This window comes from Tasmannia lanceolata, unplaced genomic scaffold, assembly GCF_043159265.1.
Source record: "Tasmannia lanceolata isolate RefF3 unplaced genomic scaffold, GAP_Taslan_0.1 ptg000007l, whole genome shotgun sequence".
In the NCBI taxonomy this organism is placed as follows: Eukaryota; Viridiplantae; Streptophyta; class Magnoliopsida; order Canellales; family Winteraceae; genus Tasmannia; species Tasmannia lanceolata.
In genome coordinates this window covers 22108511-22180599 of record NW_027518684.1, presented here as the reverse complement: position 1 = coordinate 22180599, position 72089 = coordinate 22108511, and the positions used below count along the sequence as shown (strand labels likewise).

General features: G+C 38.5%; 1 protein-coding gene across 2 annotated transcripts; it reads right to left on the bottom strand.

The window, feature by feature from the left end:
* Positions 1-48918: 48918 nt before the first annotated feature.
* LOC143882280 (uncharacterized) lies at positions 48919-69611 on the bottom strand. Of its 2 annotated transcripts, XM_077385795.1 has the most exons (11): positions 69412-69597; positions 59010-59248; positions 58274-58730; positions 58047-58183; positions 56875-56919; positions 56696-56749; positions 55360-55464; positions 55051-55257; positions 54186-54271; positions 49729-50714; positions 48919-49346 (listed from the first exon to the last, which is right to left on the bottom strand). In XM_077385795.1, exons 3-11 carry the CDS (start codon positions 58728-58730, stop codon positions 49210-49212), a joined length of 2214 nt encoding a protein of 737 aa, XP_077241910.1. In that variant the 5' UTR covers positions 59010-59248; positions 69412-69597; the 3' UTR covers positions 48919-49209. The 2 variants fall into 2 exon arrangements, with proteins under 2 accessions (XP_077241910.1, XP_077241909.1); XM_077385794.1 differs by lacking the exon at positions 59010-59248 and having other exon boundaries at positions 69412-69611.
* Positions 69612-72089: the final 2478 nt, after the last annotated feature.

Sequence of the window (72089 nt, the reverse complement as noted above, 5' to 3'; positions counted from 1 at the left end):
AAGCCACCAGATGCTCTATAAAAACTGTAGAAAATATTCATTCTATAGAGAATTTAGATTTCTACTTTGTCATATCCTAAATTGTTATTTCCAGCACAATTCTCTCTCTCTCTCTCTCTCTCTAAACCCCTACAAAGGTTATGTTTTTACTGTTTTAGAAGTTCTCTTCAAGTATTCTGTTGTCTGCGAAGGAGGAAGTGGGAACAAGACGATTATTTGTGCAAATGACACATCCTCAATGCTATGACGGATGAACTGTTTGACATCTACCATAGCATGGGTTCGGCGGGAGAACTATGGACGGCTTTGGAGACGAAGTACCTATCAGAAAGCCGGCGCCAAAAAGTTTGTAGTAAGTCATTTTTTAAATTTCAAGATGACTAATGATAAGTTGGTAGTGGATCAAGTCCATGAGATCCAACATATCATTAGTCAAGTTCACCAACAAGGGGTGAACCTTGATGACACTGTCATTATACCCTCTATCATTTACAAACTACCACCATCTTGGAAAGACATTAGAAAAAGTCTTAAACATAAAAAAGAGGAAATGACACTCGAAGATTTGATTCAAACCCTCCAAGTTGAGGAAGAATCAAGGCTTTGAGACAATAAAAATGATATAGCAAATCAATCTTCTAAAGTCCATATGGTGGAAGTAGCCAATGTAACAGATTCAAACCCCCCTACTAAACCTTGGAAAGGTAACCGGAAGAGAAAGCATCAAAATGACAAGGGTTCTGATAAGAAGAAGAAGCGCAAAGGCGCTTGTTTCCAGTGTGGCAAAATTGGCCACTACAAGAGGGAGTGTCGATCTAAAAAGTCAAACATTCAAGGAAACAAAGATGGAAATAAGGAAAGTTTGTTACCATGATATCTGAAGTTAATTTCCTCGAAGGAGAAGATGCTTGGTGGATCGATTCGGGCTCTACCAGACATGTTTGCAAAGACAGAAGCGTATTCTTGACTTATGCTCCAGTCGAAGACGGAAATGTTCTCTACATGGGAAATTCCTCAACTGCAGAAGTCAAGAGAAAAGGCAAAGTGGAACTTGAATTCACTTCTGAAAAGATCCTAACTCTTACTAATGTATAACATGTCCTAGATGTTAGGAAGAATCTAGTTTCTGGTAGCCTTCTTAATAAGAATGGCTTTAAACTTGTATTCAAATCTAACAAGTTTGTACTATCCAAGGGTGGGACATTTGTAGGGAATGATTATATGTATGAGGGCATGTTCAAGATGAATATTAATAAAATTAATATTTCTGTTTACATGCTTGACTCTATTTCTTTATGGCATAATAGATTATGACATGTAAATCTTAGGAAAATGCATGATATGGTAAAGTTAGAACTAATTCCTAAATATGATGAAAATCTGGTAGATAAATGTAAGATATGCATGCAAACTAAGATAACTACTAAACAATTTCCTAGTGTAGAAAAATCTATTACTTTATTACAGTTGATACATAGTGATGTATGTGATTTACACGGCACTCCAACAAGAGGAGGCAAAAGTATTTTATAACATTCATTGATGATTTTTCAAAATATTGTTATGTATATCTGTTAGGACATAAAGATGAAGTCTTAGATAAGTTTAAGACTTATAAGACAGAAGTAGAAAACCAATGTGAAATGAAGATCAAGTATATTAGATCTGGCAGATGAGGGGAATACCAATTCCCTGAATTTTGTGAAAATGAGGGAATAATACATTAGTTTTCCGCCCCTTATACACCACAACAGAATGGTGTTGCGGAAAGAAAGAATAGGACTATTATGAAAATGGTTAATTCCATGCTAGTCAATTCTGGTTTAAATAAGGGTTTTTGGGGTGAAGCGTTATTAACGGCTTGTCACATCCTAAATAGAATTCCTAATAAGAAAACCAATGTAACCCCCTATGAATGAAAAAAGAGAAAACCCAACTTAAGCTACCTTAAAGTTTGAGGTTGTAGAGCCATTGTTCAAGTACCCAAACCTAAGAAAAGAAAGTTAGGTGAAAGAGGCATTGAATGCATATTCCTTAGATATGCAAATCATAGTAAAGCCTATAGGTTCTTAGTTATAGAACCTAATGACTTTTTAGAAATGAATATCATTATTAAGTCTAGGGATGCCACCTTCTGTGAAAACAGGTTCTCATCCATTCCTAGATTAATGGATTCAAACTCACCTATAGAGTCTTCATTAGAGCCTCAAGAGGAAACAAATGAGGTACATAATGAAATCAGGAGAAGTAAAAGAGATAGAAAAGAAAAATCATATGGTCCTGATTTTGTAGTCTTTCTTGCAGAAGGATCAAGAGATAAGGTCTCTACTTTTACTATGATAGATCTAAAAGTAAAACCTGATCCAAAGACCTATGAAGAAGCCATTAAATCTCAAGATGCTGCCTTTTGGAAAGAGGCTATCAATGATGAAATGGATTCAATCATGGGTAATAAAACTTGGAAATTAGTTGACTTACCACCTGGGTCTAAACCCATAGGTTGTAAGTGGATTTTCAAGAAAAAGATGAAAGTAGATGGAACCATAGAAAAATTTAAGGCAAGGTTGGTTGCCAAAGGCTTTACTCAAAAAGCCGGAATAGATTACTTTGATACATATGCCCCAGTTGCTAGGATCTCAACCATTAGAGTCCTAATTGCTCTTGCATTCATATACAATATTCACATTCATCAAATGGATGTTAAAACAACATTCTTGAATCTTGAATGGTGAACTTGATGAAGAAGTATATATGGATCAACCTGAAGGTTTTGTTATACCTAGTCAAGAGCATAAAGTATATAAGTTAGTTAAGTCTTTATATGGGCTTAAACAAGCTCCTAAACAGTGGCATGAAAGATTTGACAAGGTTCTAGTGTCAAATGGTTTTAAGATACATGAATTTGACAAATGTGTATATAGTAAGTATAAAGGTGAAAAATGTGCCATCATATGTTTATATGTACTCATAATATGTTTATATGTAGATGACATGTTAATCATTGGTAGTGATATGGATAGTATCACAAGGACCAAAGGGTTTCTGTCATTGAATTTTGATATGAAAGACACGGGTGTTGCAAATGTGATTATATGTATTAGAATAATAAGAAAAGATAGTAACATTATTCTTACCCAATCACATTATATTGAAAAAGTACTTAGAAAATTTGATCACTTTGATTGCACACCAGTTTCTACACCTTTTGATTCAAGTTTAAGATTATATCCTAATACTGGTAGGTCTATATCTCAATTAAAGTATGATAGTGTCATAGGTAGTTTAATGTATGTTATGACATGTACTAGACCTGACATAGCATTCCCAGTTGGAAAGCTAAGTAGATTTACTAGTAATCCTAGCATTGTTCATTAGAATGCTATAAATAGGATATTAAAGTATCTTAAAGGCACTATAGACTATGGATTGTCATATAGTGGGTATCCTGTAGTGTTAGAAGGATATTCAGATGCCAGTTGATTAACTGGGCATGTTGATCATTCATCAACGAGTGGGTGGATATTCACTCTTGGTGCGGGAGCTATCTCCTGGGCTTCGAAAAAGCAGACATGCATAACTACTTCCACCATGGAAGCAGAGTTTATTGCATTGGCCTCATGTTGTAAAGAGGCGGAGTGGCTGAGGAATTTGCTAATTGAAATTCCTATTTGGCCTAAACCTATGCCATCGATATATGTGCGTTGTGATAATCAGGCCACACTATCAAGAGCACATAACCATGTGTACAATGGTAAGTCCAGGCATATTGGACTTAGGCATAGTGTCATTAGGCAATTACTTACTAATGGAGTAGTAACTTTAGATTATGTGAGATCAAGCCAGAACCTGGCTGATCCATTAACAAACAAAAGGTCTTGCAAGAGATTTGGTGTTACAGACATCAATGGGGATGGGTCTAAAGGCAATAACTAATGATCACCAATAATGAAAACTCAACTCAACGCTTGAAGAGACATCAAGTCTTGAGTTCAATGAGCACAAGTACATCGTATGGACTGATTGCAAGCACTGTACATTATATAAATGCCATCCCAAAAGAAAGTGCTTGGAACCTGTAATGTGTAATGGAGGAGGTTGAGCATTTAGGCTCTTAATAGGCTTATAACCAGGTTGTTATGGTGTTATAGTTATAGGGGCACTCGTAAGCCTGCCTATGTGAGTGTGGAAGTGGTGCCGCTTCCTATGAGACTTGGCTAGTCTTTAGAGCACTCATGAAACTGAGATACAGACACATGGCCAATACACGTGTCGTCTTATAAGAATCACCTGAGGAGAAGAATTTCTTATGTGTGAAACGTATCCGATTGGCCGTATAGAATAGCTAGTTCAAAGACACGTCTACTATGCAATTCTGGTCAACTTTGATGTGTTCTCACTAAGTGAAGGTTCAAATCATAAGATACCTTCATTTATGCGTAAGAGTTCCAAGTATGATGAGACATTTTTTGAGTTTGAAAATGGTGGGGGATTGTTAGATTTTGATTTTAAAAATCTTATTTCTGATCAAAAGATAGTATTTGGAAAATGTTTTCTAAGTGTGTTTTGGAAAAGGAAAAACTTTTCCTTGGAAAGAGTTGCTTTTTGCAAGAGAAAGAGAAGAGTGCAAAAGTAGTGTGAAAAAGATAGTCCCGTACCCACTCATAAGAAAGAAAAAGTTTGGCTTATAAGGCTTTACTCTTTTCTCTACTTTATTGTGGTGCACAGTGGATCTTAGCCTTGGGTTGAACCACGGGACGGTGCAACGCACCGTTCGCACACACCCACGCGCGCGCGGCGTGAGCAATGGGCTATAGGGCGCATAGTGGCGCTTTATTGGCGCTTTTTTATGCGCACTTTGCACTTCGCACGCCGCATTGTAGCGAGGAGCAATTGAAGCCTTTCATTTTTCTTGATTTGATCCGGACCGTTGGATCAAGATCGACTTGGATCGGTCAAGTGGGTAGACCGAATGGTTCGGAGTTGGGCCTGAGTTCGGGCCTAACGATTGGCCCAGCATGCCTAGGGGCTCCAATGGTTAGTGAGTGAGCGGGTGCGATCTGAAGCGTCGGATCGTAGTGTAACAGCTAGTGGAAGATGACCGTTGGATGGTGTCCCATCTACTCAATGGTCAAAGGCCCAAAGGGTGCAATCTGCACCATGGATGGGCAATCTAGCGGTTCGGAGTTGGAAGGATTTTTAAACAAGCCAACGGTCACTCCAGAATTGATTTGATCCGTAGAGTCGCGATTAGACACAATCTAATGGACAGAATTCAAACCCGCTAAAAGGATGTCCAAACAGGGTGTTTTCCAATGGAAAAAGCCACCAAAAGCTCTATAAAAACAGTAGAAAATACTCATTCTATAGAGAATTTGGATTTCTACTTTGTCATACCCAAAATTGCTATTTCCAGCACAATTCTCTCTCTTTAAACCCCTACAAAGTTTCTGTTTTTACTGTTTTAGAAGTTCTCTTCAAGTATTCTGTTTTCTGCAGAAATAGAACACTTGGGTCTCAATTACTTGAAGAATTCAAAGGTGATCCAGGCTTGATTCCGTTCAGTGCAGAACGTCGTTAAGCAATCGGTTTGGAACCAGGCTTCATTGTATCTTGGAGGCGAGTTCGAGGTCCCCTTTGCACACTATTGGTGGGGACGAATATCGTCTTAAGGAGAGCATTTACGCGCCTTGAAGCATCTTCTTATCTTCTTCTCAACCACTACACAAATTCTTTCCAACAAAGGCACCCTTCCGAAGAGACTCAGAGTCGATGCAAAGACACCCTCTCACGAAGAAACTTGCACCCTTCTGAAGAAGAGGCGCAACTCTGAAGAGACTCGCACCCTTCTAAAGAAGAGGCGCAACTCTTCAAATATAGCCGTTTAACAGAAAATTGTTTCGGCATTTAAAATTTAAACTCTTTTGTTTAAATGACAGTTATAGTTGTTAGGCCTTAACCGTCTTTTTATTTCTTCTTCTTCTTCCTTCCTTTCTTCTTCTTCTTCTTCTTATATATATATATATATATATATATATATATATATATATATATATATATATATATATGTATATGTATATGTATATATATATGTATATATATATATAGAAAGAGAGAGAGAGAGAGAGAGAGAGAGAGAGGAAAGTTGAGAGGAAAGTTTTTCTAGTCAGCCGACTAGAGAACCTTCTCTAGTCCGCAGACCAAAAACACAATGGGCCCATGTTGTTTGGATGATCCAAAGCATTCATTTGATGGGCCCTGGCATAGATAGGGTGTGCCCAAAAAATTAGCTCCATAGGATAATCCTAGCCCTTTGATTTGTGGAGGTTAAAAACACAGTGAGCCGACGTTGTTTTGATGATCCAAAGCATTGATTTGATGGGCCCTGACATAGATAGGATGTGCCTAAAAATCATCTCCATAGGATCATCCTAACCCTTCGATTTATGGAGGTTAAAATGGACGCTTATAAAGTCCACAAATTTGTCCATTTTTAACCTCCACAAATCAAAGGGTTAGGATGATCCTATGAAGCTAATTTTTTTGGCACACCCTATCTATGCGAGGGCCTATCAAATGAATGTTTTGGATTATCCAAATAATGTGGGACTACTGTGTTTTTTGGTCGGCGGACTAGAGAAGGTTGTCTAATCGGCTGACTAGAAAAACTTTCCTCATATATATATATATATATGAGAATACGGTTCCTGCGGGTGCCCTCAGGAAAGTTACCTGCGGTGATGAATTAAATAATAGCGGTGGCGTGAGCTCATGTGCGCAAATGAATTAAATAATGTGAGAGTGCGTTCTATGAAAACAGTAGTGTTGATATTTTAATCTTTCTTATTTTATAATAATGTGCTACCAAGCTTCTCCTCTTGGCAAGTGGCAATGGTGGTGCAAAGATGCGCGCAGATGGCAAATGATGCTAGCAAAAAAACGTAAACGTAATCATTACACAGAGAAGTAAAATAGGTAAAGTATAAAGTTTTAAATGAAACATTACCTAGAAATAGTTATAAAATTGTAAAATTATGAAAAAAATACCAATAAAATATATAAGGTTATGACAATTACCGTAATAAAATACATAAGTTTATGACAATTAATAAAAGAAACACTTACTTAGAATAATTATTACAAGTTTTCCATGCATACAAACATCCCCTATAATTGAACTGCTAATATTAGCAAGACACAAGACATCTTACGCACACATGGATGACGTGTATGTGATCCCCATCGCTCATCATGTGGCCTAATTGTATTGAAAACAGCCCAAATCTCATATATGTGTTTCTTTCAGTAATTGTCACAATTATTCTAAATATGTGTTTCTTTCAATAATTGTCATAAACTTATGTATTTTATTACGGTAATTGTCATAACCTTATATATTTTATTCGTATTTTTTTCATAATTTTAATGATTACGTTTTTACGTTTTTTGCTAGCACCATTTGCCATCTGGCGCATCTTTGCACCACCATTGCCACTTGCCAAGAGGAGAAGCTTGGTAGCACATTATTATAAAATAAGAAAGATTAAAATATCAACACTACTGTTTTCATAGAACGCACTCTCACATTATTTAATTCATTTGCGCACATGAGCTCACGCCACCGCTATTATTTAATTCATCACCGCTATTATTTAATTCATCACCGCAGGTAACTTTCCTGAGGGCACCCGCAGGAACCGTATTCTCATATATATATATATATATATATATTACTTGAAGTTCTTTCATGGTGCTCTCTCAAAGAGAAAGAGCTCCAAAGAACTTGAATTAGATGAGTGAAACTATCTCCTATTTATAGATGAAGGAGTGAAGGAGTTTGAATCCTAAATCTCCATGTGGGATTCACCAAATTAATGGAGGGAACTTGCACAAGTCTCAAAGACTATGACTTTTTTCCTTCAAAACATATTATTGTAATATAATATAATTTATAATATCAAATGCATTATTAGTAAAATAATATAATATATAATATATAACATCTACAACTTGTAGAATTGCATAATCAAGTAAATCAGTAGTAAAAAGAGATCTGCTGTAAGGGGTGGAGATAAGATAACAAATGAATGAATTGTTCTTGGGAGAGCTCCTTTTGAAATAAGGTGCTTGTTGGCCTTAACAATTCATATAATAGCCTCTCACAAAAACCATAGAATAAACAGTACCCTTTCACAGGCACCGGCAGCCACTTGTTCTGTTGTATTGTAATGCAAATTCCATAGGAAATTCGAACGGGGATTCAAGTTAAAACAGACAAAATGGTTGCAAGGTAGCAAGGGCATAGAATGCTTGGATTGTTCGGCACCCAGGATATACACTTTTTCCTTTTTGTGATTGTAAAAGAGAAACACAGAGAAAATTTATCAGGAAAGAAACATTGATCCTGTGGTACAGAAATGCAATTTATTTTTTAATTTTTTTTGTCTCAGAACTCAGGATACACACATTTTTGACTTCAAAGGAAGGCGCAAATAACACATCAAAAATGTGTGTGAAGGCATCTGCAAATATGAGTTTTACTCAACGATTTTTGACCTGCAAGCAAACTAAGATCATAGAAAACCATGGTTCATCCTAAAGATGATGAGAAGAGCAGGTTAATAGTTCCTCCCAAGTAGAGGAAAGCTTCGGTTCTCATAATAAAAAACTAACAATGCCTAGGGAAAAATAAAACCGGGAATGCATGAAATTTGCACCTAATCCTTGAATAAAACATGTTTGAATAATATGAAAAAAAGCCTCGTATTCATAACTGCGTCAGATTTGAAAGTATTCTTCATATTATACTTCTTTCAGTTTCAGCTGAAAGAAAGAGCACCTTCAGTTAAAAGAAAAACCCAGTTATCCCTCAAACTTTATGAATTTACAGCCTTAAATTGAACAACTTTGGGACTAACACTTCATACCCCATGAGAAAAAAATCTGAGAAGAGTAGATCAATACTTAATGTGTTTCTCTGTCCAACATTAGCAACTAATTTTTACTTGCATAAGCTCGACGAAATCCATGTTGGTTCTAGCTCACATGCATATTTGCAAACAACATGATTTTCAAAAGTACGCATAATCCCAATTTCACTTTGTGTCAGGAGTTCAGATTATGCAATGAGAAGAGGAAAATTAATAAGATAATGGTTGATGGTTGGTAGGCTTTTGGGTGTCATATACAGGAAACCCAAATCTCTTGGATCCTAATTTGGAAAAAAAAGCCTGATATTTTTCCCAAATAAGGATTTGAAGGGGGAATAATACTCCCATGAAAAGCAGATGGTTAAGTGCCTGGGAAGTAAGATATGTTAAAGGGGGGCATTTTTTTATCCGTTTAATGGTTGTAATCTAGCCTAAGCTCAGGGAAAAATCCAGAATTTTCGGGGTTGATGTGAAGTTTCTTGATAGCCCAAGAGGAGGGGGAAACGTTGAGACGGGAAAACCAGCCTAAAATCTCGGAAACTCGTCCAGAATCTCGCAAGTTTTTAATGCTGTATCGTCCAGCATATTTTTTAAAATCTTGGCATGAGCAGTAATTTTGCCTTCCCTCTTTATAATAGTATCGAAGATCTTTCATTATCAGTTTATTTTTTTAATAATACATGAGGTAGATACTGATTTTTTTTCCATGTTCGTTGACTTTATAAACATCATCTTTTTCAATAAAATCTTTTTAAATATTGAAGATCACATGAGAATTAAGAGATCTCGCTTTTGCATGGCCCATTGGCAATCACTATCGGATGCCTTTTGTAACACCACTTTGTTTAGCGAAACTACAAGGTTTTGTTCTTTGTTAGTCTTGACTCTTGAGTGGTAAACAAATCTCCAACCATGTATTATTGGGAGGGCCCACCCCATAAAAATACGAGGTAAAATGGTCGGCCCCACCCGATGCATGGGACTGAGTAGAGTTGGTCGGACACACACATAAAAGCAGTGTAAAATGGTGGTGTTAGGCGTATGGGGTGTGTGTTGGTTGGGGATTGGGGGAATTTCCAAATTATACCATTCTTCAAGATGAATCCCATTATATAGCAAAATTGAATCTGAAAATGGTGCAACAAATCTGATCTATAAAATAATATAGTAATCAAAAGATTGTTAGAAAAACTTATCATAGTTGAGGCACGAATCTCAATTCGTTGTCTTTGAGACATGTATTGCCTTCACATACGATGAATCGCGGTGCAGATTGGGTCTCTTGGCGTATGTCTCCAGGATACAACAACTCCACTTCAGGGGGTGTGCACTCACGCTACTCGGATGCCTAGCGAACACACTTATACAGCCTTGATCAATGAATAAAAATGACCCAAAATCTCTCAAAGAACAGAAAGCAAAAATTGAAGAAGAAAGAAAACCAGAGAATAAAATGTTCTGTTCTTCTGCATATCTTTCTCAACCAAAACGACACCTTAAAGAGACTTCCAAAAGTCGCATCCATTATCTCTTAATTAAGGGACATGATTAACTAACGTTTAAAATGTTGCCCAACGGGAAGAAAAGAAAAGCCGCACTTAATGAGCAGTTACAACGCCAAAACGCAAAACATCACGCTAAATAACTTCAAAGTTCTCAGGAACGGCGAAGTTATTTTACCGGGAACGGCGAAGTTATTCTCCAAATACCAGCGAACTTATTTTTCCAAGAACGGCGAAGTTATTTTCCAAGAATGGCAAACTTATTCTCCAATAACTTTGAAGTTCCCAGAGAATAAACATGTCCAGTAACTGTTGGCTTGGCCTAGGTGGGTACTGGACCCAGATTGGAAGTTGACCACTTGGTCCTAGGCTTTGTGCCAGTAATGCCCCATGGTCTTGACTCTTAATAAAGATAATGGTAGCGCCTTTCCCACCAACAATGTTTTTGGAGATAGCTGGTAAGCACCACGATCCTACAAATAGTATCAGAGCCAAGCCTTGGGTTCGAGTCCCCCTTGGGGTCATTTTGAGAAGGGAGATTGTTGGCCTAGGCAGAAACTGGACCTAGATCGGAGATTGTCCACGTGGTCCTAGGCCTTGTTCCAGCAATGCTCCTAGTCTCGACTCTTAATAAAGATAATGGTAGCGCCTTTACCATCAGCAATTGCTTTTTGGATAGTTGGTAAGCACCACGATCCTACAGTAACAAAATGAAAAATAAAAAAGAGGGAAAAAGGAAAAGGTTTGAGAAACATGAGCGGCCAACCGCGCCGAGCTGGTCCGGGCGGCGAACGTGTGTGGTATAGCCAAAAGCCCACTAGGTCCACTCAACCATTCATGCGCGTACGCCCCCCTTTTCCTCTTCTCATTCACAAATCTAGAGAAGTGAAAACCAGTATAAAGCCATGAGCCTTTCCTCCACTTTCCAATACGGGACTAAATGTCCCCACAAAGGACAAAGGGAAAGGAGGGAAACTCAAGTTTACTTTGAAAAGTCCACAAAAGCTTAAAGTGCAAAAGCCGAAAGATAACTGAGTAATTATTTTAATTTTGAATTATAATTTGACTATTTCCTTTTCACCAAAGAAAAAGTCAACAATCCCCAACAAATTCAAAATTATACTTAAAGAAAGAAAATCAAGAAGAGACAAGTCTGATCAAGGCAGGAGAATAAGTTATGCATTAGTATAGGTGTCTTTTGAACTTGAACATAGACCTAGTGCAAATATATCAAGTTTACCAAGTACTTCGTGAACGAAAGTCTTGAACCAAGGACTTTTAGTGATAAACAGAGACAACATATCACACACACAACTAATTCAAGCATAAGCGTATTCTTGGTGTAGCACTTTTCGACCATGTGCTCAATCATATTTGATGAGTGCTCTAGAGAATCAGCCCAAATTCTCATAGAAGTAGCCACACTTCTACACTCACATAGGTGTATCTATCAAGAGTGCCCTGTAACTATTGACCCCACAGTAAACTCAGTTATATATAGTTATAATAACTCATCCTCTACTCATTACAGGTTGCACCCACGAACACTATAAGGATAGGTTTAGTGAAGTTCACTTCACTTTAACACGGCGCAAAACAAACCGCTCAAGTAACTTGTTGTTCTAATTGAATCTACTTCTTGGGATCTCCAGTCAGATAGGTTGGTTTATCATGACAGGTGGTTCAATACATTGGCCTCAATCCCATCCCCTCTATGTGCTCAAGACTAAGTTCTTAATTAGTTTTTAAATCAGACAATCTAATATATTATCTTCTGACCTCACAAAATCAATTGTGATCACTCCATTTTTCAACAGTTAACTTATGGAGTTATGCCTCGACGAATATGTCACAATTTCCCATTGTATACATTGTTTTGTGCCCTTCCAATAGCATCCTTGCAATCACAATGAATTGTAATACCCGGTACCAGTTTATTCCATAAAGAAATATTCATAAGAATATTTCTAAGCCATTCGGCTTCCTCATTTGCTTTATCTAAAGCAACAAACTCAAATTCCTCGTGAAACTGAAGCTCTCCAAAGAGTGAAGACATATCCGCTCCTAAACTTTGTTTCTAACCCTGATGCCCAGTTAGCATCATTGTATCCCTCTAATAAAGCTAGATATTTACAAAAGTGTAAACCAAATTTAATTGTACCCTGTGGTACCCGGATCCCGCGAGAGGGGTGGGGCGCGAGCCGCCTCGCACTCTCTCTTGGTCTCTCGTTTCCACGCGATTGGCGTGTGCATTTTAATGTTGATTTGAATTAATCTTTCCTGTGAACTTGGGATCACTAAGGCAATCCGAATTCCACACGAAAGAGACTGACAGAGTCGCCACCTAGATGTGGGATCTAGGACCCGTAATTAACCAGAAATCTAGACTCGCTACCTGGTTACGAGAATGGAAGGTATGGGGAGTTATCCGCCACATGCACCATTCCTGCCCGATAATCGGTCTTCGATTCCAAAAGCTAACTCTTTTAAATTTATTTTAAATGGCTCATTCAACTCTATGTTAATGTGCGAACTAAGTGACATGCATCCTATGATCTAATTTCAATGAGAATCCTAAATGTGTATCTTGATTTATTAATTTGTCTGGATTCAATCTAAGTGAAAGTTCTCCTAGAATTCTAATTTCATGGAAAGTCCTAAGTGATTTGATTAAGTATTTACGAGAAAATTAATATACAAAACACCACAATTTGTTTGTGGTGCCGACTCGCGGGTGGTATGCCATCAGACATCCAAGCTGCCTACGTACCCAAGCCTTACTGGGATCAGAGTCGACGTAGTTCGGTGCACCTAAGCTAAGCTACTTATGCCTAACTCAACTAGGACACCGACCTAGACGGGATTGACTGTTTCAACAGTTTTAGGAGAAGTTATTTAATTCAAGTTGAGGATTTTATTATCTTAGGATTTCATCTAAGATGCTATATGATTCTCATCTAAATGCAAATGGTCCCTTAGACTAATGCAGGTTTGCCTACATCCTAGTTTACTAGGCTTGTCCTAGGGAAAGATTGGGTGACTAGTGTAACTAGACCTATGGCACGGTTGCTATACATAGCAAACGTCCGTGATGAGGCTGGACTCCTAACTCTAGGACTCCCTAAAACCTAAGACTCCCTAAAACTTAGGACACGACACGACACCGGTGTTCCTAAATTGGGCTCTAAGGGTCCTTACGACGGAAACCATAATCCAATGGTTCCGAGAGACACGAGATGAATCGAGATGATGAATAGTGTGAGGGAATGGGAAAGATAGAGAAAGGTGCGACTGAACTTGGGAGTGCCAAATTGCCTACGTACCCCGTGATGGGGATCAAGCCACACGTAGTTCCACTGGGGAGGTTGCTTGGATTTTGGAAAACAGGATTGGTATTTGGATCAGGAATCGGGTTTGTATTTGAGCATTGGACTTGAGATTCAGAAACATTGATTTAGCAATGGGATTTTGGAATTGGGAATTTGCATCAAAGAATTGAGCATACAGGAATCATCAAGGGTTTGAATTTTGGGAATTCAAAATGGGCGGGCTTATGAGATTCGGCCAAATGGATTCAAACATGCGACTCAGATTGTGTTGGGATATGACTTGGTTAGGCAAAAGGGAGGAAGTTCTATTAGGTGTAAAAGGGCATTAGTAGAATAGGGGAATGACTCGGTTGTGACATGGAAGGCCGCAACTTGGTCGAATGCGACTCGGTTGCATTGGGATGGGTTGATTAAGGAATTGGATTGAGTCAACTAAGGGGAGAGTCCAATCGGTTAAAGAGGTTGAGCATACTCGACTAGAGAGTTGGGTCAACTCGACTAGGGAGGTTGGCTAGAGTTGACTCAGTTGAGCTGGGTTGGGATCCCACTTGGTTGGATTGTATTGGGGCGATTTGACTTAAGCTGCAGGTGGCCTGGCTGGGTTAGATTTAATGTAACCAGATTTATGGATAAATGGTGTGCCTCAGTGAGTGGACAAAGGTATGGCTTGGGTTGATGTGACTCGGTTATAGGGTTTAAGGCTTATGGGTATGGGGTTTAGTGAGTTGGGTCTAAGTTAGGAGCAAACCCGAGACTAGCCATGGTCTAACCAGGAGGAAGCAGGGTACAAACCAGGGTGCGGACCAGGGTGCACCAGGGTGCGAACCAGCAGGGAACCAGGGTGCGAACCAGCAGGGGAACCAGGGTGCAACCAGCAGGGAACCTGGGTGCAACCAGCAGCGAACCTGGGTGCAACCAGGGTCTAACCAGAGTGCGAACCAGCAGGGAACCAGGGTGCGAACCAGTATCGAACCTGGGTGCAACCAGCAACGAACCTGGGTGCAACCAGGGTCTAACCAGAGGCTAACCAGGGGGAACCAGGGTGTGAACCAGGGTACGAACCAGAGTACAACCAGGGGCTGGCCAGGGTGCGAACCAGGGTGCGAATTAGTAGGGAACCAGAGTGCGAACCAGCAGGGAACCAGGGTGCGAACCAGCAGGGAACCAGGGTGCAACCAGCAGGGGAACCAGGGTGCGAATCAGTAGGGAACCAGGGTGCAACCAGCATCGAACCTGGGTGCAACCAGCAGCGAACCTGGGTGCAACCAGGGTCTAACCAGAGGCTAACCAGGGGGAAAACGGACCCTACATGCTTCCTAACATGGTTTTTCTTTTAAAGTAAAAGATATGCATGAAAACAGACCCTACATAGAATTGAAATAAATGCCTACCTCTTTGGAAACCCACTTTGTGTTTGATTTTTCTTTGATGGTAATTCCTTGAAGATGATTCCTTGCTTGATAATGACTGCTTTTGATATATATCACCCAACGTATAAAATCACCCGATCCGGCAAGGATGGCCGAACCCTTGAAGAGATGAGGGAGAGGGATGAATTTTCTAAGAGAGGGGTTCTTTTTCTTCTTTTTGTTGGATGGTGGGATGAGAGGGTATTTATAGGAGAATGGGATAGGAGGTTAGGTGAGGTTAGGTGAGGTTAGGTAAGGTTAGGTGAGGTTAGGTGGTTAGGTGAGGTTAGGTGAGGTTAGGTGAGGTTTGGATGGTTAGGATGAGAGGAGAGGTTAGGTGAGGTTAGGTGAGGTTTGGATGGTTAGGATGAGAGGAGAGGTTATGTGGTTTTGGATGGTTAGACCCAGGTCAAGATCTGCCATTGATCTAACGATTTACGGAAATCGGGTCTCGGAATGGAATCAGGGTTCGGGCTATGAAGTGACCCTATCTTATTTTGTCCCGATTGATGATCCGTAAAGTCAGATCAAGATATTAATGACCTAAAACATATATTAGGTTATTGTTGGTTAAAGTAAAGCAAAATGTGGGTGTCTACAGATGCCCCTCTTTGGTAGAGACGACGTAGTCATCGAATACCAAAGTTAAAATGACAGAACCATTTTGCGTAACTTTAATCGACAAAGGAACCCCCTAAACACAATGCAACCTAATATAATGCAAGACCTTAGATGAAATCCTAGAATTGGAATGCAATAAAACAAACCCGCTGCGGTGCCGCTGGCAACGAGAGAAATGGGATACCATTTTCAAATGGATTTTCGGAGGGAAAGGAATATCGCTTTTGAACAGCTTCAGAGGAAATGAGACGTCATTTTCAAATGGTCTCAGAGAGAATAATGGATGACTTTTGAAAGATTCTTAATGAAAATGCAGCATCATTTTTGAATGGGCTTGGGCAAGATAAAATACCGTATTTATACGGATTCCAAGGAAATGAGACATCATAGTTGTATGATGTTCAAAGGGTATAAGAGATCATTGTTGTATGGACTTGAAGAGAATGAAATACCGTATTTGTACGGATTCCAAGGAAATGAGACATCATAGTTGTATGATGTTCAAAGGGGATAAGAGACCATAGTTGTATGGACTCGAAGAGAATGAAATACCGTATTTGTACGGATTCCAAGGAAATGAGACATCATAGTTGTATGATGTTCAAAGGGTATAAGAGACCATAGTTGTATGGACTCGAAGAGAATGAAATACCGTATTTGTACGGATTCCAAGGAAATGAGACATCATAGTTGTATGATGTTCAAAGGGTATAAGAGACCATAGTTGTATGGACTCGAAGAGAATGAAATACCGTATTTGTAAGGATTCCAAGGAAATGAGACATCATAGTTGTATGATGTTCAAAGGGGATAAGAGATCAAAGTTGTATGGACTCGAAGAGAATGAAATACCGTATTTGTACGGATTCCAAGGAAATGAGACATCATAGTTGTATGATGTTCAAAGAGGATAAGAGACCATAGTTGTATGGACTTGAAGAGAATGAAATACCGTATTTGTACGGATTCCAAGGAAATGAGACATCATAGTTGTATGATGTTCAAAGGGGATAAGAGACCATAGTTGTATGGACTCGAAGAGAATGAAATACCGTATTTGTACGGATTCCAAGGAAATGAGACATCATAGTTGTATGATGTTCAAAGGGTATAAGAGACCATAGTTGTATGGACTCGAAGAGAATGAAATACCGTATTTGTAAGGATTCCAAGGAAATGAGACATCATAGTTGTATGATGTTCAAAGGGGATAAGAGACCATAGTTGTATGGACTCGAAGAGAATGAAATACCGTATTTGTACGGATTCCAAGGAAATGAGACATCATAGTTATATGATGTTCAAAGAGGATAAGAGACCATAGTTGTATGGACTTGAAGAGAATGAAATACCGTATTTGTACGGATTCCAAGGAAATGAGACATCATAGTTGTATGATGTTCAAAGGGGATAAGAGACCATAGTTGTATGGACTCGAAGAGAATGAAATACCGTATTTGTACGGATTCCAAGGAAATGAGACATCATAGTTGTATGATGTTCAAAGGGTATAAGAGACCATAGTTGTATGGACTCGAAGAGAATGAAATACCGTATTTGTAAGGATTCCAAGGAAATGAGACATCATAGTTGTATGATGTTCAAAGGGGATAAGAGACCATAGTTGTATGGACTCGAAGAGAATGAAATACCGTATTTGTACGGATTCCAAGGAAATGAGACATCATAGATGTATGATGTTCAAAGAGGATAAGAGACCATAGTTGTATGGACTCGAAGAAAAGAGGCACCGTTCACAAACGGGCTCAAGGAGAAGACAAGACCATTCACAAATGGACTCGAGAAATGAGGCACCATTCACAAACGGGCTCAAGGAGGACGATACCATTCACAAATGGATTCGAGAAAATGAGGCACCGTTCACAAACGGGCTCAAGGAGAAGATGAGACCATTCACAAATGGACTCAGAGAATGAGACACCGTTCACAAACGGGTTCAAGGAGAAGACGAGACCATTCACAAATGGACTCGAGAAATGAGGCCCCGTTCACAAACGGGCTCGAAGAATTTAGATATTTTTTATGAACTTGAATTTGACGTAGGATTGGATTTTTTTTTTTTTTAATTAAGGATTTGGATTTGATAAATTTTTTTATTTTTGGAAAATGAGGTACCGTCCGCAAACGGGCTCAAGGAGAAGATGAGACCATTCACAAATGGACTCGAGAAATGAGGCACCCTTCACAAACGGGCTCAAAGAGGACACGAGACCATTCACAAATGGACTCAGAAAATGAGGCACCGTTCACAAACGGGCTCAAGGAGAAGATGAGACCATTCACAAATGGACTCAGAGAATGAGACACCGTTCACAAACGGGCTCAAGGAGAAGACGAGACCATTCACAAATGGCCTCGAGAAAAGAGGCACCGTTCACAAACGGGCTCGAAGAATTTAGAGGTTTTCATGAATTTGAATTTGACGTAGAATTGGATTTGATGAATTTTGGATTTGAACTTAATGAAATCGGGGACATTATAGATCGTGCCCAGTAAAGATATTGGAAACCAAGACTTTGACGAATGATGAGACGACCAACCTTATGAACGAAGAACCATTAGTAACAAGAATGGATTAGGAACACTTTTATGAAACTTCAACAAGATTTTTCTCAATGAGACTGTTGGTCTTGTCTTCTTGGGATTTTGATAACTGAAACCTTGAACAAGACATTTGAGATTGGTAATTTAGAACAATGGCTCTCTTGGATATAATCATGAAAAAGTGGGATTTGCCTCTTGACAGGTGTTTAGATAAACATTTCTTGACCAGGATAGTATTTAACTAACTGGAAGGAGATTCCGAATTTTAATGGTTCATCTTTCTGAGAAATTGGCTCAACCACCATTGCATCTGGGGCTCTTCCAAGCTTAAGGTGCCTTCCTGGGGTATGATCTTTTTACGGAAGCTGGGCTTTTTGATGTTTCTACTTCTGAACTCTTCTGAGTTGATCTTCTTTGAAATGTAGCTGTTTGACTAGATTCTCGAACCCTTTCAGGTATAATTGCAGGGAGCTGCCTAGGCCGGGCTTCCTTCACCAAGACAGTTACATCATTTGGACATAGGAACGACGATTGACTCTTTCTAAAGAGAAAACTTAGATGAAAGGCACTACTCAAAGGATTGAGCAGCCCTGAAGGAGTGAACTTAGAATAACAAAGATTGACTGACTACACTGACAGACACAGTGATGCTTCTGACTTAGTTAATATTTTGTTTGGTAAGTCTATCCTTCCGAGGAATAGTTTTTCAATTGGTAAACACTGGACCTTTTCCTTAAAACAGTAATGCCTCAAGGATTTAATTACGACCCCTAAGATTGCTTAGCTTCAATGCCCCCAGTTTTGAGGATGTTACTTGAATTTGTTTGAACTTCAGTTAATCTTCAGTCTTGATATCGGATGTGGCCTTCTTATAATGATTCTCTTACCGTGACCAAGTCACCTTTTTGGGGTTTTTAACTTGGCGGACCGTGCTAACCTTAACTTTTGCCTGAATCGCCTTTCTAGGTTTTCGATTCAGCAGGCTGTCCCCTTAGCTTTTGCCTAAGCCGTCCTTTCGGGTTTTCAACTTAGCAGGGGAATGATCTTAAATTTTGCCTAAACCGCCTTTTCAGGTTTTCAGTCTAGCAGATCTTCAAACTCCGTTCTTTTTCTTATTCATCATTTTTTTTTCTTATCGTGTCTCGAGACCTAGATCATTAGTTCTGAACATCGGGAGGACTTCATAGGTAGGATAGGGCTTTACAAAGAATGGCTTAAGGCTCGACAAAGATTTCGACCGAACCTATGAACAGGTTGCCTACATATCCCCATGTAGGAATCAGGTCGTGTGTAATTCAGGGCGAATGCCCCTAGTTTGAAGATAAATTGTTTGAAGGTTAATTGATTTTTCCTTTTTTTCGTTCTTTCTGGAATGATTGACTTCTCTTCTGTTGGAACTTGTCCCTCTTCTTTTTTTCTGAAACGATTGAATTTCTTTTCTTTTTTTCTTTGAATCGTCCGAACTCGGTTTAACCGAGCTGCCTACGTACCCCAGTGTAGGGATCAGGTCTCGCGTAGTTCGGGGAAATGCCCCTGGTTTGATGGGTTTTCAAGAAAATTTTATTCAGGCTCGAAGGGTTTGCAAACCGGTATTCTTTTGACATTGGTTCTGATTTTGGGATTTATTCGGCCAAAGGGGGCCTTCCGATGTTCAGATTGGCTAGAGTCCGTCTGGTACTGATTATTTTTTTCTTTTTTGTTTTGTTTTGTTTTTTTTTTTTTTTACGGAGTTTGACGGCATTTCCAGGTAAGAGATAATGGATCTTCTTCTTCCAAGATTCTAAAGTGTGCTTTCGACTTTCATAGAGCGAAACTTGTTCTTTGACATCCTCCATCTATGGATTCGTACTCTCGATATCTGATGATCACTTTTCATTGTTTGCTCTTGAACTTTTCATCTTGAATTTGTTGGCTTTTTGCTATGAATTTGAGAACCAAGGTCATTGATTGGAAATATGAAAGTTGTTTCCACTCTATGCCCCTTGTATAGCATATATCTTCTCACTTTCTTCATTTTCTTTGAGCTTTCCATCTATGTCTTGCCCCTGGTATCGGTTGTAGCTTTTCTAGACAATCTTCTTATTCTTGAAATAATTTTATCAATTCTTCACACTCTTTAGAGGGTAATGCATTTTCAATCGGCATTCACTGAATCAAAGTTTCAGTGCTAGTGTTTATCATTTCAATTTCATCTTTGAAAGGTTGGGATTGGCGCTCCTCCTCTCGTTCAAGTAATTGCTGTGACTCAAGTGGAGTTTCGTCAATTTTGTCCTCATTTGAAGAGGGAGTCTTATTTTAAGATCAGAAGCACACTTAAGAACAGACACAAGTGAACTTTTTGGAACTGACTGAAATTTTATTTAAAGAAAAGCTATTACATCAGACGACCTATCCTGAACATGCTCAGGATTCACAACTCTAAATAAGAAAGGGAAACAGAAGATAACTTGCCTGGACTAGGCATTGACCTTTAACTGTAAGACCGGACTCAACAATTATACTGACCATGATGACTGACTCAACATAAAATAGTAAGTGACTAAAACTTTAACTGCTGCAACTGTTTGGCGTTGAAGGCTCGGCGAAGGCTGGTTCGTTCTGAACATCATCATGGCTGATACTTTCAATTTTGGACAATGATGACTGATTCGCATAGGGAAATGCCCCTAGCTCAAGGATTCTGAGAGTGAACTCTGAAGGACTTAGCAAAATAATCTTGAAAAAGGTAGCCCCTAGAGGAGGAACAGACCAGGGGTACAAGCAAGATTGGATTATCTGGACCAGGCATGATCAGATCATGAGAACGCATAATCGAAAGATTGTGAGATTCTGCATCTGCCAGTTAGGGGATGGCATGAAGATACGATCGAATCGTATGACAGAAGAACGAAAGGCGCACGATCAAAAGATTAGATGAGATAGCATAAGATTGCTTTCAACGGATAGATCATGAATGACTAATCCTATGAGATCTTTGGAAATGATGGGATTTATATCCTAACCCAAAGGGAATTTTTTTTTTTTCACATTTTATCAGTGTTACCTGAAGGCATCAACCTTAATCCTAATCTATCGGAGTGGAGAGAGAATCTCGACTCATGACTTTGTTCGTGTATATAAGGACCGATCGTGACCATTGGAAGATGGACCACGGCCTAATCTAGACACCAATGGGTAGGATATCCTAAACTAGGCTCACACACGTGATGCACATGTGTTCGTATACTACATGCATGTGTAGGTTAATCTAGGGGTAAGGCCAAGAGTTCCCTTAGCGCGAATCCCTGCTCGATATACTGTACCAGTGTCCGGCGTATCAGTACGTGAACAAGAGATCCGTTTACGTACCATAAAGGTACCAGGCTAAGGGTGGAATGCTTCTCTAGCACAGAGGCACCAGGTGATGAAATCCCAGTCAACCATGTTAGATAACACTCCGGGTTCCTAAAATAGGACGTGTGTGCACGTGAGATGCAAGAGTTTAGATGCAAGTGATGTAAGTGCGTGCAATAAGTTCGCGCGATCTATGATGCCTTCAGGTTTTGTTAGATTAAGTTTGAGTAAAATGTGATGAGAAAATAAAACAAGACAAACTAATCTGACAAGTATACAAGAGATAGAGTTCTTATGAGCCAGTTAAATTAAATTCAAATGAATTATCTTTTGGAATTTTAATGAAGTTAGGTGATCCCCAGCAGAGTCGCCAGACTGTGGTACCCGGATCCCGCGAGAGGGGTGGGGCGCGAGCCGCCTCGCACTCTCTCTTGGTCTCTCGTTCCCACGCGATTGGCGTGTGCATTTTATTTGTTGATTTGAATTCGTCTTTCCTGTGAACTTGGGATCACTAAGGCAATCCGAATTCCACACGAAAGAGACTGACAGAGTCGCCACCTAGATGTGGGATCTAGGACCCGTAATTAACCAGAAATCTAGACTCGCTACCTGGTTACGAGAATGGAAGGTATGGGGAGTTATCCGCCACATGCACCATTCCTGCCCGATAATCGGTCTTCGATTCCAAAAGCTAACTCTTTTAAATTTATTTTAAATGGCTCATTCAACTCTATGTTAATGTGCGAACTAAGTGACATGCATCCTATGATCTAATTTCAATGAGAATCCTAAATGTGTATCTTGATTTATTAATTTGTCTGGATTCAATCTAAGTGAAAGTTCTCCTAGAATTCTAATTTCATGGAAAGTCCTAAGTGATTTGATTAAGTATTTACGAGAAAATTAATATACAAAACACCACAATTTGTTTGTGGTGCCGACTCGCGGGTGGTATGCCATCAGACATCCAAGCTGCCTACGTACCCAAGCCTTACTGGGATCAGAGTCGACGTAGTTCGGTGCACCTAAGCTAAGCTACTTATGCCTAACTCAACTAGGACACCGACCTAGACGGGATTGACTGTTTCAACAGTTTTAGGAGAAGTTATTTAATTCAAGTTGAGGATTTTATTATCTTAGGATTTCATCTAAGATGCTATATGATTCTCATCTAAATGCAAATGGTCCCTTAGACTAATGCAGGTTTGCCTACATCCTAGTTTACTAGGCTTGTCCTAGGGAAAGATTGGGTGACTAGTGTAACTAGACCTATGGCACGGTTGCTATACATAGCAAACGTCCGTGATGAGGCTGGACTCCTAACTCTAGGACTCCCTAAAACCTAAGACTCCCTAAAACTTAGGACACGACACGACACCGGTGTTCCTAAATTGGGCTCTAAGGGTCCTTACGACGGAAACCATAATCCAATGGTTCCGAGAGACACGAGATGAATCGAGATGATGAATAGTGTGAGGGAATGGGAAAGATAGAGAAAGGTGCGACTGAACTTGGGAGTGCCAAATTGCCTACGTACCCCGTGATGGGGATCAAGCCACACGTAGTTCCACTGGGGAGGTTGCTTGGATTTTGGAAAACAGGATTGGTATTTGGATCAGGAATCGGGTTTGTATTTGAGCATTGGACTTGAGATTCAGAAACATTGATTTAGCAATGGGATTTTGGAATTGGGAATTTGCATCAAAGAATTGAGCATACAGGAATCATCAAGGGTTTGAATTTTGGGAATTCAAAATGGGCGGGCTTATGAGATTCGGCCAAATGGATTCAAACATGCGACTCAGATTGTGTTGGGATATGACTTGGTTAGGCAAAAGGGAGGAAGTTCTATTAGGTGTAAAAGGGCATTAGTAGAATAGGGGAATGACTCGGTTGTGACATGGAAGGCCGCAACTTGGTCGAATGCGACTCGGTTGCATTGGGATGGGTTGATTAAGGAATTGGATTGAGTCAACTAAGGGGAGAGTCCAATCGGTTAAAGAGGTTGAGCATACTCGACTAGAGAGTTGGGTCAACTCGACTAGGGAGGTTGGCTAGAGTTGACTCAGTTGAGCTGGGTTGGGATCCCACTTGGTTGGATTGTATTGGGGCGATTTGACTTAAGCTGCAGGTGGCCTGGCTGGGTTAGATTTAATGTAACCAGATTTATGGATAAATGGTGTGCCTCAGTGAGTGGACAAAGGTATGGCTTGGGTTGATGTGACTCGGTTATAGGGTTTAAGGCTTATGGGTATGGGGTTTAGTGAGTTGGGTCTAAGTTAGGAGCAAACCCGAGACTAGCCATGGTCTAACCAGGAGGAAGCAGGGTACAAACCAGGGTGCGGACCAGGGTGCACCAGGGTGCGAACCAGCAGGGAACCAGGGTGCGAACCAGCAGGGGAACCAGGGTGCAACCAGCAGGGAACCTGGGTGCAACCAGCAGCGAACCTGGGTGCAACCAGGGTCTAACCAGAGTGCGAACCAGCAGGGAACCAGGGTGCGAACCAGTATCGAACCTGGGTGCAACCAGCAACGAACCTGGGTGCAACCAGGGTCTAACCAGAGGCTAACCAGGGGGAACCAGGGTGTGAACCAGGGTACGAACCAGAGTACAACCAGGGGCTGGCCAGGGTGCGAACCAGGGTGCGAATTAGTAGGGAACCAGAGTGCGAACCAGCAGGGAACCAGGGTGCGAACCAGCAGGGAACCAGGGTGCAACCAGCAGGGGAACCAGGGTGCGAATCAGTAGGGAACCAGGGTGCAACCAGCATCGAACCTGGGTGCAACCAGCAGCGAACCTGGGTGCAACCAGGGTCTAACCAGAGGCTAACCAGGGGGAAAACGGACCCTACATGCTTCCTAACATGGTTTTTCTTTTAAAGTAAAAGATATGCATGAAAACAGACCCTACATAGAATTGAAATAAATGCCTACCTCTTTGGAAACCCACTTTGTGTTTGATTTTTCTTTGATGGTAATTCCTTGAAGATGATTCCTTGCTTGATAATGACTGCTTTTGATATATATCACCCAACGTATAAAATCACCCGATCCGGCAAGGATGGCCGAACCCTTGAAGAGATGAGGGAGAGGGATGAATTTTCTAAGAGAGGGGTTCTTTTTCTTCTTTTTGTTGGATGGTGGGATGAGAGGGTATTTATAGGAGAATGGGATAGGAGGTTAGGTGAGGTTAGGTGAGGTTAGGTAAGGTTAGGTGAGGTTAGGTGGTTAGGTGAGGTTAGGTGAGGTTAGGTGAGGTTTGGATGGTTAGGATGAGAGGAGAGGTTAGGTGAGGTTAGGTGAGGTTTGGATGGTTAGGATGAGAGGAGAGGTTATGTGGTTTTGGATGGTTAGACCCAGGTCAAGATCTGCCATTGATCTAACGATTTACGGAAATCGGGTCTCGGAATGGAATCAGGGTTCGGGCTATGAAGTGACCCTATCTTATTTTGTCCCGATTGATGATCCGTAAAGTCAGATCAAGATATTAATGACCTAAAACATATATTAGGTTATTGTTGGTTAAAGTAAAGCAAAATGTGGGTGTCTACATACCCTTAAGGTATCTCATTACTCTAACTAGTGCATCCCAATAATCATGTCTAGGGTTACTGGAGTAACTATTGAGTCTCCCTACTGCATAGGCTATATCTGGCCTTGTCCAGTTCATCAAATACATAAGACTCACAATTACGCTAGAATATTTTAGTTGGTTAACATCATCTCCTTTATTTTTACATAACCATATACGTGAATTATAAGATGTGGAAACAGGTTTACTGTCAAATTCATTAAACTTCTGTAGAATTTTCTCTACATAATGAGACTGGGTTAAAATTATTTCAACTGGGAACCTATTGAAAAGTGTCAAACTACAATTTACTCCAAAAGCTTAAGTCACCTCACGTCACGTGCATGTAGGCAAGACTGGTGCTAGTTGTATACAGAAAGAGATGTCCAATCTCTTTCCCAACTAGGAACTATTAAGGCTTGTACAGAACTGAGATGCCATATCTCCTTGCTCTCTTGGATCTGTGACTCCTTTGAGCATGGCATTTCTATTATGCTACCTAAGGACGAGCATGCATCAATAAACAAGCACATCACACACATTCATTAATATAATTACCCATTCATGTCATGAAATAAACCTTTATTGATTACAAAATATCATTCTACTGGCTTTTCAGGGCATATACTCTAACAGGTACAACTAAGGAAAAGCTCTATCTCAAGCATCTCAAGCATTGAACAAGCAAAGGAAGATCATTGAAGGCCAAAGCTTAAGGATCAACATGCAAAGGAGCTTGAACACATTGGTGGCATCATCCTTGGAAGATGTCAAAGCAAGGAGCTCAAGTGAAGATCCCACAAGTAAGCCAATGTGGACCCCGATCCGAGAGAGGCGGGAGGACGTGCTTCCTCGCTACAGTCTATGGATCATCCACGTGAATGGAGAGCTCTACCAAGGAACTCTCGAAAGAAGTGCCCCTCACAGTATGAGTGGCGATAAAAGGTAAGATACCTCTCGATTCGGGGACTAGCCCAGATTCGAGGCGTACCTTAAACAAAGAAGAGTCGTCATCCAAGGAAGTGGGCCAAGGATCCCATACTATGCTCTGTTGCAATGGACAACCAGAGATATAAAAGAAGGTTCGTGCCTGGTTACGAATTTGGAAGGTCTGAAGAGCACCTCGTCCGCCCAAGTGCAAGCACCTGGTCTCTTATGCCATTTACTTATTGATTTTGAAGAGTTTTGGGCGAAAGTCAAATGAAATGGGAACGAATATCTCTGAGAATACGTCTATCTAATCATGCATGTCTCGGATGAATAATAAGCACACATAAAAGAAATAAAATAAGTGTCACCTGAGAATAGCTAGGTTATGAGTGTCATACCTAATTGATGTCTAAATTCTGGTGTGCAAACACATGCATGCTACAGCTAAAGGTATAGGATCTGTACCTGAAAGTAAGAAAGCACAACAAAACACACAAACACAAATCAACTATATATATGACTGGACAAGATGAATCCTAAAACTCTAATGCGACTTGACTCGGACCAAGATGGTCGTCCATCCCAGCTGCTCTACGTATCCCGGCCTCGGGAAGAATCGGAGTCAACGTAGTTCGATGACCTATTCTAACTACGATGCCTAACCATCTAGAACCGCTATCCTAGACTCGATCCACTAGACTCAACTGATTTTTAAAGCTTTTTGTATGATTGCTTAAGTTCAGGTGAATTGTAATTTTCAGGACTCTCTATATGCCTTAACTAATGCAAGTTGATTAACCTTAAGCTAATGCAGGTGGGCCCTACATCCTATGTGTAACTAGGCTGTGCATCCTAAAGAAAATCATGGGCTGACTATATGCTTCCTAGTCTAGCCATCGGTTCGAATAAATGTCTAATCGATCAACTCGAGGCCTCCTAACTCTAGGGACACTCACACGACAGGACACGCCATATCAAACAAATCAGGACAGCCTCCTAACTCTAAAAACACCCCAAACAAACTAGGACAGATTCATAACTCTAAGGGAAGATCTTTTTGAAAAAGGTTTTGAAGATTTTTGTATTTTTGGGAAGGTTTGAAATGTTTATTTTTAAAGGTTTGGCTGGACTTAGGATGTGAATCCCAAGCTGCACTACGTACCCTATAGAAAGGGATCAAGCCAACGTAGCTCGAAAAAGATTTCCTAACTACTCCTAATGACTCAAGATTTTTGAGATTTTGATTTTTCAGATATTTTTAGAATTTTGACACAAGAGGACAAAATCCTATCATCATAAGAGTATGACAGACTCTTGATATCCCGCAAAGGTTGGACAGCATCCTATGCTTTGCGGGGGAATGAACAGAATAACAACTCTGCAAGGGTTGGACAGCATCCTATACCTTGCAGGAGCGGAAAAAAATCACATGATTTGATGAGAGGTTGGAAAGAATCCTAACCCCTATGATGATAGGACTGACTCCTGAAAGAAAGATTAACTCCCTAAGGACAGACTCCTATGCTAATGACTCTGAGAATGGCTCTAATGAGACATGACATGTCTCTTAAGACAAAAAGATAACTAAGGCCAATGAGACAAAGCCTATCTCCAAAGGTTTTGAATTTTCCTACTGAGACATAGCTTGTCTCCCTAAAGATGATTGATTTTTCTGTTGAGACACAGCTTGTCTCTCTAAAGGGTTTGATTTTTTTCTGTTGAGACACAGCTTGTTTTTCTAAAATGGCTCTAGATAGCTCCTTCATTGCCCTTGCAATGAATGGGGACTTAAGATTTAAGAAATGCACATCTAAAAAGACTAGGCAAGTCTTTTTTTTAAACAAAAGAGGGGAGTGTTACTTAGACTGAGCAAGTCCCCTAATGATGGGCTTGGGCTAGCGCCTTCATCGCCCTTGCAAATGAAATGGGCCTCTAATAATCTAGAGATTTATGTCTAAGGACTAAGAAAGCCACCTAAAAAAGATCAGGAAAGAGAAAGAGGCATAAAACTTAAACAAGTCTTCCCTAATGATGTGACTTGGGCTACTACCATATTATTGACCATATCATAAAAATTCTACATAAATGGAATGTCCTATCCATCAATTCTCATTAATCATAACATTGACCATCTAAATTTCATGAAAATATAATGATTGAATCCACCATAATTACTACAGCTAATCCACACTTCAAATCATGCCGACATAAGTCATAACAGGTTTTAACCTCTTACATTACCACTCCTCTGGATGAGAACATTTGATCGCTAAGAATTTCAAAAACAATATACAAGACATATACCTCTCATGACTTAAGGTATTTGATATGCAAAAGATAACTTTTATTTAAATCATATGAAATCTTACTATCTAAATGTCTGATGCACATATATATGACTTTTTCCTTATATACCAGACATAGATTCTATCTTCATTATTCTAAGAACCGAATTACTCTGTTAATAACAAACTAAGAATTCAAGCAGATTTTACATGAAGTGCAGTCTAAAATGAAATCAAAAATCAATTCTACAAAAACTCTTTTTCGGTAATAACTCGTATGTTTTGGGATATGATGAATATGTGAACAGGTATCAAACCAAGGTAGATGTGAGTCGTGACATGTCTATAGGCTGTCGGATTTATGACATGTGCAGATGAATCACAAATTGTATGACATTCATAGGAACTCACAATCTATCAGTTATAAGTTTAGTAAACTCAAAGACCTAATCATTAAATCTTAAAAATAGTAATCATAAAGAAATTATATTCACGTATCTTCATTCTATTACCTATACTAAACTGCTTGTCTTTTGACAATAAATATAGATAGCAAGACTATATATAAATTCAACCAATGAATACTCAACTTTCTATATTCTCTTTCATTTTAGATAAATCCAACATATCAATGAAATCTCATACATGAGAGTAGTTTCAAGAAAACATAACCTAAATTTTCTACGAATATTCATAAAAATTCAGATACCAAATTCGTGTATAATGCATAATTTCATCTCTTCAATTCCCTAGTTTCAAATTTAAACATTAACATTCCATTTTCTCATTAGAAATCCCTTCATAAAAATCAAAGAGTCGAACCCAAAGAACAGTTAAAATCTATCGAACAAGTTATGGAAAGAAGTGAAGGTGGTGAAATTAATGAAGGATGATAATGCCAATTTCATTATCCTTCAATCACACAATGATGGAATTTTAAGAACCAAATCATATAGAGATATAAGCATTGAGATGAAATTCAATCTGGAACTAAATACGCTAGGGACACAACAAACAAACAAGGGAAGGATGATAATGCCAATTTCATTATCCTTCAATCACACAATGATGGAATTTTAAGAACCAAATCATATAGAGATATAAGCATTGAGATGAAATTCAATCTTGAACTAAATATGCTAGGGACACAGCAAACAAACAAGGATATTTAATGCAGAAAATAATGATATTCCAACAGTTAATGAATGACTTAAATTTAGATAGAATAATATGAATACATGTCTACTGAAACAACTTATTCAAAGTAGGATTCCAATATTATTCAGTGTAACTGTCCGGGTAAATGAAATTAATTGTGATTACTTATTTTACTTCTCAACAAACTCATTTTCACGAGTTATCACTATTGTAATGAAGAAACAATAAAGAATCAATGAACTTTTCTCATTTTCATCCCAGTAACACTGATCCTTTAAATTTATAAATTCCACCTTATAGCAATATATTAGATCCAAAGAATATATATTGTAAAAAAAAAAATTATATATATATATATATGAACTATAAGAAGAAAAATCTGAAATAGAAATCATAATTCACAAAGCTTAAGATCAAATTCTTTTAATTCTAAGCCTTCATATCTTTCTATAATAGAACAAATTCCTAGATAATTGTAGAAAAATGAGATACTAAGCCAACGAAATGGAAATCCTACAGTTCTGAGCTATAGAATATCCACTATCCATGATTTTCATCACCACATAAATCATTGTGCTCACTTTATATATATATATACTAGATCACAAAACAGAGCAAAGAGAACAAAGATCGAATAAATTTACTATTTAATTCAATATAGAATCTCAACAAGAATAAAAAATAAACAAGAATCAAATAAACTTACCTCTCTTGTTGAGATGAAAACCTCAAAATAACAACAACAGGAGTTGATCGAAGCTGTAAATCTTCTTAGAAAATGAACCGAAGCTTCTTCTTTTTTTCAATATGACTGAGTCAAAAACTCATCAATTTGCCCTTAGTAAAACTCTTTTACTAGCAAAAATCCTCAGATTCGTCTTTAAAACACAGATTCAAAGTATCATTAAAAGGATCAAAGTAGATATAATAGTAATGAGGTAGAAAACAAGTAATTCCTGAGATTTATTGTGAAGATCGAGAAGTTAGGGTTTCAAGAATTCAAAAGGAAGAAGAGGTGAGAACAAAGGATGAAATAAATCTATGAAACCAAGCATGAAACAACTGAGGAGGTTTTCAGCTTGAAAATGACCGGAATCACTGAAATCTGCCGGATTTAAGATCACAGCCGCTGGATCTAGAGTTTCACAAATCGGATCTAAGGTTTTGAGAGTAGAAATAAGGTTTGGATGAGGCCAAAATGGAAAATGATGATGAACAAACTAGAAATAGAGGAAAAGCTATGGCTGGCCGGAGGAATGACCGGACTCCGGCTAGATCTAACGATGAAGAAAGGGAAAAAATAGGATTTCAAGACAAGAAAAATGAACGAAAGAGATAAGATGAAGATCTGTAAAGGTATTAGAAGTGGAGGAAGGTGGATCGGTGGTGCGAATTGACCGGCCGGAGCTCCGGTGTATACGCCGGAGAAGGTGAGCTTGGATCGGGTTGGGAAAATGAGATCTGTTTTCTCTCTCTACCTCTGCGAATTTTCCCTTCTTCTCTCTTTTTTTAAAAAAAATGAGAAGATTAACTCATATTTATAGGTGATTTTGCAGATGATATCAGCACTCCAATTTTTGATGAATGCACGGTTGGGCAAAGAAAATGATAGGCGCGCGATTTTGCGGATCCTATATGGCTAAGTTTGGCCCTTCCCCGGATAAACTCAACCCCCTTTTAAGATAAAATCACCCCCCTTTTCCTGCTTATATTACAACACTTACCTCGGCTCGTTCGCTGGGCAAACGCGCTCGGATTCCGACGAAAATTTGCAGGGATCTTATTGAGACCCTAATTTAGCTTGGGGTGAAATTTGGGACCCTAGTTGATTGATTTGGTTGGATTTTTGCTCAAACATGGGAGGCTCAGGGTACGGTCAAAATGGGGTGTCTACAGCCAAGAACCACATTGAAGATGAAATGAAGATTGGCTCAAGAGTTCATTCAAGAGAGTGTTCAAAATGGTAGAATGTATTCCTCTCTCTCTTGGAATTTCTCTTGATCAAGGCACATCTTAAAACCCCCCAAAAATATTTTTCAAAGAGACTCACAACCTGAAAAAGGACTTATATGGATAAGTGAATGACCATGGTGGTGTACCAATATGTTGGTACCCATATGGCATTCCATTACATGGTATAAAAATGAGTTTCGAAGGCCAAACTGAGATCAGAACCTAAAACCTATCATAAATGGTCCAAATCATTTCAAATATTTTAAACAATATTTTTAACAGAAAGATCTCATTGTTTCCATTCAAATCGAGTATAAGAACGTTGAAATCTGATGAGAAACGAATGAGATATGAATTTGACAAGATTGGTGCTGAAATCTGAAATCCAGGTACGGAACTCTATGGGTTCCCATGGAGCTCCGTGCACGGAACTCCGTGGAACCTCACGGAGCTCTATGGAGCAACCTGTTGAAAAATAAAAAATGACAAACGGTCACTACGGAGCTCCGTAGGTTGCCTCCGTACTAGCCGTTAGAGACTTCCAAACGGTCATAGTTAAGTTCCTTGGAATGAGATCATTAGTGGATTCCTCAAGATATCAACTTGGGAAGAGAGGAGTAGGTTTTGGGTTTAAGACCGAACCACTATAAAATCTTGTGTTAAGCTTCGTTGTCTTTTCTCTTCTTCTCTTTGGTAAGTGCTTCTACTCTTGAGTCTAAAACTAATCCTTATTCTTGATCTACTCAACACCCCCCTCTTGGCTTGCCTATTGAGATTTCACTTGGTATCAGAGCTAAGGCTCTTATAGAGGCTTTCTATTGAAAACCTAAAAGGGAAATATCATTTGGCAACCTAATGGCATCTAGACTTCTGTGCTTTGATAGAACCGACTATGGATCTCTGTCGATCCGTATGAGGTCTTATCTTAAGAGTGTAGATAGAGTGAATTATTAAATGTAATTGAAAATAGTTTTGTACTAAAATCTAAATCTAGAAAAATTAGTGATCATGATAAGAAGTTGTTTTCATTGAATTCAAAAGCTATGATTGCACTTTCTTGTTCTTTACCATATGACATGTTTGAAAATATTTCATCTTGCAAGAAATTTGGACCATACTTGAAAAGAACTATAAAGAAAATATTTGTCTTATGGCATTAGAAAAAGATTTTGATGATGATTTACATGGATTCACTAATGATGAATTGTTAATTGCATGTGAAAAACTTTATGAAAACTTGGATTTGCAAATACCAAAAAATAAGACTATGAAAAATTCTTTGCAAAATATAACAAGAGACTTTGACATTTTAAAGAAAGGATATGATTAACTTGCCTCTACTAATGAAAACTTAATCTTGAAAAATAAATCTCTTAGTGATAAAGTAGAAAAACTTTTGATGGAACACAAGAAATTTAAACAAGAAAAAGAAGAACTAAAGACAAGTTCATCTCTTGAAGTTAGCACATTGAAAGAACAATTTGAAGAGATGAAACTAGAAAAGGATAAACTTGTGTTGAAAAATCATAAGCTACAAAAAGAAAAAGCAAATCATGTTTGTTCTCATAACCATTCTTGTAGTTCATCTCGTTCCTCATCTAGTAGCTCATATTCTTGTGATTTTTGTGGTAGAGTTGGACATTACAAATCTATATGTAGACTTAGATTTTTAAAAAGTAACAAGTTTGTATGGATTGGAAAATATGCATTGTATAGGACAGACTTGGTTGGACCAAGTTGGTTTGGGTTCCAAAACCCCCTACTTGAAACATGCTTAGTAGATTTAGGAGTGTGCTTGAATGTTATATAATTTAAGAAAATAAGTTTTAGATACATATGACAAATTGTGCATATCTACTTGTATCCATGATTGTGCTCTATTGTTACATCATTTGAGTATCTCCATGCTAGATGTTTTATACTTATTGAAAACTATTTGTCTAGCTATTAGTGCTAAATGAACACATCTTGTGAAAATAAACATAGATACACTTAGGTTCATATTACTTGATGCCTTTGTATCTATGATGTAGTTTTCATACCATTTATGACATGAATTCATGTCATTATGTCTTACTAATTACATTTGTTTGGAATGGTGTAACCATGAACTTATGTCTAAGTGTTTGTTCCCTTATTTGAAATCCATGTTTACAGTTAGTATACTTGGTTGACAAACCTCACCTTGACCCATAGGAGTGCCTTAGTGTAGTTCAAGCTAGGTTCCTAGGTATAGTGTCTTGAAACTTGAACTTTAAATGTAACATGTCATGCTATTGCTAGATGTTAGTCGTTGATCATGTCCTTCTAACAAGCATAGAATAAATAGAATGAAAATTAAAAATAGAAAGAAATAAGTAGATTCATTGAAAAATATTATATCTAAGCAAAATCATTGTAAATCAAATATTAGACATTCTTTAAACAAACATTGTTGGGTCAAAGCACAAACCTTAGTGAATTTCAAAATCCATAGTTAATATCATGAGAAATTCATATGTTGATTAATTAGCCTAAGGTGTTTATCATCTATGAGACACTCTTAAATATCCTTGGCTTTTGAAATTAGCCCACTCAAAATCTTTGAACATTTAAGGGAATTTGAGACTTAGTTCAACATGAGTTATCTTGACTTATCATTAAACTAATCATGTCTATGATGTTAATATAATCATTCATCTATGACATGTGTTTCACTTGTTTAAAAAAAAACACAAAGATGAATAAAACACACTAACAAGTGAAGATAATGTGAAGTGCTAAGAAACTTTGGTTATCTCAAACCCTTCACCACAAACATAGGTATACATAGTCTATGGAATATATTGCATGTTTACTTATCTATGATAACTGTATGATCTATGATGAGTTCACAAAGTTTAAATAATCTTGAATAATCTAAATTTGTGTGAACTTCAAATTAAAGAGGAAAAACCAATTGTTATATTTATTGAATCTCCTTAACTAATGGCAATTGATTCAAATTGATATATATTTTACCTATTATATATGTGTGATATATGTGTGTCAAAAAATTACAACCCTCTCAAGCTAGATCACTATATATCATATAAGTTTGAGTTATTTGAGAACTTTGACTAATGAACTCAAACTTGTATTCATGAGAGACCATGGTCATATAGCCTAACGTGTGCCTAAAAGTGAGACATAAATTAGAAACATGTGTTTTAGGCTAAAATGTGTTTTCTAATTATAACTTGATTTTTTACTCAAATCCATCAAAATACATTGATAAGAGATGAAAATTAGTTTGTTTCTTTAGGAAAATTGAATACAACTAATTGTCTTAGAGTTGCTTGTTCTATGATAGTGGGACTTATCAAATTTTACTTATTAGCTATCCTTTGAGTGATTATTTATTGATCATATTGTAGCACTCTATATATATATATATAATTATTTATTTATTATCCCTTGATCGGTATTAGCTGCATGGTAAAGATGTTAAACCTTAAAGTTAAAAGCTATTCAATTGGTGCTCATGCCTTCTTATGAAGGAACAGTACCATCACCTTAATTAAAACATCTAATTCATTTGGCTTCTTGCAGGCATCTAAACCATTATCAGTCTTATATGTCTAGCCTTGTTATATATTATATGGACATATTCAAGGGAAGCATGTTTTGCTTAGTCATCCCATGATTTCATTTGGTATTAGCAAACATGCAATTGTAGCCCAAGGGTTCACCTTCGACTATTCACATGAAGACCCTTGGGGACTATATTTAGGACATTCCTTCGATTTATACCATATATGAGTCAATAATGATGGGGGAGCTTTAAAGTTATATATGTCATATCTTGGACTTATCATATATTTCATCAAGTGTATATCTCTTCACATATAGTAAGTACTCACATTTGAAGCTACATAGCTACATTTGTGTTGTTGGGCTTGTCTTGTGTCCCTATTCTGAGAACATCGATCATCTTTTGTATGGACAAAAGCCCCTAACTTGTGCCTTAATTTCATATATTTCCCAAGTTTTAAACTTATCTTGGATGGCCTCATTTTGTTTATCATTTGTGCCATTGATGAGTATCTCATTCTGAGCCTAATTTTACAAATCTATTAGAATTCCATTCACAGGATCCTATCTTACTCAATCAATCCTATAACCTATTGAAATTCCAAGGGTGGTCCCTAGTACGGCAACTATGAGGAGTGAAAATTAATTAGGTTTCTAACAAGTTTTAATCTTTTGAAAACTCAAACCTAAATTGGACGTTAAGAGATCAAAATGAAATTCAAGCACACAAGTTAAATCTAGAGGTGCTATGCAAAATAAAGAGCTAGAGTTCAAGAGAGAGTGCACCCGAGATTTAAAGTGGTTCGGTCCTCAAAACGCGAGGCCTACTCCACTCCACCAACAAAGACCCGTTGATGGCTTCACTAAGTGATCTTCTTAACTTCGGCGAAGATCAGTGCCGATTACAAATTCCGATTACCTTTAACCTTGGTGGCAATCTTCACCACGGAGAGTGAGCTACGCTTCTCCGAACACTCGCCCGAATATAATTTCTTGAATAAGAAAGAAAGAACAAAAATCCCTCACAAGGGTTTACAACTTTGTAGAAGATGTACAAATATAGCCTAAAGATCCAAATCCTAATCTAAGAGGATGAGAGGCATAATCAAGTTTGATTCACTCTTTGGATGTTCAAATGAAGTTTTTGAGTGTTAGGATTGATGATTTGGAAGTTTAGAATGCCCATATATATAGGAGAAACCAAATATGACCGTTCAATGGCATTGTGGTAATTCCAGAAAATTTCCCAATGGCCATTTTTCCGACCGTTGTAGTGTTCTCGGAGTTCCGAGAAAAAATCTCGAAGTTCCAGGAATACAAACAGAAGATGAAAAAAGTCTACTGGACCATTTCTCGGAGTTCCGAGAATATTTCTTAGAGTTCCGAGAAGCCTATGAAGAGCAGATTTTCACTTCTGTTTTTAGGCTTCTAACTTAACACCAAGTTGGGATTGCTATGAGGGTTCCAAGGTGTTGGAACTCCACAAAGACAATCTCTTTTATATTTAGGGTGTGTGTGATTAACTTAATTATATCTTTCAAAATCCTAAACTAGGATTGGATCTTAATACAATCTAATATAACTTGATCTTCAATTGATTCTTCGAGTCTTCATTTGTCTTGGACTTCGTTGTCTTTGGCCTTCATGATGTGGTCCAATGAGAGCTTCTTGGCCTTAATCCAAGCAATGTTGTCTTAACACCAATGTGATCTACAACTTAGACAATCAAACACATTAGTGATCATAAATCACTTGTGTATTGGAATCATCAAAATAAGATGGGAATGCCAAGGTGGGAACCATTGGGCTTACAATCTCCCCCTTTTTTATGATGTCAAGCACAAGAGATTTTCAAATAAGAAGCACATATTTTCCTTACACTAGAATTCTCTCCCCCTTTGGCATCAATCAAAAAGATTGGGGTAAAAGAGAAACAAATGGATGAAATATTCAATTTAAAGCTCCCCCTTTTTCAAGGAAAAAGACAAACCTAGAACTCCTCCTATTTAGAATTTTTATTCAATATAAGAGGGGATATTTAATTAATTTTGAAAAAGATATTCAATTTTAGAGCAAGCCCCTAATCTAAGCACATATAATGAAAATCATATGGGGGCTTTGGGAACCCAAGATTTCTTGGTTCCAACACTTTCCCTAATCTTAGATGCACATTGGAATTGGTAATGACCATTTATTCCACAATAATGGCATCTAACATGAGGGTTAGATACGCTAGTCCTATCATATGCATGTTTAGGCCTTTGACTAGTCTTCTTTAAGATTATGTTAATAATTTTGTCACCATTTAAGAATCCATGGAGACATAATCTTAATCTTTCATTTTCATTGTGAAGATGGGTTATTTGATTTAGAAAATCATTAAATTCATCTTCATAAGATTTGGAAGAGCTTGCCATAGCTTGGAGTTTTGCAATTTGGCAAGTTTTCTCATCCAAACAACCCTTAAGAGTTTCAATCTTAAGTTTAAAATTTTCAAGTTGAGCTTGAGATTTAGAAGAAGATTCATTTTTCAAAAAATTAAGTTCATTTTCTAATTTTGAAATGGATTTCTTTTGAACTTTATTTTTAGAAATTTGAGAGTGCAAGGTTGAGCACAATTCATCATATGATATTTTTTCACTATCACTACTAGATGAATAACATGAGGGGTTAGAGTCTACCTCATCTTCATGGGTGAGTGCCATGAAGCAAAGATCATCTTTCTTTTCTTCCCCTTCGCTTGAACTCTTTCCCGAGGTGCTAGTAGCATCACATCCGGCGGCAAGAGCTTTATGTTTCTTCCATTCCTTCTTTCCCTTGTATTTTGAGGAAGATGACTTGAGAAGTGGACAATCCGGTCTTTTGTGTCCGGCCTTCTTGCAATTATAGCACCTTATTCCTCCTTCTACTTCACTTTCTTCTTTCTTCTTCGTTTTATCCTTTTAATGTTTCTTTCTCCATAAGCTTTTAAATTTCCTTAAAGCTTCTTCTTCATCGCTATCCGCCTCGCTAGAGGATGATGAGTTTGCTTTAAAGGCTTTTAGAGCTAGAGATCGACTCTCTTTCTCTTTCTCTTTCGGCTTCTTCTCCTCTTGTCGGCTAGTGAGGAGCACCTCATGGGTGATGAGAGATCCTACAAGCTCCTCCATGGTTAGCGTCTTGAGATTCTTTGATTCTTGTATGGCGGTTACCTTTGGATCCCAATATGGAGGAAGAGACCTAAGAAACTTACTCACAAGCTCATCAGTAGGATAAGATTTACCAAGATTTGCTAATTCATTAGAAATTTTAGAAAAACGGGTATACATTTCGGAAATGCTTTCGTTTTGATCCATTCTAAACATTTCATATTTGCTCTTTAACAAGTTTATTTTGGAATCCTTGACTTGTGATGTTCCTTCATGGGTAACGGCAAGTGTATCCCAAATAATCTTGGCAGAATCAAAAAGAGCAACTCGATTAAACTCCTCCGTAGATAAGGTGCAAAACAAAGAATTTATAGCTTTGTAATTTAAATTTTAATGCCTTTTTTCTACCGTATTCCATTCTTCAAATGGTGTGGAAGGCAAAATGTATCCATTTTCAACAATATGCCAAAGTTCCACATCTATCGAAAGAAGATAGATGCGCATCCTTGTCTTCCAATGTCCATAGTTTGACCCATTAAAGAAGGGAGGTCTAGTTGTGGAATGGCCCTCCGGAAGTCCGGTTCCATTTCTATCCGTCATTTCACAATTAGAAAGTTGCCAAAGATCTTATGATCTTTCCCTTGTTGAAAATTTTTAAAAAAAAATTTACCAAAGATTTATAGAAAAGAAAATCTTTTAAGAGCCTTTGCTCTGATACCAAGTGAAATTCCAAGGGTGGTCCCTAGTACGGCAACTATGAGGAGTGAAAATTAATTAGGTTTCTAACAAGTTTTAATCTTTTGAAAACTCAAACCTAAATTGGAAGTTAAGAGATCAAAATGAAATTCAAGCACACAAGTTAAATCTAGAGGTGCTATGCAAAATAAAGAGCTAGAGTTCAAGAGAGAGTGCACCCGAGATTTAAAGTGGTTCGGTCCTCAAAACGCGAGGCCTACTCCACTCCACCAACAAAGACCCGTTGATGGCTTCACTAAGTGATCTTCTTAACTTCGGCGAAGATCGGTGCCGATTACAAATTCCAATTACCTTTAATCTTGGTGGCAATCTTCACCACGGAGAGTGGGCTACGCTTCTCCGAACACTCGCCCGAATACAATTTCTTGAATAAGAAAGAAATAACAAAAATCCCTCACAAGGGTTTACAACTTTGTAGAAGATGTACAAATATAGCCTAAAGATCCAAATCCTAATCTAAGAGGATGAGAGGCATAATCAAGTTTGATTCACTCTTTGGATGTTCAAATGAAGTTCTTGAGTGTTAGGATTGATGATTTGGAAGTTTAGAATGCCCATATATATAGGAGAAACCAAATATGACCGTTCAATGGCATTGTGGTAATTCCAGAAAAATTCCCAACGGCTATTTTTCCGACCGTTGTAGTGTTCTCGGAGTTCCGAGAATATTTCTCGGAGTTCCGAGAAAAAATCTCGGAGTTCCGGGAATACAAACAGAAGATGAAAAAAGTCTACTGGACCATTTCTCGGAGTTCCGAGAATATTTCTCGGAGTTCCGAGAATTCTCGGAGTTCCAAGAAGCCTATGAAGAGCAGATTTTCACTTCTGTTTTTAGGCTTCTAACTTAACACCAAGTTGGGATTGCTATGAGGGTTCCAAGGTGTTGGAACTCCACAAAGACAATCTCTTTTATATTTAGGGTGTGTGTGATTAACTTAACTATGCCTTTCAAAATCCTAAACTAGGATTGGATCTTAATACAATCTAATATAACTTGATCTTCAATGGATTCTTCAAGTCTTCATTTGTCTTGGACTTCGTTGTCTTTGGCCTTCATGAGTGGTCCAATGAGAGCTTCTTGGCCTCAATCCAAGCAATGTTGTCTTAGCACCAATGTGATCTACAACTTAGACAATCAAACACATTAGTGATCATAAATCACTTGTGTATTGGAATCATCAAAATAAGATGGGAATGCCAAGGTGGGAACCATTGGGCTTACACCTATGAATCTTCATGCTTATCATGTGCTTTTGAACTATATTCACCCATTCTCCATGATAAGTATCTCTGGCCAAGCCCTCATTGTCATATCTGAAATTCCAATGGTGGTCCCGAATTGGCAACAAATGAGGAGGGAAGAATTAGGTTTCTAACAAGTTTTAACTCTTTTGAAAACTTAAACCCAATTTTAGAAATTAAGAGATCAACAGTAAAATTTAAGCACACAAGTTAAATCTAAAGTGCAAATGCAAATAAAGAGCAAGAGTAAGAGAGATTGCACCCGAGATTTAAAGTGGTTCGGTCCTCCAAACGCGAGGCCTACTCCACTCCACCAACCAAACCCGTTGATGGCTTCACTATGCGATCTTCTTAACTTCGGCGAAGATCGGTGCCGTTTACAATTCTGAATGCCTTTAACCTTGGTGGCAATCTTCACCACAGAGAGTGGGCTACGCTTCTCCGAATACTCGCCCGATACAAAGTTCTTGATAAGAAAGAAGGAACAAAAATTCTCTCACAAGGGTTTACAAGAATTGTAGAAGATGTACAAATTGAGCCTATGATCCAAATCCTAATCTTTAGAGGATGAGAGGCATAATCAAGTTTGATTCACTCTTTGGATGTTCAAATGAAGTTTTAGAGTGTTAGGATTGATTGTCTTGAAGTTTAGAATGCCCATATATATAGGAAAACCAAAATATGACCGTTCAATGGCATTGTGGTAATTCGAGCAAAATTTCCAACGGCTAAAAATCCGACCGTTGTAGTGTTCTCGGAGTTCCGAGAAAAAATCTCAGAGTTCCGGGAATACAAATAGAAAATGGAAAAATGCTACTGGACCAAATCTCGGAAATCTGAGAAATCTCTCAGAGTTCCGAGCTCGGAGCTCCGAGAAATCTCTCGGAGTTCCAAGAAGCCTATGTTGAGCAGATTTTCACTTCTGTTTTTGGGCTTCCAATTTTACACCAACTTGGGATTGTTATGAGGGTTTCACATAGTTGGAACACCACAACGACAATCACTTATACATTTTTAGGGTGTGTGAGATTAACTTAATTATGCCTTTCAAAATCCTAAACTAGGATTGGATTTTAATACAATCTAATATAACTTTGATCTTCAATGTATTCTTGAAGTCTTCATTTGTCTTGGACTTTAATGACTTTGGCCTTCATGATGTGGTCCAATGAGATCTTCTTGGCCTCAATCCAATCAATGTTGTCTTAGCACCAATGTGATCTACAACTTAGACAATCAAACACATTAGTGATCATAAATCACTTGTGTATTGGAATCATCAAAATAAGATGGGAATGCCAAGGTGGAAACCATTGGGCTTACAATATCCTTAACCATTTTGCCTTGTCATGGCTTGCCTCATAGGTTTCACCCAAGGCTAATGACAAATACTTAGGGGGAGAGCCAAAGTGTCTCATCTTTATGTTTATATGGATCATAATGATATGCTCACAATGTCCATTGCCCCATTAGTTGTGCTTAAATTGCAAATCCTCTAGATTGAATAAAAAAATACTGCTTATCATGAACTTTGTCTGAATTTTCTTGTTGAATCTATTATAATAAGCATTAGGAGAGCTTAAATTAACATCTCATTCATGTTCTCATGGGCCATAGAGTTAGTTTGTAGTATTTCTATATCCGTTGCATGTGCCCATCTTACATAGCTCCACATAGGACCAAACATAGAACTGTCTTACAAATGCAAATCATATCTCTATGTGTTGCTTATCCCTATTCCTATCATGTGTATTTCAAGATTGATTATCCTATATTCATGATAGTTTCATAATAGAACCATAACTATAACGTCAGATCTTCTCAATCATTTTGCTTGTTATGCCATATTTTCTAGTGATTTATTGTATATGCATAACAAAAATTTAAGGGGAGTGCTAAACTGTAAAATCTTATATGTTCATAGGCTTCATAGGATTGTGTTTAGAATGTTCATACTATTAAACACCCTTTGATTGTGCTTAAACTGCATATCTTTCTTTACATACCAAAAAAAGGGGGAGGGCTTGTCATGCTAAACCTTGAATTGCATTATTTCTTTCCTGATAAGTAAATAATGGGCTTTAACTTGCCACATCACTCTTGTTTTATGGGTCATATGATTACTTAACATTAGATATATTCTTATATACCCTAAAACTGTACTGAAAGTTCATCTGATTTCCTATGTTCTTATACTCTTATCACGCATATTTTAACTTAATCATCATGTATCCATGATAAGTAGATAGGGGGATTGCATATTAAATATCTCTTATGTCATGAACTGTGCTTAACTGACTAGTCTGCCCTTTTTGTTGTCGCCAAAAGGGGGAGAATTTATGCAATTGATTAGATGTCCGTAATCCATATGCATTTTATACTATATTTTGTTAAATCTAACTCATATGTTTAGGGGGAGTAGTAATGTTTATCATGTATATCTAATCCTCTTAAGAGGTTCATCCTACCTATCTAGTCAATTTGGTTATCATCAAAAGGGGGAGATTGTTAGCCCAAGGGTTCCCATGAGTTCAACTAATCACCTTGTTATTTTGATGCTAACAAACCCAAATTGATTAGCTTTTAATGACTAATGAGTTGCCTTGGAGTGTTGTGCTATAGACAGGTATTTCACATGTCAATCCATGCTAGCACACCATTATACATGGCCTATGCTTGAAGATACATCAAATACAATTCAAAGGAGCTAGAACAAACTTGAAACATCATGCATTGGAGGTACAACTAAGGAAAAGCTCTATCTAAAGCATTGAACAAGCAAAGAAAGATCATTGAAGGCCAAAGCTTAAGGATCAACATGCAAAGGAGCTTGAACACATTGGTGGCATCATCCTTGGAAGAAGTCAAAGCAAGGAGCTCAAGTGAAGATCCCACAAACAAGTCAAGAACCACATTGAAGATCAAATGAAGATTGGCTCAAGAGTTCATTCAAAATAGTGTTCAAAATGGTAGAATGTATTCCTCTCTCTCTTGGAATTTCTCTTGATCAAGGCAGATCTTAAAACCCCCAAAAAATATTTTTCAAAGAGACTCACAACCTTAAAAAGGACTTACATGGATAAGTGAATGACCATGGTGGTGTACCAACATGTTGGTACACATATGAAATTCCATTACATGGTACAAAAACGAGTTCCGAAAGCCAAACTGAGATCAGCACATAAAACCTATCATAAATGGTCCAAATCATTTTCAAATATTTTTTAAAATATTTTTAACAAAAAGATCTCATCATTTCCATTCAAATCGAATGTAAGAACGACGAAATCCGACTAGAAACAAAGGAGATATGAATTTTACAAGATTGGTGCTGAAATCTGGAATCCAGGTACGGAACTCCGTGGGTTCCACGAAACTCCGTGGAGCAACCTGTTGAAAAATAAAAAATGACCAACGGTCACCACGGAACTCCGTGGGTTGCCTTCATACTAGCCGTTAGAGACTCACAAACGGTCATATTGAGTTGGATACCTATATATACACATCAAATGGACTTCAAAATTAAGGATTATGATGTTCCAACTGTAAGAAACCCTAAATCAAACTTGTTTATCAATTTTGGGTCAAATCTCTCTCCTATTCTCTTTGTACCTTGATCTTGAGCAAAACTTTTTGAGAGTGGATTAAGCTTTTCTTGTAATTTTCTTTAAGAGTTTTGTAGTGAGCTTTATTTGTGTAAATCAAGCCTACAAAGAGGCTAAAGAAGTGTGCTCAATCTTCCTTCAACCATTGTAAGGAGAGGATCTACGATTCGGCCCGAAAAGAAAGGAGAATTAAGCTTATAGAGAGAGGGTCTTCGATTCGGCCTGTTAAGAGAGGAGAATCAAGTGTTGTATAAAGGGTCTCCGATCCGGCCCGGTAAGAAAAGAGGATCATGTAGTGGATTGCCTCAAGGAGCCAAACTTGAGAAGAGTGGAGTAGGTCTTGGGTTTAAGGCCGGACCACTATAATCTTGTGTGCAATTGTCTTCTACTTCTTGGTGTACTTCTCTCTATCCCTTCTCTTTTCTTTATGCTTACTTTATGATTGGGATTATTTTCTTCAGTGATTTACTTGCACATCTTTGAATTGGGCATATTATAAACATCTTGCAAATAGGCCGAATAGTCTCTTAATCAAGCATTAACTCGGGATTAAATGCTTATCAATGTTATTATCTTAAGTCAATCAGTTTGTCTTGATTAAGTAAACAACTTGTAACTAGGGATTAACTAGGGACTAACTAGTGTTGAGTGTTAAGTGTTGTTGATCAACCTAAGTCTTTAAAAGCAACATTAGAAATCTAAATAGCAAAAGTTTATTTTTAAAAAGGGTAAAACATTTAAAGACAACCATTTCACCCCCCCCCCCCTGCCCCTCTTGGGTTGCCTATTGGGATTTCAATACTCCAATCCAACTCCGGATTTAAAGCTTAGTAAAAGATTCCAACCGGTACAGTTCATGAAAAAGCATGAAAAAGCATATTTGTAGTCTCCATGTCCAATAGGTTAAATGCTCTCACTCCCTGTTCTAATAGTCATATCATTATGAGTTAAAAAGAGATCTAACACTATTATGAATATCAAAAGAAGGATTTCATGTTATGGAAAATCCCTAAAATGCAAATCTGCGACTAAATGAATAGAGTTCATGCCCAGGTTTAAGTGTTTGGTTATTCTTCACTAGTATACATAACTTGGATTTTCATCAAAAAGAAATCATCACCACAGAGATAATAATAACTAAGCATTCAAGCTCATCTTTTATAATTCTAAAAACTAACAGAATATTATCTTGATTTCTAGAAGCTATCACAAGCAGATTAAATAAGACAAGTTATGGTCCTAAATGCATCGAAACACAGTGTGAACAGATATCATTTTCATAGGCAGTAGAAGAAAGGTATTTTCTTTAAGGTTAGGGGAATAATTCTATTAGGCTTTAGCAATTATAACTTACTGCTATTTTGGCATAAAGTCAAAAAAAAAAGTAAGTCAGGCAAGCTGAATTTGAACAATTATAAACCATGATTGGGCTATTAGAAGGGAACTAATGAAGCCATCTCTCTTTTATATTCTTACATTACACAACTCAATCTGTATATCTGATAATTATTAAGTTCATCTCAATTTCCGAAGGTTTTTAAAAAAAATATTCCCTAGAATGGCATAATTTGACTATTAGTATTGAATTCTCTAAAAAATTATGAACTGCTTTTTTATGTCTTGTGTATCTAAAATCCGAAAATAATATCATGACAAAAGATAAAACAGTACCATAAATTACATCAATTATTTCCTTTTCCAGCTGAATGAACTCAATAACAACTAAGGCATAAAAACTAAATGAATCTGTAGGCATTAACATCTATAAACTCCTATTTTAACAATCAAACACAACACCCTTCTTCATAAGCTTTGAATGGTTATAGTATAAAGATATATGTGGACCCGCGATCCCGGACGGCGAAGGACAGGATCCCCTCACATCCTTCAATCTCCACGTGAGAAGGAGAGCTCAATCGAGGCTCTCTCAAAATGTAGTGCCCTCACAGCATGAGTCATGGCGGTGTATGCGATACTTCTTGATTCGAAGTCAAAGCTCAGAACCAAGACGTATCTAAAAATAAAGAAGAGTCAGCATCCAGGGAATAAGGCCTTGGAACCAATAATATACTCTGTTGCAATGGATAACCAGAGAAGAATGAGTCTGTGCCTTGTTACGAGTGGGGAAGGAGTTAGGCAATCCACTCGCCCGAGCGCACTCGGTCTTGTATGCCATTTTTTATTATTTTCGAAGAATTTTGAGTGAAAATCATGTGATGGGAACGGACATAAGCAAATAAGCAATAACGAGCTACAGCTAAGCAGATAACCAAGATATAATAAGCAGATAAGCAGTAAATAGCTACAGCTAAACAGATAATCAAAGAGACACTAAACAAGTAATGCTACAGCTAAGCATGTGAATAAACAAGTAATCCAAATAAGATAAGCAAATAAATGCCACAGCTAAGCATGTGAATAGGCATATGATCAAAATAATAAAGTAAATAATACTACAGCTAAGTATGTGATCAATGCAATAAGGAAGCAGATAACACTATAATAAAACATGAGCAAGCATGTGATTAATGCCCAAAAACTATGCTAAACACACAAGTAAAGAATCAAAGAACCAATAAAAAAGGTTTGTGGAAGAAATTGGCTTATAGGCTCGAGGGGGCAATCGTCCTTACCTACAGCCTATGTCCAACTACAAGGTACTCCAAAGCTTAAGCTGTTGGAGAAAGCATTATTTATTCTTTTTTATACTTTAACACTCTCCCTCACATGTGGCCCCTCTTTCTTTGGGTTGGCTTACACGTGGCACATGTGGCCCCACTTTTGGGTTGACCATCGCATGTGGATTTTTGAAATCAAGGAGGTTTGAACTCATGTCAAACTACCAGTTACTCCAAAAGCTTAAGCTGTTGGAGAAGGCGTTATTTATTCTTTTTTATACTTTAATTGTAAGAAAATTAAAACTTGAGAATTGATAGAAATATCTGAGCAAATCCACGAATCATTTCTTATTGAGATTTGCCAAATCCAACACTCAATATCCCTATCATATTTAGACGGAGTGGAAGAAGGGAGGAGATTCCCGAACAAGGAAATTGATCTAATTACTTCAAAAGAATTGAACGAGGAGCCGTATGAGGTGAAAATCTCATAAACTTCTTTTGATGCAACATTAGACAAAACTAATGATCTTTGGCCTCTAGACAGAAGCCTAAAACAAAAGCAAACAGCTCTAATAAACTACAAACAGTTACAGAAGCTCAATCACAAGCAATAGACATGGAGGTGTCATACACATTAAAAGCAAAAACTTTTAGCATTGCAAAGTAGGAATCCTTTATACATATTACATCATCACATTAGTCTTCTGCATTCATTTCTTTCAAGAGGCTTACCAGAAAGCCCTAACTATTCCACCTTAAGGGCGAGCATTTGAATAATTACATGATTAAAGCTCAGCAGAGTTGCATTCTCATCCGCAATCATCAAAGAACTATTTAGCTTCCACAAGCCATACACTCTTCTCGGTTTTCCAGGGAACAAACTACTTGTGCCATTTTGGCTTCAACATCATCATCCTCTGGCTTAGCCTTTTCCTGAGTTTTATTTTCAAAGATCCATTATATCAGTAAGTAAAATGAGACTTAAAAAGACCAAGATAAAAGAAGACAGTAAGCAACATTGATCAATCAGATGGGAAAGAGTCCCCTTCTAACATTTTATTAAATTCAGAGAATCCACTTCCACCATCACCTGATCCAGGATGTCATGGTATCAGTGTGATTCCTTAGTAAACATCTCTTACATCTACCTCACGAATAATCGATGTACAAAATAGAAAGAGGGGTGCCATAGTCGATTTTACAGCATGAAAGACCCATAGCTATTCGGGTTTGAGGGTGTCTTCAGCGAGCCTACCAGGAGAATAGGGCAAACATATTGTATTCAAGAAGAGAGATGCTTTCATTTTGGGAACCTTGAATTCCCTCGGAGAATAGTGCAAACATATTGCATTCAACAGAATACAAGTCTGCTTTCATTGTGAGTTACAATGGCTATATAAATTTTATACTCCAAAAACCATGGTCTTAAGGTCCTAAGTGGAGGACTACCTAGGCGTTAGACTACCCAGCTTGGTACGGGACATGTTTAAAGGGCCTTGCCTAATGCATTCCAACAGCTCGAGAGCATTTGACGTATTAAAACAGTCCAAATTAACCATAATCATATCATTTCCCTCTAGTTGTGGAAAGTAAATTTTCCCCGAGAAACTACTCTCGCTACATCATATGCTATGTTGGCTCATGCAGTCAAACTCTTGGCTTGTATAGATCCTCCCAAATATCTGTTTGAGGAGCTCATGGCAATTGCTTTTCTTTGAGATTTCTTATGAACTCAGAAAGATATCAATGAAAGGTCAAGCACATATCACAGACAGAGACAGAGAGAGAGCAACAGCCATCAAAAGGGTTGAAAAATCTCACCCTAATTTATATTATATTATGCAGTTATCTTATGCTCACTGTGCAGTACTGAATTATACATATTTCATTGGGGACTGATAATCCCTCCCCACCCTCTTCTGACGGATAAAATCCCCCCTTTAACGTTATTCTTTAAGTTTTAAAGGCAAAGAGAAACGTTACAGGGGATGAATTTATCCTCAAGCAGTGAACCATCCTCACAGAAACAGTTTTTTTTTTTTTTTTTTTTTTTTTTGGGGGGGGGGGGGGGGGGGGGGGCGGGCAGGCCGGGGGGAGGATATCATTTCCCATTTCATTATGATTTCAAACTATGCTTATATCAACCTAAATTTTAACTTGAATATGGACTAAAAATCATAAGTCAGGCCCATTGAATTTCAGATTAGGTTTTGTGTATGATGATCTCAAGCCCTGTTTGTTTTAGATTTTAAGAAACAATTGTGAGTCCAAAACTGATTATTGGACTCAAAATTTAAAACAATCAGTTTCAGAATCACAATCGGTTCTCAAAATCTAAAACAAGCAGCGCCTAAGATGATTAAGATTGCCTGATTATCAACAGGTGGGATTACAGTAAATCATGATTGATCCTTCACTTGAAGTCCCTCCCTGAGGCAGAAAGCAAGCTAGTAATTAACACTAGAAGACAATTATTACAAATAAAATTTACACAACAAAACAATATCTACTAATCTGACATCAGACTCAACAAAAAACTCACTAGATGCGGAAGGCATCTTCAAACATTTTGCTGCAAAAGTTCCATTTTTTTTTCTTTTTTTTTGGACTTATCTTGATACAGAAGACCTCTGCTAAAACTGGAACCTCTGCTAAGAATTATATGGGAGTGGAACTTCATCTGGTATAACAAAGTCCTATCAACTCTTATCTTTTTTACCTCTTAAGAATTGTCTCTATTCTTGGGAATGTACTTTAGCCTACAAACTTTTTCAGCCTTGGTTCTGAATTTGGGCTTGTTAGAACGTTCGGAGGTTAAAACCAATGTCACATGGTCCTCGGCAATAGCCTCCTTCCATCCTGCATGAAATATCAAGAGTTTTACCCAATTTGCCCAAGGGAGAGAAAAAAATATCAGAGAAATAAAGACTTAGGCCATGTCTGGCAGCCAGGAATTTTTTTTTTTCAATGATAAATTAGTGTCTCCAAGTGGTGAGAGGGGTGGGGATTGAGACAAGGGTGAGAAGTGGCTAAAAATCAGGAAAAAGTCGATCATATTTTGAGTAGAGTTTTTTGTTTGCTGATTTTTTGCCACTTCTCACCACTTGGAGACACTAATTTCCTGATTTTTTTCCCGATTTTTAGCCACTTCACTTGCCCTGCCCCTCTCTCACCACTTGGAGACACTAGTTTATCATGAAAAAAAAATTCATGGTAGCCAAACGTGCCCCTAATTTCTTACGCTGTGCGAGAAATGCCTCTGCAACACGGCTTGAGAACAATGGAAGACCCATTGGCTCCGCATCTTCAGAAGCTTTACCAGAAACTTCAGTGAACTCAGCTTCTCTTTTATTGCTTTCAATTGACACTGACCCACCAACTTCATGCCGCCCCACTGGTCTCCAGTACTTTACTAATGACCTGTTTGAACCATTCTGACCACCATCTGGCTTGATTGGCTTCTCTTGGAAATTAACCCCCTTTGAGGATTGATGGTCAGAAGCTAAAGTATCAACTTGGTGATGACCATTACAATCTCCAACGGAAACACTAATTGAACCAATCAAGAGCTGACAGTTTTGATCGGGTTGGTCTCCTCTGGGATCTCTTTGCACTCCACCACTCAAACTTTTACCTTCATTTTCGAGCTTGGTTTTCTGGGTCCAGACCTTGTGACCATTGGCTAAAGAAACCGCCCTTTGATCCCCCCTGTGGTTGCCATATTTCTGCATTGGTTCTGACTTGGACACGGGAACCTGACCCAAATGAAAGCCATTTGGTCTGTTCTTCAATGCTTTCTGAAGCAAACCTGGGCCACTTCCCTGCAGCTCTCGCGCTTTGGAGTCTGAACCCTGACAATTAGGCATGTCAGCATTTCCACAAGCCATTTCCAAGTCAGCGTCACCAGGTCCCACTTGGTAAATGTTTTCCAAGTCAGCGTCACCAGGTCCCACTTGGTATATGTTTTTCTCTACTTCCATATTAGCATCCAAAGACTGGATAGGCTCCAGAAACAGTTGTACAGAACCTGAGGATGGTTCAGGAGGGTTTGAATCGGAATCAGAGGTAGACTGTGCGCTGGACATTTCCTCTGAAAAAGATATACCCATGACGGTATCTGGTGAACCTTCTTTAAAATCCATCTTGCTTCTATTGATTTGCATCTTAGTTTTCTGCTCTTTTTGCCTCAGCTTCTTCAATCGTCTTTTCTCCAGAAGCTCAACTTTCCTGAGAGAGAGATTCAAGGAAATTAGTTTTCATGCATCAAGAATATCCCAGCATGAATGAAGGCAGCTAGCACGATCTCACGAAGTTCTAGAGACTGAACAGCACTAGGATCCACCCAAAAACCCAAAGCCGATACACTATTTTAGCTAGTGGGCTATATGTGTGAAACTAAGGATCTAAAGTGCCAACAACTCACAACATTCCAAAGTGAGAAGAACACCCACAGATCCACAATTCATAGAACATACATATAAAAAATAAAAACACATGTTAGCATATTGATAGAATTCATATGCCCCAGAATCTACACAGTGACATGAATTAACCAGACTTCTTTGACTATGACAAATACACTTGATATTGTTCAAAACCAATATGCAGTGTATTTTGCAGACTTATCATAACAAGAACATATCAATTACTAACTGAATTAAGAAGCAGGATCTTGCTGGTCAATCCCAAGCAAGCAGAAAAAAAAAAGGGATCAATGGTTAGATCACCGTAAGTCGAGTTGGAACAAGTGGTGGCATTAAGTACGTCATAGGTGAAGCATGGTATTATTTTTCAAAAAACTAGGGTTTAACTTTTCCTTTTATGTCAAGAGACCAAAATATACGGAGTGTAAATTAAATTTTATGTAAAACAAGGATTTTATCTTCCATATCAGAAGTCTCTTTATCAATATTGGAAACAAACGGAAAATACTTTGGCAAGTCTATGTCCTAGCTACAATATGGGTTTTGTGGAAAGAAAGAAACTCGATAATTTTCAAGGGATTAAGAAAGGGAGCCCAGTTCCTATTTAATAAGGTGATAGCCATTACCATCTCACGGGTGAAAATTTTTCCTTGCTTCATATTTATCTCTACTTATGATTTATGGCATGGTTGGAAAGAGACCTGCAACGGATCTAGTAGTCTACCAAAGGTAGTCCAAAATTGGATGCCTCCTGCCCAAGGGTTCCTGAAACTTAATTTCGATAGATCTAGAATGGGAAATCCTGGTCTATCTCGCATTGGAGGTATCTTAAGGGATAAACATGGTGCAGTAAAATGGCCGTTCTCAGGCCCGGTTGCTGTGGCAGATGCAAATGAAGCGGAAGTTCAAGCCATACACCAAGGAATTAAGTTGCTTGAGAATGAAGACTTGAACAAGGTTGTGATTGAAGGTGATTCGCTAAATGTTATCAGGTGGCTTAAAGGCTCACAACCCGTACCTTGGAGATTTGTCCCATTTTCTGATGACATTCAAGACAGGATTGGGGTGTTGTCTATGTCCTTTTCCCACAATAGATGTTCAGCTAACGGCGAGGAGGACATATTAGATAGAGAGGGAGTCTTTAAGGATAATTTGAAACTCTATGATTTTCTTCCTCCCTGAGTGATCCTCAGTATTGTATCTCCTCTTTTCTCCATGCTTTTCATGCTTATTGTGATATTGTATTGTTGGGACCTCCTCAGTCTCGCTTTCCTATCAATAGAATCATCTACACCATTAAAAAAATGACATTGGAAACCCATTTTCAATTCTCTCATTCGCTGTTATGATTCCCATGATTCCCAACAAACTGCCGTCGTCCAATTAAAACAAAGAGAGGGATGACAATATCAGAACATGGAAGTGTGAATTCAGCTCCTCGTATAAATATCTTTACGCTCAAAATAGTCTTTCTTTTTAACTTCCACAAAACAACATAAAAGCAAAAAGTGGATGAAACTGCCCGCAAAGTTGGCTTTATATAATTATATATAGTATAAATGTAGGGAAATGTTATCAGCACTACTGTATTTTGATGAGGGCAGTCCTCACTTCATTAAAAGTACGGTATGGCCCGCACCATAGGATGATCCAAACCGTCCATTAGATGGGCCACAGCCTAAATAGGGTGTGCCCCAAAAATGATTTCCATAGGTTAATCCTAACCCTCCGATCTATAGAGGGTTAGGATCAACACTCTAACATTCAGATCGGAGGGTTAGGATCAACCTATGGAAATGATTTTTGGGGCACAACCTATTTAGGCTGTGGCCCATGTAATGGACGGCTTGGATCATCCTATGGTGCGGGCCATACCGTACTTTTAATAAAGTGAGGAGTGCCCTCATCAAAATACAGTAGTGCTGATAATATTTCTCCCTAAATGTATCCATCAAGACAACACAACTGAAAAAAACAAACAAAAACACAGCAAGAAAAAGAATCCATAGATAAGAAAATCAAAACCAATCCATTTCAAAAAAAAAAAAAAAAATTCAGAACTAGTGTATCACAGTGCATACTAACATTTATATAATATAAACATGGTTATTGTGAAGGTGGATGAACTTAAAGCTCAAAAAGGTCATAATGCAAAAATCCATGACTTCAGGATGAAAAGATATTGGGATTTTCAAGAGCAGAGTTTTGTCTTGTAAGGAACCTGATAGCCGAGCAGTCAGTCAAGCCTGAAGCATAAATTATAGCTACATTTGTTGGAATGGTAGCTGTAAACCAAATAATCCCAGAATCTTTCCTTATCTCTGTTTGGTTGCTCGGGTGTGGCTTGGAGAGTAGCGGAATAAGAAGTCCAAAGGGAGTAGACAAGCATGAAAGATGTCTAGAATTTCCACTCGGAGAATAATGGAAGAGTGGTAAGTAGTGTTTGGTTGTGCGGCAATCCTCTCGGAGAGTAGCGGAAAACTAGGGGTGTCATTACCAAATATAAAGTTAAGTAGAGAGAGATAGGGAAGAGAGAAAGAGAATATGACAAGACCTTTTCCACACTTCTTCTTCCCAAAAAACATCATTTTCGTACAATTTGGTTGGAAGATGAGAGGAGGGAACATTAGTGCCACATGAGCGCCACGTAGGAAAAAAAAAGCAATGATGGTGTCCCAAATATGTCTGGAGTCAAATGGAGTTTCAATGCAATATTGGCAACCAAACATAGAATCAGCATTCATTGAAAGTTCATTGGCATTTGAAATTCCAATAAATGCCGAGCGTTTGAGCAACCAAACAGGGCCTTAAGTCGCTCTGGAGGCGACAGATCACACGGCTCATCCCCAATTAAAGAGCAAGGAGTCATCAAGGACAACTCTAAATCACTGTTCACACTGATGGTTTCTAAGAAAAAGTTTAGTTCTTTTCACGTCATTGGACAGAACAAGCAAGCCGCCATTTAGAATCCTAAAACTATTTTACTTATACAGAGAGGGGAGCTCTTAGAATGGAAGTTCAAAGAAAAAACTTTCCCAGCCTGGATGCATGTTCCAGCCAATAACCTCAAATAATCACAAAATTTCAACAAATTTCCAGCGACTAAAATCCACGATTTCATTCTCATTCCTTTAAGCTAGGAGTATGTTGGCTCTGAAACTGTAGTCAAAAAGGCCAAAATAAAGTGGACCAGTCTTTAGTAGAGCAGTCACCGTTCAAAAAAAAAAAAAAGTGGAGCAGTCACAATCTACTCTAGTCTGACAACTAAAAATACCTTTTCTGAGCAGCTTCCTCTTCCTCCACAAGCAATTCCTGGCACCTTAGAGCTTCGGCATCCTTATCGGCAACCCATGCTTTAACCTACAACCAAACCATGATCAGGACAACAAAGATAGAAATTTGGTACAAATATGTGGGTTCAAACTAGAGTTGCAACTTGGGTGGGGTAAATCAACCCGACCCGAGTTGCAACTCCGATTTTTGTGCCTTTCACTTTCATTGAGACGATCATCTGAATTAACCATTACCCATCAATGCAACAACACTAATTTCCTGGGTCCTAGAGATTCTTAGCGCAAGCAGATTTAATACCGAAGATTAAGCATACTTTTAATGTGGGAATCGTACATATACACACACACGCCTCTATGAGTTTCGATTCTTTTTTATAAAATCTGGGAGTTCTTTGGAGAAAAAACCCTTTAACAAGATGTGTTCCAAATATATATTAGTTCAACCATTGGATTGGAATAGATCATGCACCATAAATTTAAACATTGGAACATAAATTATGGTACATGTATTGAGAATGTAGAAAAACTCGGTCTGACCCGACCTGACCCGAGAAACTATCTTGCGTAGGGTCGGGTTTAGGAATCTTGGGCTTTTTTCTAAAAGAACCAACCCGACACGACCCGAGATAGTTTCTTGGGTAGGGTAGGGTTCTAGAAAACCCGACCCGCCTGACCCAAGATAGTTTCTCAAGTGGGGTAGGGTTCTGGAAACCCGACCCACCCGTCCTGAGTTGCAACCCTAGTTCAAAACATAATTACAAAATGATGAAAGCAGCAACATCAAATTTGACCATGAATTAGAATTTGAAGATCTCCAATAATATAAGAAAGCCAAAGAAACTATACCAGTCTCTGTTCCACCAGAAAACTAGTGCAAGCAACTAGATTTTTCGTCTCCAAACCAATCTTCCCTGCTTCTCCATCAAAAACAAACTTCTGCATTGATATAGCAGTGCCACCACACAAGAAGGTCTTCTCACTGGCATTGTCAAGTATACTGAATAAATCCTGGGAGGATACTGGAAACCTGGAAGGGTTAGCTTGCACAACATCCTACACAAAGAATGTAAGAAGTAAGACCCTGAGGCAGACATCTAAGGTTTGCAATTGGGAATAAAAAGTTAGATGAAGGGAAATATAAAAGCACAGCCTCACCAAAAGAGCTGTGCCTGCCTTTACATAAGCTGGTGGCAGAGAAGAAAATCCTGGTTTTCGGACAAATGATGCCAATGCCCTTATAATTGAAGACCCATCCACCTCCTAAAATGAATTATTTGTAAGAAACAGATTCAAAAAATACAATGCAATCTGGGAAATATGATTTTCATTCTGAAATTTATGGCTGAAATAAGAGATGAATTGCAAGTGGTTTCAAATAATATTTCCAATCCTTTCCTATCAAAAAATAATAATATTTCCAACAGATTCACCGATGAGAAATATAGAGGGAGAAGAACTTTTTAAGAAAATAAAGGGCAACTAAGAAAATTTTATAGAGAATATGAAAGCACATAAACTTGGATTGCATACTTATGTCACTCTACAAAGTGGAGTGGGATTGTATGGCTATGTGCTCTTCTTAAGAACCTTGGAATTCCGCCCCACTCATCTTTGTTGTAAAAAAAAGTAAAATACCACTGCTATTTAAATTGCTTCTAATCTATCTGTCATAAAAATCACAAATCACATTGAATCTAATTCATCAAATCAGAGATAAATTCACTATTAACATCACTTTTGAAAGAACATTTCTTTGACGAATCGCATTGTTCCCTAAAGATATGACACATTACAAGTTTCCTAGGCAAATCAGAATCCCCTCTGCAACCTCCATGCATATAGTTGAGTTTAGTGTGGATGTGTATTTCTGGAGCACTTCCATCATATTCTTTAGTACGACCGTATTTATCCATTTCCCCTATGAAGAATTTTTTGCCCATTTCACCTTTCATTTACATGCTATACAAGAGCAAATAAGCACGTGCTAACTTATTGAGAACTTCTCCAAGATTGGGCTTCTCTTTTCCGATTTTCACACAAGACATGAATCCTTTGAGCCAGCCAAATTGCTCATGTCTTGTACATGTATTGGTTTGGTGATCCGTCATTCAGAGGGAGGATAATTGGTAGTTTTGTTGGATGTGGTATTTTCATCAGATTCATGACTGACTTGTTAGGAGTGCCATTCAAGAAATCAATCCACAATTCAAGTTTTCTCTTAGGCCATGTTCGTTTGAGATTATGGCAACCGATTGTGGGCCCCAAACCGATTACTGGACTCAAAATTAAACGTAATTTTGAGTCCAATATTCGGTTTGGGTCTCACAATCGGTCGCCACAATCTCAAGCGAACAGGGCATTAGCAATAATATATTGCCAATCAACTATAAGATAACTGATATCATCGAGTGTATGCTTGAGGATTTATGCCAAATCAATTGATCACTAAAATGCGGTACATATAGACATGAAAACATTGGATTGTCATCACCTCTAGTGTCACGTTCTTGAATGATAGAATTTCCTTTGCTTCATCCAAAGATAGCTGAAATACAAAACATAATAACCACAGTACAGTAACCAAAGAAATGAACCAGTTACTAATCCTGAGAAGAGAAAAAGGAACAATGTATCCAGAACAAAAAAGATAAAAACAAAACAAAAAATTACCTTATCCCAGAATGCACCCAAGAACTCCCTGTTCTTAGGAGAATCCTACAAAATGAAAATATAGCATTAGCAAACTAAATGTCAAGGTGATAGCAAGAACAAGGAAATCACAAACTTCTCATGAAATCACGAAATAACCAGATTCTGATTAAATGTTGGGAGTGCTTGATTTTGACTATCAAAGGCGCTAAAACGCCTAAATTTTCTGAAATGCCCAAGATTAAATGTTGGGAGTGCTTGATTTTGACTATCAAAGGCGTAAAATGCCTAAATTTTCAGAAATGCCCAAAATTTAAAAAAAATATAGGGAAGTGGTACCCACACAACCGTGTATTGATTCTAACACTAAACACTTTATTGATGTGCTGTTTGGCAGATTTTTGGGAACTGTAACAAATTTTAACTAAAAAATTAAAAAATAAAATGAAGAGAAGAGTGTCAGTATCAAAAGTAGTTTCGATGTCATTTCCCGTAAAAAGAGACAACAAAAATACAAGTATTTGACGCAATTCCATGTACATATGCACACATTAATAGTTCAAATTTGCTAATGAATAAACACTTAGGCTCAAGATTATACATGTAATATAAAAGTCCCCATTCATTTTAGTAATCCACTTCTGCTATGATAATAGAAAATGCTAGTAACTTTTGACTGGCCATAGTTAAAAAAACCAATGAGAAAGCATATTAAACTGAATTGATAGTGGCACCAAAATTTTGAAATCAGTTGCTGCATGCAATCTCAAAAGGGAAATGATTTGAGGATGCCCAAAGGATAGACGGGAGGCCCGGGCCCCCCACTCCATGTGAGCCAAGCAACTGTGTCCCTGTTGGCTCGCTTTGGCAGGGTGTCTTCTTTTCATGTGGTCTGGCCCACGTGCAGGGCATGCAGGGAGTGGCAGTCCTGGCTCTGCCATCCTCCTCGGGCATCCTGCTTACACTCCTTATCTTGAAATACTGACTCTGACAATTAAGGCAAATATAACAATAATAATACAAAGAATAATACCAACAATAATCTCATCATTCAATGAAAAATCATGTAGTCGATTTGTTTTGCCAAACACTAAAAGCTTACAAAAAAAGCAGGCATCCCTTTAACAATACTGCACGCTGAAAAAATGACATGCAATTAACAAAAAATACCAACAAAGCCACAAAAAAAAAACCTTATCAATGTTCAAAGATCGCCTATGCACACGTATATGCCGTCGGTAGTTAATGGGAGAACAAAATTCTCTGGAACACTTATCACACTTCTGCATCTGCACCTTGGAAGGAGCCAACAAGGGCCATCCAGAGAGATCTGCGACATGGAAATGGCAGTCAGTATAATCAACACCAAAACCTATGGGTAACTAAAACACAAAATACCTCTGTATGACACTTCACATACATTTTTCAGGCTCACCATTGGCCTTCGCTGCGGCCTGAGCGAAGGCCACAACAGCCTCAGGAATTTTGAGAGTTTGCATGTGCTCAGAGGTGCTCCTTGTTCTCTTTACAGGTACTCCACTACCCTTTATAGAGTGATCAACACCGTTCATTTCAGATGCAAGTCCACTCATACCATTGTAAGGCTCTTGAGGGAGTTCCTTCACTTCTAGTGAGTTATCAACCTTCAGACCTTTAGAAAGCTTGTTAGTTCCCTGTTGGTCTAAAGCATGGAGCAATTGGATCCACTGTACTGGGCTTTCTCCAGCTCTTGAGAAAGAAAGAAAAGGGTCTTTTCCTATTGCATGTCTGATGAAATTGTCGATGGAGTCATGCCCTTCCTTCTCTGGCTTGCCAGCCTTCTGCTCGGGCTTCATTGCATCAGGAATGGTACAGGCTCTTAGTTTTGCTACTGACATCTACAAAATAACCAAAAAATATATATGCCATCACAATAAAAACATGCTTGAGAAATAAAATTACAACACAGTGGCCAAACCCTGATGACTGATTTTTGAAAGAAGTCATTAGCCATTACATAATATCATCATTTTCATTTTCATGTAAATTTTATAATAAAGACAACATATTATTTGAGTATTGACAGAAATACAGCCTTTTCACAAGAGTAATTGGGGTAGTTAGAATTATATATAATGGTCAGGACTTCTTTTAGTTGGTATGCTGGGATTACCCACCAATTCAAGGTTAAGCGCAGAGAAGCTTCAATTGAAATATGCCAATAGAGCAAACTAACATATTCCTTCCCTGGTAGACAAATAGGATTAATTTTCAATCAGTCCTTTATCAGCTACAACAAGTGAGGAAAGGATTGTGGACACGGATTCATCTACGAGGAGAAGGATTTGTGGACACGGATTCGTATGTCGAGTGTCGACACGGATACGGAGTGTCCGACATGGCAACCCCTAGAAATCTACATATAAAATTATTGATTACTAATCATAATTTGCAAGAAAATAAATATAGTATTCATTTAATATACTAATAAATCTTAGGATTAACAGGTTAAGCAACTATAAGTCTCAAAAAACATACGATAATCAAATAACAGTGAATTTATCAATCTAATCTTAGTTATTTTCAGTCTATAATATGCATCGAGAAAGAGACACCAATACGATACAATGAATATAATATTAGAATAGCGTTTGTTTAGTGTTTTAGGTTTAGGGGGGAGAGGATAACAACAAAAACTAGGTAAAAAAGGGTTAATAATAAATAAAAGTTAATGATAAAAAAAGAGAAGATAAACACAAAATGCGATAAAAAACAGTATTTCACTTGACATGGTACAATAACATCCCGAAACGCCCACATTAAATCTGACAGCTCTAGCAGTTCGTTGACAAATTTCGAAAGGAGTATCAATATGTGTGTTGGTGTTGACACGCGTGTCTGCAGAACATTCAAAGTGTCGTAAAAAAACATAGTGAAAGTGTGAAATTCTCCACCCACAAAATGAATGCCAACGGCCGGACTCAATCCTTCTCCTCGTACTCTGACGAGAAAAACTATGAAAATCAGTCCTTCATCAGCTGCGACAAGCAGGGAACAATGTACCCATCGGAATTTCTAGCTACGGAAAGGACGCGAACATAATTAGATCAGACTTTGCTGCCTGCAACGAGAGTGACAACGATATGTTCCGCATGAGAATGCTAAAACATCCATAGTTCCATACACAAGTAACTCAGTACACTGCTGACTGAGGAGAAAAAACTATAAAATATATAAACATAACAAAGCAGAGATCAAAAACAAAGTTACATGAGGGGTGTAGATACCCAAACTGTTATTGAAGGTCCCATATCCATCTTAGTCAATGACCTGACAATCACATTAGCATCCCAGTAACCATGGCTGAATGAGACATGAAGGGAAGCCCACAGATCATCGATATCTTCCACATCCTCCAACATTTGCTACAACAAGCCCCCAGTTAACGCATCTAATAATGTTTTAACAGAATCCCATACCATTAAATGAGTATTGGAGTATAGAAAGTTACTAATGCCTTCTAGTAATGTGTGTCAACACCTCAGCCACGTTTGAGTCTTTTAAACCAATAGTCCTTCCAAAACATTAGTCAAGATGATAGCATTCTAGATTAACCTACTTGCACCCAACGAGCCCCGGTTACCTACATAAACTTCCACGGACATGTGTCGACTTCGGCTGACATGTGTCGACTTCCATGGGGACAATAATTCGGACCAAATTCCAAGGTTTAATTACTTGTAATGCACTCACATAACCGAAAAAACATCATATATCTAGGACATATTAATGGCATTCCATTAATAAGTTCAGTGAGTTGAAGAGTAAAAGAAATGGCACGATCATAGAAGCACAAAGCAGATGCGGGTGCGGGGAATCGTGAGGGTCTAGAAGAGTCTAAGGTTGGGAGCGCCGTGGGAGCATTAATATAATATTTTCATCATATGCCTTTCAAAATTCAAGTACTTAAAAAATAGTAATTTTTAACTATCTTCATATAAATATCATTCAAAAAAAAAAAAAAAACTATCTTCAGATAAATCTTTCAAAATTTAAGTACATCAAAAGTAGTAATTTTTAACCGTCTTCATTTTCATGCCCTCTTTTCTCAAGCATTCAGAAGATTTGCCTCCGTGCTTGCTCCAATGAAGTACTTTGAACAGTTAAGACTTTCATGCACGTAAGTTGGTGAGGGGGTTACTAATGGAGTAGTAGGAGCGGGTTGGGAGCTCCATGGGAGCGATTTCCATCTCTTCGGGATTGCGCTCCCTGGAAGCTCCTTCCTAAGGAGCGCCGAATCGTGGTTCCGAGTCGAGAGCGGCACCCCAAGGGAAGATTCCTACTTCTAAGGGCACGATCATTTTTTTTTTTAGAAGGTAAATAGATAATATATTAAAAAAACGAGACTGAGAAAGTCCCAAGAGAGATACAAGATAAAAAGTACAAAGATAGACAAAGACAGAGACTCAGGGTGGAAGATAGTCAAACTGTTCCGAACTCTCCCTAAAGACTCCACCTTTGGCTAATTTATTTGCAATCCCATTTGCATATCTCTTCACATGATACGCCTGTAGACAAGTGACTCCAATCAAGTTCTGAATCTCATTAAAGTAAGCCGCAAATCTCCAAGGGGAGGAATACGACCCATTAATCCATCTTATGACATTCTTCGAATCACCTTCAATCTCCACCCTAGTTAGGTCAATGTTAAGAAGTTTTATACCATGATGAATGGCTCGAACCTCTTCCTCATTCGCATCCAAGATCCCAATAGGACCAGAGAAAGCCCAAATCACTCTCCCTTGGCCGTCCCTTAATACTCCTCCAATACCAGATGGTCCGAGATTCCCATACTAAATCCGTCAAATTGAGTTTAAAGAAGCCCTGAGCAGGAGGTTCCCATACTTGATCCACCTTCGGGCTTCCCCTATCTCCATTGCAAATTACCAACCAACCATGCCACAGATCAAATGCTGATACAAAGGCAAAGCTGGGGATGAGTCTCACCCAAGAGATAATAAGCGCAACAACCTTGTTGAAAAGGAAAGAGGGTCTCCTGGAAAAACCTTTGAAGACCTTAGCATTTCTTGTGTTCCATAGAACCCATACTATAGCTAGAAAGGAGGTCCACCATAGAATTTTACCCTTACCTTTCCATGGACACCACTCCTAGTGATCAAACAGTTCTGATAGCTTTGCCGGAAAAACCCATGGTACACCAAATCTAGATACCAATCTATTCCAAATCTCTTATGCGATCTTGCAATGCAGAAGTAAGTGATCCACCGATTCCCCCTCTTCTATGCAAAGAGCACAGTGATCAACGATTATGATATTCCTCTTTCGCAGGAAATCCACCGTCTGAATTCTCTCCATTATAGTCGACCATGCGAAAGCTTGCACCCCCCCGAGAGGCGCTTGGATTCTCCATACCTTGGCTACTTTAGAAGATGCAGCATGAGGCACTAGGTGATGATAGAAGGATTTAACAAAGAAGTCCCCCCAGAGTCCCAGATACAAATTCTTTATCCGAGCCAGAACGTTTGATGTAGATATTTTCCAATGAAGCCATCAACCTTTCCACCAACTCAAGCTCTCTATAAAAAAAATTCCTTCTAAACAACGGCACCCAAACCACCCTGTTCTCTCTGCGAGTAAAACAGTCCTTGACCACTACATCTGTATCTGTTGCAACCGTAAACAAACCCGGAAAAATATCTGACAATGGCTTAGAGTCACACCATACATCCAACCAGAATCTAACACGGTCCCCTTTGTATACCCTGAATCTTATATCTTTATCAAATTTTGACTTTAATTTCATCACATTAACCCCCCCCTCCAACCCCCATAAGAATCTCCATTGGATTTTTTCCAATCTTAGCACCACACTAATGGGACATTTGACCAAAGAAAGTTGGTAGATGGGAATATTAGCTAAAACAGCTTTGATCAGAGTGATTCTACCCCCTTTAGATACAAGATTTCTCTTCCACATGTCTAAGCTCCTCTCTACTCTTTCAACAATATGTTCCCAACTTTCCTTTTTAGGTTTACCCGCTCCAAGGGGAGGCCAAGGTAAGAAGAGGGAAAGGAGTCGACCGAGCAACCCAAAATGCTTGCCAAACCCAAAACCTCTTCCTGGTTCATGTTGATCCCGAACACCTTTGATTTATAAAAGTTTGATCTTTGACCAATAATCGCCTCATAACATCGAAGAGTGGCTTTGAGATTTGCAATTCTCAAGATATCAGGAGAGCTAAATAAAAGTGTATCATCAGCAAACTGGAGATGTGATATTTCCACATTCCTGTCCCCCACGGTAAAGCCTTTGAGCAAACCTCTCTCACCTCCTTTATCCAAACCTCTCTCACCTCCTTTATCCAATAGCCTACTTAGCCTCTCCGCCACTACAACAAAGAGAAAGGGGGACAGGGGATCTCCCTGCCTTAGACCTCTGGAAGATTTAAAGAAACCCTTGGGGGATCCATTAATGAGAATATAGAACCATGGCGAGGAAACACACTTCTTAATCCAGGATCTCCACTTGGAGCCAAAACCCATCCTTCCAAGCAAGTAGTCAAGACAATCTCATTCCTCCCTATCATAAGCTTTTTCCATATCCAGCTTACAGACTATACCCTGATTCCCCATCTTTGAGTGATAATTGATCGTCTCAGTCGCAACGAGGGAACAATCGAGAATCTGTCTCTCCTGAACAAAGACGCACTGGTTAGGGGAGATGATCTTGTGTAATACCCTTTTAATGCTGTCAGCTAGCACTTTGGCAAGAACTTTATATAGACATCCAACCAAGCTAATAGGACAAAATCTTGCACTCTTGTGACTCCCTTGATTTTAGGAATGAGAGCTACGAAAGTGGCTCCCGTCCCTTTCACTCTAAGGGCACGATCATCAACTTTCAAAACACGTGAAATATCTCTATTTAGAATGAACCTTTTTTTTTTTTGAATGGTTGTTTACAATGAACCATACTATTCCATACATGCGCGACACCGCATAGAGGTGGACCAAAAAAGGAAGGCAAAAAGAAGAAACGAAAAAAAAAGAAGAAAAACACATGCTGCCCTCATGGACGGAGGTGGGCAAAAAACTCAAACTTAGTTCTCCACATCGCTACGGGCCAAACATCACGCTCAATATTGGCAGACCAATCTTTCAAAACACGTGAAATATCTCTGTTTAGAATGAACCTTTTTTTTTTTTTAATGGCTGTTTACAATTGACCTTACTATTCCATAGATGCGTGACACCGCACATCACAAGTTTTTTTTTTTGCTAGTAAGAGTTTATTAAGCGAAATAAAAAGTTACATCCCTAGACAGAGGTGGACCAAAAAAGGAAAGCAAAATGAAGAAACAAAAAAAAGAAGAAAAACACATGCTGCCCTCATGGACGGAGGTGGGCAAAAAACTCAAACTTATTTCTCTCCACATCGCTACGGGCAAAACATCAGGCTCAATATTGGCAGACCAATTGATAAGCTTAAAAGACGTCACATTACCCTCAATCGCAAAGAGAATCTCGATCTCATCATTATATCACCATGGAAAAAAATTTCCATCTTTCATCAATATGATGACATTGAGGGAGCCTCCCTCCATAACCAAGGTGTCTAGAAGAGATTGACCAACAGCATGAATGACATGCGGAAAAGGAAGAACTTCTTCCATACAAAAGTTTGTCAAACGACTCAAACCAATAAGCCTAGAGCACGCCCAAGATAACCTAAAAATTTGCCTCGCAAAGAAGCCCCTACATAATAATTTTCAAAAAAAAAAACCCTACATAAGCAGGACCTGGATTTCCCAGAATCGTCAAAATTGAGTTTTACAAACCCTAACGATGGAGGGACCAGCAAGGGGAAGGTCTGGCAGGAAGATGGAGAGTGCTCTCCCGAACCTCGACCCACGAATGACGAGACTCTGAGACCTCGAATCCAAAGCAAGCACTCAAATTCATAGCAAGCCGGTGCCCAATGGACAATGGTGGATCTGTTGCTGAAAATGCCTAACATTCATCCTAGCGCCTTGAATATCCTATGATTCCTTTCCATCTATAAGACAGTGGGAAGATTCAAAGTACACAACTTTTACCTCTTATAGACCTTGAAGCAAAATTCCAAAACTCAAAAAGATGGGTAAAATGACGAGGCATGACCCAAGATACCCCAAAAAGATCAAAATAAATATCCAAACTTCTCTCGAGAAGCAACAATGGACGAACAAGTGATCGATAGTCAACTTTTCTGAACCACACAAACTACACAGTGAAGAGATAACATTGCACCTATGCCGCAAATGATCAACGATCAGGATTTTGTCAACACACGTTGTCCAACAGAATGCACACACCCTGGGAGGAAGAAAAGGTAGTCAGGCCGGTATGCAGATGAAAAGAACGACGGTTAGTGCATCTACATGAAGGAGTTGATTGAAAACACTCCCCTAACATTCCAACTCCAAATTCTCTTACCATTCCCCATACGAGGAAAGGTTGGAGTTTCCAACCACATCAGAAAGGATGACATAGAGTCAAACTCCCTGTCAAAAAACGGTCTGCGAAATAGCAGTCCACTTCACTCTACTCTTAATTTGCCAAAAACAAGCTCCCACACTAGCCTCCCTATCAATTGCTACCTTAAACAAGTCTGGGAAATCAAACCTCAGCAATATGTTCCCATACCAAAGGTCCTCCCAAAAACACACATGCATGCTCAACCGAACCTGAAATCTGATGTTGGCTATGAAGAGTCCCAACTGATGCAAGATATCTCTCCAAAAGGAACTCCATACCTTATCGAATCACCGCCCTCCAAAGATAACTCTTGTTCCTCCCTGAACCACCAAAGCAACTTAGCCAAGAAAGTTTTATTCATATCCCTCAGACTACGAATACCCAAGCCTCCCTCCACTCTCGGTTTGCATACCAACTTCCAACTGACAATGTGATATTTTTTTCTCTCTTTCTTCTCATTCCAGGAAAATATCTCCTCGAGCTGCTCAATACATTGAATAAGACTAATCGGACATCAAATAAGAGAGAAAGTAGAGTGGTAGATTTGATAGAACCACCTTGATGAGTGACATCCCAAAGGATACGACATAACGTGCTTTTCTTCCATGAAGAAAACTTCTTTACTGCTCTCCATCACTGGATCCCAGAGACCTTTGGGCGACCAAAAAAATGCACAATGGAAGCTCCAAGTAAGAATTGCGCAATGAGCCAACCCGACAACCTGAAATTCCAACCATTTTGTTGACTATGATTTACTCGACTATCTTGCCTGTCACACAAAAAAATCGAAAAGTTGATTCATTGCATGAAAATAGCCTCATAACACCACATAAGAGCCTTGAGACGCATCACTTTACTTTCGTCCATACAACTGAAAAAGCAAAGTATCATCTGCATACTGTAAATTAGTGATCTCACTGCCCAGGTAACCCCTCGGAAGCATACAATCAAACCAAGTCACTTAGCCATTTCTATCATACAAATCATCTCAACAACAATGGAAAACGAGAGAGAGAGACAGAGAGAGAAAGAGAGTCTCTTTATCTCAAGCCCTAACACTCCTGAAGAATCTTTTGGGGAATCCATTCACATGAATGGAATGGCAAGCTGGAGAACCTCAGGCCACATTCTCAAATTTGAAAGAGATAATATTCTCAATGCGTTTAGTTTCAAAAAGATCGAGCATAATCCAACATCAAGGAAAGGCTTCCAAATTGCCTCATGAAAATGGAATTCTCAAGTTCCAAAAACGAAGAAGGTAAGCGGTCATCCTACTGGTTGTTTGCCAAGGTGAATATTGAAACTAAGAGGAAAACAAAAAAAAGATCATTCTAACCAACAAATGAAAACAAACTCCGAATATTGGAGCAAAACCAAATACCTAATTGCCCCTTCATTTTCATAGCAAAACTCAACTTGGGCCTCGTTGACCAATCTCATCTACAAAGATAACCTGACTACCTTCCCTTTTCTTGAAAAGATTATCCCCACCCAATTGTGTGGCCTCATTCAATTGCATGCAGCCTCTCATAACCAATCCACAGGCTTGTTGAGCTTCAATAGGAGAACTAAGAAAACTGTGTTCAGAGCATTAGGAATTTAGGACTGTGATGGGTTCCAAGGGAGTTTTCAGCAAATTGTATTCAGACCATTATGACTGTGTGACAGATTTGGAAATAGAAGGATGCATGTCTGTAATGTGTTTCCTTTAATCTTAGGCAATCAAAGTATGGGGTGATTAAACATACGTTGTTTGTGATTTTTTCATAAAGTTTGAATTGAGACTTAAAGAGGTTAAAAAAAGAACGAAAGAAAAAATTAAAAACTAGCAGTTACATAAGAATAGGACATCTGAAAATCTAAATGCAATCAGGGCGGCCCAGAGAGGCTGTTTCCGTTACTCGAACCAGTGACAACCAGGTCACAATGGAGCAACCTTACCGTTGCGCCAAGGCTCGCCCTCTAAAATCTAAATGGGCAGAGATCAACAAATAACTGTTGAATCGTACCATTTAGAAAAAAATTTGTTAAATCCTCCAAAAAACTGAATATATATATATATAGGAGGATAGAGTTGCTGCGCTCAAGCACAGAAACAGGGTGGGGCCACATTTTGAGTGGGATCCAAAGCATTCATTTGATGGGCCATTTCATGGGTAGGGTGTCCACCAAAAATCAGCTCCATTGGATCACCTTAGGGTGTCCATTTGTAGGGCAAAAATGGACAGATTTGTGTACAAACAGTATCTGTCCATTTTTGGCCCCACAAATGGACACCCATTGGTGATCCAATGGAGCTGATTTTTGGCAGGCCCCCCATCCATGATAGGGCCTTCCAAATGAATGGTTAGGATCACCCCCTTGTTTCTATGCTCGAGCGCTGCACTCGAGCGCAGCAACCCCTCCCTCCCTCCCTCCCTCCCTCTCTCTCTCTCTCTCTCTCTCTCTCTCTCTCTCTCTCTATATATATATATATATATATATATGAGGAAAGTGTCTCTAGTCTCTCCCCTAGATAAGCTTATCTACTCCTCCCTTTAAAAAACACAGTGGGCCCACACTGTTTAGATGATCCAAAGCATTCATTTGATAGGTCCTAACATAGATAGGGTGTGCCCAAAAAATCAGCACCAAAGGGTCATCCTAGAACTTCGTTTTGTGGTGCCTTGTGGTACCCAGAATGGACACATATAAACGTCCACGTTTATATGCGTCCATTTTGGACACGGTGTGCCCCACAAAACGAAGTTCTAGGATGACCCTTTGGTGCTGATGTTTTGGGCACACCCTATCTATGTTAGGACCTATCAAATGAATGCTTTGGATCATCCAAACAGCGTGGGCCCACTGTGTTTTTTTAAAGGGAGGAGTAGATAAGCTTATCTAGGGGAGAGACTAGAGAGACTTTCCTCTCTCTCTCTCTCTCTCTCTCTCTCTCTCTCTCTCTCTCTCTCTCTCTCTCTCTATATATATATATATATATATATGTGTGTGTGTGTGTGTGTGTGTGTGTGTGTGATTTGCCAGCGTCCATCGCAGAAGGCATTTCGCGGATGATCTGTTGAATGTGAGAGCAGCCACCAAGGATCACTTTTCAGCAGATTTTGCCTTCATTCATGAGGTGGCTGCTCTCTCTCTCTCTCTCTCTCTCTCTCTCTCTCTCTCTCTCTCTCTCTCTCTCTCTCTCTCTCTCTCTCTCTCTCTCTCTCACACACACACAGGAATTATATGGTGCCCGAGCATGAAGTCCAGTGTAGGCAGTACCGCCCTTGATATTTGATCCAACAGCCGCCTCTTAAAAAGTGCGCTGCTGTTGGATCAAATATCAAGCGTGGTAACGCCTACATTGGAATACAGACTCGGGCACCGTATAAAATCTCTCTCTCTCTCTCTCTCTCTCTCTCTCTCTCTCTCTCTCTCTCTCTCTCTCTCTCTCTCTCTCTCTCTCTCTCTCTCTCTCTGTGTGTATAAAACTCGCATCATGAACCCAAACCCTAATGCCTGTAAAATACAAGCCCAGATTCCTATGCTATCATATGAATCCAATCCAACAAAACCAACTCCATAGCTCGATAAACATCTCCCCATCCACGCGAATTAAATACCATAGATCTACCAAAATAGATCTTATAGAAACCATGAATCAAGCAAACAATAAACAAAACCAACATAGAAAATCCATTAACCCATGAAATCCAACCTCAAAAAGCAAATCACCAACACTAGGATAAAATAACATAGATGAGAAGCAATAACAAAAAAAACTACGATTCAACTATAATACAACCTCACCCAACTCAATTTTCAAAACAAAAAAAACCCAAAAAAAAAAAAGGAAGGAAAAAGATCCAAATCCGATCAAAACCAATCCAGTTACAAACAGATCAGCAAATAATCAAACAGAAAAGGGTAATTAAAACAGATCTAGGGTAAAGTTTTAGGTATTTGTAACGTGTGATATGAGATCATACATATAAAGATTGATAAAAATGCATAAAAGGAAGAAAATAAAGAGAAAGAGAATAAGGTTAAGACATATACCAGTGGAGATTCTGAGATCGGATAAAAAGAAGAGATTATTTGAATAGAAGATTGAAGATCGGAGGAGGGATTTGAGAGGTAATAGATGGGAGAAATATGGAGAGGAATGAGGAGTGATTGGAGGAAGAAATGGAAATGAAGAAGACGAGAGAGAGAAAAGAGAATCGGAGGGAAATAGAGAGGAATGAAGAGGAAGGGAATGTGAGTATTTAAAGGGGAAAGGGAACTTTTAATGGTGTCAATGGGCCCGGACTATTATCGGACATCCGAATCCGAACTTAAACGGACAGGATCTAAATACAAAGGTTCCAACTTGGGTATGGTTTTACCCTACTCACATCGACCCCGACTGAAAATAACATGGGTCGGGTTTAAAAATCATGGCTCGGGTCGGGTTTCAAGTTGAAAACCCCGACCCAATCTCTATGTCGGGTCGGGTTTAAAGAAAAAACATGAAATGCGACCCAGCTCTTATAAAGGTGTGCTATTATTTTCTTAAATAATATGCCAAATTAATAGAGATTCACCATTTCAAAAATGGAAAGTGATTGTACTCAATCGAGTAGAGAAGCTTATATACTCACTCAGGCAAAAAACAGTAGGGACCACATTGTTTCGATGAACTATCCAAACCATTCATTTGAAAGGCCCTTACATACATAGGGTGTCCACAAAAAATCAGATCTTGTCCACAGGACCTTCCTAACCCATCCTAACCCGTCCACATGATCATCCTAACCCATCCAAATGTGGAGGAAAAATGGCATGTGGATCTGATTTTTTGTGGACACCCTATCTAGATAAGGGCCTTTCAAATGAATGGTTTGGATCACCCAAACAATGTGGGCCACATTGTGTTTTGCCTGACCGAGTAGATAAGCTTGTCTACTCGGCCGAGTACAGTCACTTTTCCCTTTCAAAAAAAGGTATACTGATATAATTGTTTTCTCTGAGGTGATCATGTTTATGATGTGAAAAAGTAGTTTCCTTCTTAACTTTATGCATTTGACAACTTAAATTTAGAGATTTTTGGCGTGAAGATTGGTTGTTGTTTTTTCATTTATCTCTTTCAAGTCTTGTGTCATCCTCCTCTCTTCTTTCTCTAACCATTGGCCCTAAGTTCCTAGCCCATTGCGTTGTTGCCGTTACGGCTCACCCTCGCAGCTACCTATCACATTTGCATCCGCCCTCTCTTGATAATTTTAACTTTGTAAAATGTAAGTAGGTCCTGCTGGGACACTCCGATGGATGGTCCAATTTGAAATGGATAGTGATTGAGAGGTAGGAAGTATGACCTAAAGAACACTTCGAATTTTATCCGAGAGAGAGAGAGAGAGAGAGAGAGAGAATTTTTAGGATAATTTATGAAAAACAACATTTTATTTCTAATTTATCAGTTGATTGGTACTTTCTACTCTTTGAACTGAATAATGGAGTAGTACAGTCCAAAAGACAATTTTGCCCACAAGTAGATACAATGTATAGCATTGTATTCTTTCATTCCTTCATCTACTCTGAATGATCCTCCTGCCTGTGTGTTTGTTTTGCCAACAACTAGTAAAGACCGCTATCACCTTCCGCAGTCCACACACCATTAGACCCATACACAAGATACTTATGTATCTGGCCTAAGAAATGTATGTTATATTTCTTGGCTTTTCTTCTCTCTTTGAAGAAATTGATGAAGAATATGTAAGTCCGTTATGAAATCCGTTTGAACCCACGTCGAAAAATCGAAAGATGGTTCGAGGAAAATGAGGAAAGTTGGGTCGACCCCAACTTTGATCGAGTTGACCTCAACTTTCACTTTTTTTTACTAGATCGACTGGTTTGACTAGATACTTTTGTGGCATCACTTCCCTTCTCATAATACATAACTAACATGAAGAAATTTTAGACAGTTTCTTATTGTTCACGATGGCCGACGGTTCTTTGCCAAAGGTTGATGATGGTTCTTACAACACGGTCACAAGGCAACATCACGACACTAAGGCGACGATAAGGAAGTAAGGCGACGGCCGGGATAATCGCAACCGTTGGTCGAAGATGCAGGTAAAAATAGGTTGAAATGGTGGAATACAGAAGATGACGAAATAAAATGCTTTAAATGATAAAAAGGGCATTTGGTCCTTTTCAACACACGACCCCATAAATTAAAATGCAATTCATCTGTCATTTAAAAAATTAAATGTAATTTTTTTTTTCGTAAATTAGCCTTTTTTAACTTGTTTTTGTTGAGCTCGAGATTTTACATGGTGAGTGCGTGTGAAGTCCAGTATTTTTTTCAAAAAGTACAATGAAGTCCACTTCAAAGGATGATCGAAACCATTCATTTATCAGTCCACAACATACTTAGGTTGTACACTGTAGATCATCTCCATACAATGTTCATAATCCTCCAATCTGTCGAGGTTTTTATAATGTAGCTCAAATCTCAATAGGAAACAAAGCACTTGCAAAGCATATTGGTATACTCATTCAATTTCAGTTTGCGAATCATCAAAACATAGGTAATGCTGAACCTTGGGCTAACGATTAGGATCATCCTATGGAAATGATCTACGATGTACATCCTATTTATGTTATGGCATGATAAATGGACGGTTTGGATCATCCTTTGCCCACTGTGACTTTCGAAAAATAGTGGACTTCATGCGCACTCACCATGTATAAACTCG

What these genes read in the sequence shown, in the direction of transcription:
- LOC143882280 (XM_077385794.1), bottom strand. Translation starts at nt 58,730, where the DNA reads ATGTCAGTAGCAAAACTAAGAGCCTGTACCATTCCTGATGCAATGAAG. An exon ending in TCAAGAACGTGACACTAGAG is followed by an intron (nt 55,465 to 56,695) that starts GTGATGACAATC and finishes AATTCATTTTAG; the next exon opens with GAGGTGGATGGGTCTTCAAT. An exon ending in AGGCAGGCACAGCTCTTTTG is followed by an intron (nt 55,258 to 55,359) that starts GTGAGGCTGTGC and finishes TTCTTTGTGTAG; the next exon opens with GATGTTGTGCAAGCTAACCC.